The following is a 60,948-nucleotide window of genomic DNA, read 5'->3' on the forward strand; positions in this document are numbered from 1 at the left end:
TATGACACTATGGTGGAGATTCTGTGACACTATGGTGGAGATTCTGTGACACTATGGTGGAGATTCTATGACACTATGGTGGAGATGACACTATGCTGAAGATACTGTGACACTATGGTGGAGATTCTATGACACTATGGTGGAGATTCTATGACACTATGGTGGAGATTCTGTGACACTATGGTGGAGATTCTATGACACTACGGTGTAGATAGAAACATAGAAACATAGAAAATAGATGCAGGAGTAGGCCATTCGGCCCTTCGAGCCTGCACCGCCATTTATTATGATGCATGGTGGTGGAGATACTATGACACAATGGTGGAGATTCTATGACACTATGGTGGAGGTTCTATGACACTTTGGTGGAGTATCTATGACACTGTGGTGAAGATTCTATGACACTATGGTGGAGATTCTATGACACTATGGTGGAGATGACACTATGGTGGAGATTCTATGACACTGTGGTGGAGATTCTATGACAATATGGTGCAGATCACACTATTGGGGAGATTCTATGACAATATGGTGGGGATTCCATGACACTGTGGTGGAGGTTCTATGACACTATGGTGGAGATGACATTATGGTGGAGATGCCACTATGGTGGGGATTCTATGACACTGTGGTGGAGATTCTATGACACTATGGTGGAGATTCTATGACACTATGGTGGAGATGACACTATGGTGGAGATTCTATGACACTATGGTGGAGATTCTATGACTCTATGGTGGAGATTCTATGACACTATGGTGGAGATGACACTATGGTGGAGATTCTATGACACTATGGTGGAGATTCTATGACACTGTGGTGGAGATTCTATGACACTATAGTGGAGATGACACTGTGGTGGAGATTCTGTGACACTACGGTGGACATTCTCTGACACTATGGTGGAGGTTCTGTGACTCTATGGTGGAGATTCTATGATAATATGGTGGAGATGACAGTATGGTGGAGATTCTCTGACTCTATGGTGGAGATTCTATGACACTATGGTGGAGATGACAGTATGGTGGAGATTCTATGACACTATGGTGGAGATTCTATGACACTATGGTGGAGATGACACTATGGTGGAGATTCTATGACACTATGGTGGAGATGACACTATGGTGGAGATTGTATGACACTATGGTGGAGATGGCACTACGGTGGAGATTCTATGACACTATGGTGGAGATTCTGTGACACTATGGTGAAGATTCTATGACTCTATGGTGGAGATTCTATGACACTATGGTGGCGATGACAATATGCTGAACATTCTGTGACACTATGGTGGAGATTCTATGACACTGGTGGAAATTCTATGACACTATGGTAGAAATGATACTATGGTGGAGATTCTATGACACTATGGTGGAGATGACACTATGCTGAAGATTCTGTGACACTATGGTGGAGATTCAATGACACTATGGTGGAGATGACACTATGCTGAAGATACTGTGACAGTATGGTGGAGATTCTATGACACTATGGTGGAGATTCTATGACACTATGGTGGATATTCTGTGACACTATGGTGGAGATTCTATGACACTACGGTGTAGATAGAAACATAGAAACATAGAAAATAGATGCAGGAGTAGGCCATTCGGCCCTTCGAGCCTGCACCGCCATTTATTATGATGCATGGTGGTGGAGATACTATGACACAATGGTGGAGATTCTATGACACTATGGTGGAGGTTCTATGACACTATGGTGGAGTATCTATGACACTATGGTGGAGATTCTATGACACTTTGGTGGAGATTCTATGACACTATGGTGGAGATGACACTATGGTAGGGATTCTATGACACTATGGTGGAGATTCTATGACACTATGGTGGAGATGACACTATGGTGGAGATTCTATGACACTATGGTGGAGATTCTATGACACTATGGTGGAGATTCTATGACACTATGGTGGAGATGACATTATGGTGGAGATGCCACTATGGTGGGGATTCTATGACACTGTGGTGGAGATTCTATGACACTATGGTGGAGATTCTATGACACTATGGTGGAGATGACACTGTGGTGGAGATTCTATGACACTATGGTGGAGATTCTATGACACTATGGTGGAGATTCTATGACACTATGGTGGAGATGACACTATGGTGGAGATTCTATGACACTATGGTGGAGATGACACTATGGTGGAGATTCTATGACACTATGGTGGAGATTCTATGACACTATGGTGGAGATGACACTATGGTGGAGATTCTGTGACACTATGGTGGAGATTCTATGACACTATGGTGGAGATTCTGTGACTCTATGGTGGAGATTCTATGACACTATGGTGGAGATGACAGTATGGTGGAGATTCTGTGACACTATGGTGGAGATTCTATGACACTATGGTGGAGATGACACTATGGTGGAGATTCTATGACACTATGGTGGAGATTCTATGACACTATGGTGGAGATGACACTATGGTGGGGATTCTATGACACTATGGTGGAGATTCTATGACACTATGGTGGAGATGACACTATGGTTGAGATTCTATGACACTATGGTGGAGATTCTATGACACTATGGTGGAGATGACACTATGGTAGAGATGACACTATGGTGGAGATTCTATGACACTATGGTGGAGATGACACTATGGTGGAAATTCTATGACACTATGGTGGAGATTCTATGACACTATGGTGGAGATGACACTATGGTGGAGATTCTATGACACTATGGTGGAGATGACACTATGGTGGAGATTCTGTGACACTATGGTGGAGATTTTATGACACTATGGTGGAGATGACACTATGGTGGAGATTCTATGACACTATGGTGGAGATTCTATGACACTATGGTGGGTATCCTATGACGCAATGGTGGAGATGACACTATGGTGGAGATTCTATGACACTATGGTGGAGAAGACACAATGGTGCAGATGACTCTATGGTGGAGATGATACTATGGTGGAGATTCTATGACACTATGGTGGAGATTCGATGACACTATGGTGGAGATTCTATGACTCTATGGTAGAGATTCTGTGACACTATGGTGGAGATTCTATGACTCTATGGTGGAGATTCTATGACAATATGGTGGAGATGACAGTATGGTGGAGATTCTCTGACTCTATGGTGGAGATTCTATGACACTATGGTGGGGATTCTATGACACAATGGTGGAGATGACACTATGGTGGAGATTCTATGACACTATGGTGGGGATTCTATGACACTGTGCTGGAGAATATATGACACTATGGTGGAGATGACACTACGATGGAGATTCTATGACACTATGGTGGAGATTGTGTGACTCTATGGTGGAGGTGACACTACGGTGGAGATTCTATGACACTATGGTGGAGATTGTGTGAGTCTATGGTGGAGATTCTATGACACTGTGGTGGAGATTCTATCACACTATGGTGGGGTTTCTATGACACTATGGTGGAGAATCTGTGACACTATGGTGAAGATTCTATGACACTGGTGGAATTTCTATGACACTATGGTGGAGATGACACTATGGTGGAGATTCTATGACACAATGGTGGAGATTGTATGACACTATGGTGGAGATGGCACTACGGTGGAGATTCTATGACACTATGGTGGAGATTCTATGACACTGTGCTGGAGAATAGATGACACTATGGTGGAGATGACACTACGATGGAGATTCTATGACACTATGGTGGAAATTGTGTGACTCTATGGTGGAGGTGACACTACGGTGGAGATTCTATGACACTATGGTGGAGATTCTATGACACTGTGCTGGAGAATAGATGACACTATGGTGGAGATGACACTACGATGGAGATTCTATGACACTATGGTGGAGATTGAGTGACTCTATGGTGGAGATTCTATGACACTGAGGTGGAGATTCTATGACACTATGGTGGGGATTCTATGACGCTATGGTGGAGAATCTGTGACACTATGGTGAAGATTCTATGACACTGGTGGAAATTCTATGACACTATGGTAGAAATGATACTATGGTGGAGATTCTATGACACTATGGTGGAGATGACACTATGCTGAAGATACTGTGACACTATGGTGGAGATTCTATGACACTATGGTGGAGATGACACTATGGTGGAGATTGTATGACACTATGGTGGAGATGGCACTACGGTGGAGATTCTATGACACTATGGTGGAGATTCTGTGACACTATGGTGAAGATTCTATGACTCTATGGTGGAGATTCTATGACACTATGGTGGCGATGACAATATGCTGAACATTCTGTGACACTATGGTGGAGATTCTATGACACTGGTGGAAATTCTATGACACTATGGTAGAAATGATACTATGGTGGAGATTCTATGACACTATGGTGGAGATGACACTATGCTGAAGATTCTGTGACACTATGGTGGAGATTCTATGACACTATGGTGGAGATGACACTATGCTGAAGATACTGTGACACTATGGTGGAGATTCTATGACACTATGGTGGAGATTCTATGACACTATGGTGGATATTCTGTGACACTATGGTGGAGATTCTATGACACTACGGTGTAGATAGAAACATAGAAACATAGAAAATAGATGCAGGAGTAGGCCATTCGGCCCTTCGAGCCTGCACCGCCATTTATTATGATGCATGGTGGTGGAGATACTATGACACAATGGTGGAGATTCTATGACACTATGGTGGAGGTTCTATGACACTTTGGTGGAGTATCTATGACACTGTGGTGGAGATTCTATGACACTATGGTGGAGATTCTATGACACTATGGTGGAGATGACACTATGGTGGAGATTCTATGACACTATGGTGGAGATTCTATGACAATATGGTGGAGATAACACTATTGGGGAGATTCTATGACAATATGGTGGGGATTCCATGACACTGTGGTGGAGATTCTATGACACTATGGTGGAGATGACACTATGGTGGAGATTCTATGACACTATGGTGGAGATTCTATGACACTGTGGTGGAGATTCTATGACACTATGGTGGAGATTCTATGACACTATGGTGGAGATGACACTATGGTGGAGATTCTATGACACTATGGTGGAGATTCTATGACACTATGGTGGAGATTCTATGACACTATGGTGGAGATTGTATGACACTATGGTGGAGATGGCACTACGGTGGAGATTCTATGACACTATGGTGGAGATTCTGTGACACTATGGTGAAGATTCTATGACTCTATGGTGGAGATGAAACTATGGTGGAAATTCTATGACACTATGGTAGAGATTCTATGACACTATGGTGGAGATGATACTACGCTGGAGATTCTATGATACTATGGTGGAGATTCTGTGACACTACGGTGCAGATTCTATGACACTATGGTGGAGATTCTATGACACTATGGTGGAGATGATACTATGGTAGAGATTCTATGACACTATGGTGGAGATTCGATGACACTAAGGTGGTGCTGTCACTGTGGTGGAGATTCCACTACACTGTGGTGGTGATTCTATGATCGTATGCTGGAGATGTCTCTGTGGTAGAGATGACACTATGGTGGAGATTCTCTGACCCTATGGTGGAGATGACACAATCGTGGAGATTCTATGACTCTATGGTGGAGATGACACTCTGGTGGAAATTCTATGACACATTGTTGGAGATTCCATGACACTATGGTGGAGATTCTATGACACTATTGTGGAGATGACACCATGGTAGGGATTCGATGACTATGGTGGAGATTCTATGATACTATGGTGGAGATTCTATGACTCTATGGTAGAGATTCTATGACAATATGGTGGAGAGGACACGCTGGTGGAGATTCTATGACACTATGGTGGGGATTCTATGACACAATGGTGGAGATGACACTATGGTGGAGATTCTATGACACTATGGTGGGGATTCTATGACACTGTGCTGGAGAATATATGACACTATGGTGGAGATGACACTACGATGGAGATTCTATGACACTATGGTGGAGATTGTGTGACTCTATGGTGGAGGTGACACTACGGTGGAGATTCTATGACACTATGGTGGAGATTGTGTGAGTCTATGGTGGAGATTCTATGACACTGTGGTGGAGATTCTATGACACTATGGTGGGGATTCTATGACACTATGGTGGAGAATCTGTGACACTATGGTGAAGATTCTATGACACTGGTGGAAATTCTATGACACTATGGTAGAGTTGATACTATGGTGGAGATTCTATGACACTATGGTGGAGATGACACTATGGTGAAGACTCTGTGACACTATCGTGGAGATTCTATGACACTATGGTGGAGATGACACTATGCTGAAGATCCTGTGACACTATGGTGGAGATTCTATGACACTATGGTGGGGATTCTATGACACAATGGTGGAGATGACACTATGGTGGAGATTCTATGACACTATGGTGGAGATGACACTATGGTGGAGATTCTGTGACACTATGGTGGAGATTCTATGACACTATGGTGGAGATTCTATGACACTATGGTGGAGATTCTGTGACACTATGGTGGAGATTCTATGACTCTATGGTAGAGATTCTATGACAATATGGTGGAGAGGACACGCTGGTGGAGATTCTATGACACTATGGTGGGGATTCTATGACACAATGGTGGAGATGACACTATGGTGGAGATTCTATGACACAATGGTGGTGATGTCACTGTGGTGGAGATTCCACTACACTGTGGTGGTGATTCTATGACCGTATGCTGGAGATGACTCTGTGGTAGAGATGACACTATGGTGGAGATTCTATGACCCTATGGTGGAGATGACACAATGGTGGAGATTCTATGACTCTATGGTGGAGATGACACTCTGGTGGAAATTCTATGACACATTGTTGGAGATTCTATGACACTGAGGTGGAGATTCTATGACACTATGGTGGAGGTGACACTACGGTGGAGATTCTATGACACTATGGTGGAGATTGTGTGACTCTATGGTGGAGATTCTATGACACTATGGTGGAGATTCTATGACACTATGGTGGAGATGACACTATGCTGAAGATTCTGTGACACTATGGTGGAGATTCTATGACACTATGGTGGAGATGACACTATGCTGAAGATACTGTGACACTATGGTGGAGATTCTATGACACTATGGTGGAGATGACACTATGGTGGAGATTGTATGACACTATGGTGGAGATGGCACTACGGTGGAGATTCTATGACACTATGGTGGAGATTCTGTGACACTATGGTGAAGATTCTATGACTCTATGGTGGAGATGACACTATGGTGGAGATTCTATGACACTATGGTGGCGATGACAATATGCTGAACATTCTGTGACACTATGGTGGAGATTCTATGACACTATGGTGGAGAGGACACGCTGGTGGAGATTCTATGAGACCATGGTGGGGATTCTATGACACAATGGTGGAGATGTCACTATGGTGGAGATTCTATGACACTAGATTCTATGACACTATGGTGGGGATCCTATGACGCAATGTTGGAGATGACACTATGGTGGAGATTCTATGACACTATGGTGGAGATTCGATGACAATATGGTAGAGATTCTATGACAATATCGTAGAGATTCTATGACACTCTGGTGGAGATTCTGTGACACTATGGTGGAGATTCGATGACAATATGGTAGAGATTCTATGACAATATCATGGAGATTCTATGACACTATGGTGGAGATGACACTATGGTGGAGATTCTATGACACAATGGTGGTGATGTCACTGTGGTGGAGATTCCACTACACTGTGGTGGTGATTCTATGACCGTATGCTGGAGATGACTCTGTGGTAGAGATGACACTATGGTGGAGATTCTATGACCCTATGGTGGAGATGACACAATGGTGGAGATTCTATGACTCTATGGTGGAGATGACACTCTGGTGGAAATTCTATGACACATTGTTGGAGATTCTATGACACTGAGGTGGAGATTCTATGACACTATGGTGGAGATGATACTATGGTGGAGATTCTATGACACTATAGTAGAGATGACACTATGGTTGGGATTCTATGACATTATGGTTGAGATTCTTTAACACTATGGTGAGGATTCTATGACACTATGGTGGAGATGACACTATGGTGGAGATTCTATGACACTATGGTGGAGATGGCACTACGGTGGAGATTCTATGACACTATGGTGGAGATTCTATGACACTGTGCTGGAGAATAGATGACACTATGGTGGAGATGACACTACGATGGAGATTCTATGACACTATGGTGGAAATTGTGTGACTCTATGGTGGAGGTGACACTACGGTGGAGATTCTATGACACTATGGTGGAGATTGTGTGACTCTATGGTGGAGATTCTATGACACTGAGGTGGAGATTCTATGACACTATGTGGGGATTCTATGACGCTATGGTGGAGAATCTGTGACACTATGGTGAAGATTCTATGACACTGGTGGAAATTCTATGACACTATGGTAGAAATGATACTATGGTGGAGATTCTATGACACTATGGTGGAGATGACACTATGCTGAAGATTCTGTGACACTATGGTGGAGATTCAATGACACTATGGTGGAGATGACACTATGCTGAAGATACTGTGACACTATGGTGGAGATTCTATGACACTATGGTGGAGATGACACTACGGTGGAGATTCTATGACACTATGGTGGAGATTCTGTGACACTATGGTGAAGATTCTATGACTCTATGGTGGAGATGACACTATGGTGGAGATTCTATGACACTATGGTGGCGATGACAATATGCTGAACATTCTGTGACACTATGGTGGAGATTCTATGACACTATGGTGGAGAGGACACGCTGGTGGAGATTCTATGAGACCATGGTGGGGATTCTATGACACAATGGTGGAGATGTCACTATGGTGCAGATTCTATGACACTATGGTGGAGATTCTATGACACTATGGTGGGGATCCTATGACGCAATATTGGAGATGACACTATGGTGGAGATTCTATGACACTATGGTGGAGATTCGATGACAATATGGTAGAGATTCTATGACAATATCGTGGAGATTCTATGGTACTCTGGTGGAGATTCTGTGACACTATGGTGGAGATTCGATGACAATATGGTAGAGATTCTATGACAATATCATGGAGATTTTATGACACTATGGTGGATATTCTGTGACACTATGGTGGAGATTCTATGACACTACGGTGTAGATAGAAACATAGAAACATAGAAAATAGATGCAGGAGTAGGCCATTCGGCCCTTCGAGCCTGCACCGACATTTATTATGATGCATGGTGGTGGAGATACTATGACACAATGGTGGAGATTCTATGACACTATGGTGGAGATTCTATGACACTTTGGTGGAGTATCTACGACACTGTGGTGAAGATTCTATGGCACTATGGTGGAGATTCTATGACACTACGGTGGAATGACACTATGATGGGGATTCTATGACACTGTGGTGGAGATTCTATGACAATATGGTGGAGATCACACTATTGGGGAGATTCTATGACAATATGGTGGGGATTCCATGACACTGTGGTGGAGGTTCTATGACACTATGGTGGAGATGACATTATGGTGGAGATGCCACTATGTTGGGGATTCTATGACACTGTGGTGGAGATTCTATGACACTATGGTGGAGATTCTATGACACTATGGTGGAGATGACACTGTGGTCGAGATTCTATGACACTATGGTAGAGATTCTATGACTCTATGGTGGAGATTCTATGGCACTATGGTGGAGATGACACTATGATGGAGATTCTATGACACTATGGTGGAGATGACACTATGGTGGAGATTCTATGACACTGTGGTGGAGATTCTATGACACTATAGTGGAGATGACACTGTGGTGGAGATTCTGTGACACTACGGTGGACATTCTCTGACACTATGGTGGAGGTTCTGTGACTCTATGGTGGAGATTCTATGATAATATGGTGGAGATGACAGTATGGTGGAGATTCTCTGACTCTATGGTGGAGATTCTATGACACTATGGTGGAGATGACAGTATGGTGGAGATTCTGTGACATTATGGTAGAGATTCTATGACACTATGGTGGAGATGACACTATGGTGGAAATTCTATGACACTATGGTGGAGATTCTATGACACTATGGTGGAGATGACACTATGGTGCAGATTCTATGACACTATGGTGGAGATTCTATGACACTATGGTGGAGATGACACTATGGTGAAGATTCTATGACACTATGGTGGAGATTCTATGACACTGTGGTGGAGTTTCTATGACACTATGGTGGAGATGACACTATGGTGGGGATTTTATGACACTGTGGTTGAGATTCTATGACACTATGGTGGAGATGACACTATGGTGGAGATTCTATGACAGTGTGGCGGAGATTCTATGACACTATGCTGGAGATGCTATGACACTATGGCAGAGATGACACTATGGTGGAGATTCCGTGACTCTATGGTGGAGATTCTATGGCATTATGGTGGAGATGACACTATGGTGGAGATACTATGACACTCTGGTGGAGGTTCTATGACACTATGGTGCAGATTCTATTACACTGAACTGGAGATTCTATGACACTATGGTGGAGATGACACGATGGTGCAGATTCTATGACACTATGGTGGAGATTCTATGACACTATGGTGGAGATGACAGTATGGTGGAGATTCTCTGACTCTATGGTGGAGATTCTATGACACTATGGTGGAGATGACAGTATGGTGGAGATACTGTGACACTATGGTGGAAATTCTATGACACTCTGGTGGAGATTCTATTACACTATGGTGGAGATGATACTATGGTGGAGATTCTATGACTCTATGGTGGAGATTCTATGACACTATTCTGGAGATTCTATGACACTATGGTGGAGATGACACTATGGTGACGATTCTATGACACTATGGTGGAGATTCTATGACACTGTGGTGGAGTTTCTATGACACTATGGTGGAGATGACACTATGGTGGGGATTTTATGACACTGTATTTGAGATTCTATGACACTATGGTGGACATGACACTATGGTGGAGATTCTATGACAGTGTGGCGGAGATTCTATGACACTATGCTGGAGATCCTATGACACTATGGCAGAGATGACACTATGGTGGAGATTCCGTGACTCTATGGTGGAGATTCTATGGCATTATGGTGGAGATGACACTATGGTGGAGATACTATGACACTCTGGTGGAGGTTCTATGACACTATGGTGCAGATTCTATTACAGTGAACTGGAGATTCTATGACACTATGGTAGAGATGACACGATGGTGCAGATGCTATGACACTATGGTGGAGATTCTATGACACTATGGTGGAGATGACAGTATGGTGGAGATTCTGTGACACTATGGTGGAGATTTTATGACACTATGGTGGAGATGACACTATGGTGGAAATTCTATGACACTCTGGTGGAGATTCTATGACACTATGGTGGAGATGACACGATGGTGCAGATTCTATGACACTATGGTGGAGATTCTATGACACTATGGTGGAGATTTTATGACACTATGGTGGAGATGACACTATGGTGGAAATTCTATGACACTCTGGTGGAGATTCTATGACACTATGGTGGAGATGACAGGATGGTGCAGATTCTATGACACTATGGTGGAGATTCTATGACACTATGGTGGGTATCCTATGACGCAATGGTGGAGATGACACTATGGTGGAGATTCTATGACACTATGGTGGAGAAGACACAATGGTGCAGATGACACTATGGTGGAGATGACACTATGGTGGAGATTCTATGACAGTACGGTGGAGATTCTATGACACTGTGGTGGAGATTCTATGACACTACGGTGGACAGTCTCTGACACTATGGTGGAGGTTCTGTGACTCTATGGTGGAGATTCTATGACAATATGGTGGAGATGACAGTATGGTGGAGATTCTCTGACTCTATGGTGGAGATTCTATGACACTATGGTGGAGATGACAGTATGGTGGAGATTCTGTGACACAATGGTGGAGATTCTATGACACAATGGTGGAGATGACACTATGGTGGAAATTCTATGACACTCTGGTGGAGATTCTATGACACTATGGTGGAGATGACAGGATGGTGCAGATTCTATGACACTATGGTGGAGATGACAGTATGGTGGAGATTCTGTGACACTATGGTGGAGATTCTATGACACTATGGTGGAGATGACACTATGGTGGAGATGACACTATGGTGGAGATTCGATGACAATATAGTAGAGATTCTATGACAATATCGTGGAGATTCTATGACACTGTGGTGGAGATTCTGTGACACTATGGTGGAGATGACACTATGGTGGAAATTCTATGACACTCTGGTGGAGATTCTATGACACTATTGTGGAGATAACAGGATGGTGCAGATTCTATGACACTATGGTGGAGATGACAGTATGGTGGAGATTCTGTGACACTATGGTGGAGATTCTATGACACTATGGTGGAGATGACACTATGGTGGAGATGACACTATGGTGGAGATTCGATGACAATATGGTAGAGATTCTATGACAATATCGTGGAGATTCTATGACACTGTGGTGGAGATTCTGTGACACTATGGTGGAGAGGACATGCTGGTGGAGATTCTATGAGACCATGGTGGGGATTCTATAACACAATGGTGGAGATGTCACTATGGTGGAGATTCTATGACACTATGGTGGGGATCCCATGACGCAATGTTGGAGATGACACTATGGTGGAGATTCTATGACACTATGGTGGAGATTCGATGACAATATGGTAGAGATTCTATGACAATATCGTGGAGATTCTATGGTACTCTGGTGGAGATTCTGTGACACTATGGTGGAGATTCGATGACAATATGGTAGAGATTCTATGACAATATCATGGAGATTTTATGACACTATGGTGGATATTCTGTGACACTATGGTGGAGATTCTATGACACTACGGTGTAGATAGAAACATAGAAACATAGAAAATAGATGCAGGAGTAGGCCATTCGGCCCTTCGAGCCTGCACCGCCATTTATTATGATGCATGGTGGTGGAGATACTATGACACAATGGTGGAGATTCTATGACACTATGGTGGAGGTTCTATGACACTTTGGTGGAGTATCTATGACACTGTGGTGAAGATTCTATGGCACTATGGTGGAGATTCTATGACACTACGGTGGAATGACACTATGATGGGGATTCTATGACACTGTGGTGGAGATTCTATGACAATATGGTGGAGATCACACTATTGGGGAGATTCTATGACAATATGGTGGGGATTCCATGACACTGTGGTGGAGGTTCTATGACACTATGGTGGAGATGACATTATGGTGGAGATGCCACTATGGTGGGGATTCTATGACACTGTGGTGGAGATTCTATGACACTATGGTGGAGATTCTATGACACTATGGTGGAGATGACACTGTGGTCGAGATTCTATGACACTATGGTAGAGATTCTATGGCACTATGGTGGAGATGACACTATGATGGAGATTCTATGACACTATGGTGGAGATGACACTATGGTGGAGATTCTATGACACTGTGGTGGAGATTCTATGACACTATAGTGGAGATGACACTGTGGTGGAGATTCTGTGACACTACGGTGGACATTCTCTGACACTATGGTGGAGGTTCTGTGACTCTATGGTGGAGATTCTATGATAATATGGTGGAGATGACAGTATGGTGGAGATTCTCTGACTCTATGGTGGAGATTCTATGACACTATGGTGGAGATGACAGTATGGTGGAGATTCTGTGACACTATGGTGGAGATTCTATGACACTATGGTGGAGATGACACTATGGTGGAAATTCTATGACACTCTGGTGGAGATTCTATGACACTATGGTGGAGATGACACGATGGTGCAGATTCTATGACACTATGGTGGAGATTCTATGACACTATGGTGGAGATGACACTATGGTGAAGATTCTATGACACTATGGTGGAGATTCTATGACACTGTGGTGGAGTTTCTATGACACTATGGTGGAGATGACACTATGGTGGGGATTTTATGACACTGTGGTTGAGATTCTATGACACTATGGTGGTCATGACACTATGGTGGAGATTCTATGACAGTGTGGCGGAGATTCTATGACACTATGCTGGAGATCCTATGACACTATGGCAGAGATGACACTATGGTGGAGATTCCGTGACTCTATGGTGGAGATTCTATGGCATTATGGTGGAGATGACACTATGGTGGAGATACTATGACACTCTGGTGGAGGTTCTATGACACTATGGTGCAGATTCTATTACACTGAACTGGAGATTCTATGACACTATGGTGGAGATGACACGATGGTGCAGATTCTATGACACTATGGTGGAGATTCTATGACACTATGGTGGAGATGACAGTATGGTGGAGATTCTGTGACACTATGGTGGAGATTTTATGACACTATGGTGGAGATGACACTATGGTGGAAATTCTATGACACTGTGGTGGAGATTCTATGACACTATGGTGGAGATGACACGATGGTGCAGATTCTATGACACTATGGTGGAGATTCTATGACACTATGGTGGAGATGACAGTATGGTGGAGATTCTGTGACACTATGGTGGAGATTTTATGACACTATGGTGGAGATGACACTATGGTGGAAATTCTATGACACTCTGGTGGAGATTCTATGACACTATGGTGGAGATGACAGGATGGTGCAGATTCTATGACACTATGGTGGAGATTCTATGACACTATGGTGGGTATCCTATGACGCAATGGTGGAGATGACACTATGGTGGAGATTCTATGACACTATGGTGGAGAAGACACAATGGTGCAGATGACACTATGGTGGAGATGACACTATGGTGGAGATTCTATGACAGTACGGTGGAGATTCTATGACACTGTGGTGGAGATTCTATGACACTACGGTGGACAGTCTCTGACACTATGGTGGAGGTTCTGTGACTCTATGGTGGAGATTCTATGACAATATGGTGGAGATGACAGTATGGTGGAGATTCTCTGACTCTATGGTGGAGATTCTATGACACTATGGTGGAGATGACAGTATGGTGGAGATTCTGTGACACTATGGTGGAGATTCTATTACACAATGGTGGAGATGACACTATGGTGGAAATTCTATGACACTCTGGTGGAGATTCTATGACACTATGGTGGAGATGACAGGATGGTGCAGATTCTATGACACTATGGTGGAGATTCTATGACACTATGGTGGAGATGACAGTATGGTGGAGATTCTGTGACACTATGGTGGAGATTCTATGACACTATGGTGGAGATGACACTATGGTGGAGATTCGATGACAATATGGTAGAGATTCTATGACAATATCGTGGAGATTCTATGACACTGTGGTGGAGATTCTGTGACACCATGGTGGAGATTCGATGACAATATGGTAGAGATTCTATGACAATATCGTGGAGATTCTATGAGACTATGGTGGAGATTCTGTGACACTATGGTGGAGATAGAAAGATAGAAACATAGAAAATATGTGCAGGAGTAGGCCATTCGGCCCTTCGAGCCCGCACCGCCATATATTATGATACAGAGTGGTGGAGATACTATGACACAATGGTGGAGATGACACTATGGTGGAGATTCTAAGACACTACGGTGGAGATGACACTATGGTGGGGATTCTATGACACTGAGGTGGAGATTCTATGACACTATGGTGGAGATTCTATGACACTATGGTGGAGATGACACTATGGTGGGGATTCTATGACACTAAGCTGGAGATTCTATGACACTATGGTGGAGATGACACTGTGGTGGAGATTCTATGACACTATGGTGGAGATTCTATGACTCTATGGTGGAGATTCTATGGCACTGTGGTGGAGGTTCTATGACACTATGGTGGAGATGACACTATGGTGCAGCTTCTATCACACTATGGTGGAGATGACACTATGGTGGAGATTCTATGACACTGTGGTGGAGATTCTATGACACTATGGTGGAGATGACACTGTGCTGGAGAATCTGTGACACTACGGTAGACATTCTCTGACAGTATGGTGGAGGATCAGTGACTTTATGGTGGAGATTCTATGACACTATGGTGGAGATGACAGTATGGTGGAGATTCTCTGACTCTATGGTGGAGTTTCTATGACACTATGGTGGAGATTCTGTGACACTATGGTGGAGATTCTATGACACTATGGTGGAAATTCTATGACACTCTGGTGGCGATTCTATGACACTATGGTGGAGGTGATACTATGGTGGAGATTCTGTGGCACTATGGTGGAGATGACACTATGGTGGAGATTCTATGACTCTATGGTGGAGATGACACTATGGTGGAGATTCTATGACACTATGGTGGAGATTCTATGACACTGTGGTGGAGATTCTATGACACTATAGTGGAGATGACACTGTGGTGGAGATTCTGTGACACTACGGTGGACATTCTCTGACACTATGGTGGAGGTTCTGTGACTCTATGGTGGAGATTCTATGACACTATGGTGGAGATGACAGTATGGTGGAGATTCTCTGACTCTATGGTGGAGATTCTATGACACTATGGTGGAGATGACAGTATGGTGGAGATACTGTGACACTATGGTGGAAATTCTATGACACTCTGGTGGAGATACTATGACACTATGGTGGAGATGATACTATGGTGGAGATTCTATGACTCTATGGTGGAGATTCTATGACACTATTCTGGAGATTCTATGACACTATGGTGGAGATGACACTATGGTGATGATTCTATGACACTATGGTGGAGATTCTATGACACTATGGTGGAGATGACAGGATGGTGCAGATTCTATGACACTATGGTGGAGATTCTATGACACTATGGTGGGTATCCTATGACGCAATGGTGGAGATGACACTATGGTGGAGATTCTATGACACTATGGTGGAGAAGACACAATGGTGCAGATGACACTATGGTGGAGATGACACTATGGTGGAGATTCTATGACAGTACGGTGGAGATTCTATGACACTGTGGTGGAGATTCTATGACACTACGGTGGACAGTCTCTGACACTATGGTGGAGGTTCTGTGACTCTGTGGTGGAGATTCTATGACAATATGGTGGAGATGACAGTATGGTGGAGATTCTCTGACTCTATGGTGGAGATTCTATGACACTATGGTGGAGATGACAGTATGGTGGAGATTCTGTGACACTATGGTGGAGATTCTATTACACAATGGTGGAGATGACACTATGGTGGAAATTCTATGACACTCTGGTGGAGATTCTATGACACTATGGTGGAGATGACAGGATGGTGCAGATTCTATGACACTATGGTGGAGATTCTATGACACTATGGTGGAGATGACAGTATGGTGGATATTCTGTGACACTATGGTGGAGATTCTATGACACTATGGTGGAGATGGCACTATGGTGGAGATGACACTATGGTGGAGATTCGATGACAATATGGTAGAGATTCTATGACAATATCGTGGAGATTCTATGACACTGTGGTGGAGATTCTGTGACACCATGGTGGAGATTCGATGACAATATGGTAGAGATTCTATGACAATATCGTGGAGATTCTATGAGACTATGGTGGAGATTCTGTGACACTATGGTGGAGATAGAAAGATAGAAACATAGAAAATATGTGCAGGAGTAGGCCATTCGGCCCTTCGAGCCCGCACCGCCATATATTATGATACAGAGTGGTGGAGATACTATGACACTACGGTGGAGATGACACTATGGTGGGGATTCTATGACACTGTGGTGGAGATTCCATGACACTGTGGTGGAGATGACATTATGGTGGAGATGAGACTATGGTGGGGATTCTATGACACTAAGGTGGAGATTCTATGACACTATGGTGGAGATGACACTGTGGTGGAGATTCTATGACACTATGGTGGAGATTCTATGACTCTATGGTGGAGATTCTATGGCACTATGGTGGAGGTTCTATGACACTATGGTGGAGATGACACTATGGTGCAGCTTCTATCACACTATGGTGGAGATTACACTATGGTGGAGATTCTATGACACTGTGGTGGAGATTCTATGACACTATGGTGGAGATGACACTGTGCTGGAGAATCTGTGACACTACGGTAGACATTCTCTGACAGTATGGTGGAGGATCAGTGACTTTATGGTGGAGATTCTATGACACTATGGTGGAGATGACAGTATGGTGGAGATTCTCTGACTCTATGGTGGAGTTTCTATGACACTATGGTGGAGATTCTGTGACACTATGGTGGAGATTCTATGACACTATGGTGGAAATTCTATGACACTCTGGTGGCGATTCTATGACACTATGGTGGAGGTGATACTATGGTGGAGAATCTGTGGCACTATGGTGGAGATGACACTATGGTGGAGATTCTATGACTCTATGGTGGAGATGACACTATGGTTCAGATTCTATGACACTATGGTGGAGATTCTATGACACTGTGGTGGAGATTCTATGACACTATAGTGGAGATGACACTGTGGTGGAGATTCTGTGACACTACGGTGGACATTCTCTGACACTATGGTTGAGGTTCTGTGACTCTATGGTGGAGATTCTATGACACTATGGTGGAGATGACAGTATGGTGGAGATTCTCTGACTCTATGGTAGAGATTCTATGACACTATGGTGGAGATGACAGTATGGTAGAGATACTGTGACACTATGGTGGAAATTCTATGACACTCTGGTGGAGATACTATGACACTATGGTGGAGATGATACTATGGTGCAGATTCTATGACTCTATGGTGGAGATTCTATGACACTATTCTGGAGATTCTATGACACTATGGTGGAGATGACACTATGGTGATAATTCTATGACACTATGGTGGAGATTCTATGACACTGTGGTGGAGATGACAGTATGGTGGAGATTCTGTGACACTATGGTGGAGATTTTATGACACTATGGTGGAGATGACACTATGGTGGAAATTCTATGACACTCTGGTGGAGATTCTATGACACTATGGTGGAGACGACAGGATGGTGCAGATTCTATGACACTATGGTGGAGATTCTATGACACTATGGTGGGTATCCTATGACGCAATGGTGGAGATGACACTATGGTGGAGATTCTATGACACTATGGTGGAGAAGACACAATGGTGCAGATGACACTATGGTGGAGATGACACTATGGTGGAGATTCTATGACAGTATGGTGGAGAATCTATGACACTGTGGTGGAGATTCTATGACACTACGGTGGACAGTCTCTGACACTATGGTGGAGGTTCTGTGACTCTATGGTGGAGATTCTATGACAATATGGCGGAGATGACAGTATGGTGGAGATTCTCTGACTCTATGGTGGAGATTCTATGACACTCTGGTGGAGATTCTATGACACAATGGTGGAGATGACAGGATGGTGCAGATTCTATGACACTATGGTGGAGATTCTATGACACTATGGTGGAGATGACAGTATGGTGGAGATTCTGTGACACTATGGTGGAGATTCTATGACACTATGGTGGAGATGACACTATGGTGGAGATGACACTATGGTGGAGATTTGATGACAATATGGTAGAGATTCTATGACAATATCGTGGAGATTCTATGACACTGTGGTGGAGATTCTGTGACACCATGGTGGAGATTCGATGACAATATGGTAGAGATTCTATGACAATATCGTGGAGATTCTATGAGACTATGGTGGAGATTCTGTGACACTATGGTGGAGATAGAAAGATAGAAACCTAGAAAATATGTGCAGGATTAGGCCATTCGGCCCTTCGAGCCTGCACCGCCATATATTATGATACAGAGTGGTGGAGATACTATGACACAATGGTGGAGATGACACTATGGTGGAGATTCTAAGACACTACGGTGGAGATGACACTATGGTGGGGATTCTATGACACTGTGGTGGAGATTCCATGACACTGTGGTGGAGATGACATTATGGTGGAGATGAGACTATGGTGGGGATTTTATGACACTAAGGTGGAGATTCTATGACACTATGGTGGAGATGACACTGTGGTGGAGATTCTATGACACTATGGTGGAGATTCTATGACTCTATGGTGGAGATTCTATGGCACTATGGTGGAGGTTCTATGACACTATGGTGGAGATGACACTATGGTGCAGCTTCTATCACACTATGGTGGAGATGACACTATGGTGGAGATTCTATGACACTGTGGTGGAGATTCTATGACACTATGGTGGAGATGACACTGTGCTGGAGAATCTGTGACACTACGGTAGACATTCTCTGACAGTATGGTGGAGGATCAGTGACTTTATGGTGGAGATTCTATGACACTATGGTGGAGATGACAGTATGGTGGAGATTCTCTGACTCTATGGTGGAGTTTCTATGACACTATGGTGGAGATTCTGTGACACTATGGTGGAGATTCTATGACACTATGGTGGAAATTCTATGACACTCTGGTGGCGATTCTATGACACTATGGTGGAGGTGATACTATGGTGGAGATTCTATGACTCTATGGTGGAGATTCTGTGGCACTATGGTGGAGATGACACTATGGTGGAGATTCTATGACTCTATGGTGGAGATGACTCTATGGTGGAGATTCTATGACACTATGGTGGAGATTCTATGACACTGTGGTGGAGATTCTATGACACTATAGTGGAGATGACACTGTGGTGGAGATTCTGTGACACTACGGTGGACATTCTCTGACACTATGGTGGAGGTTCTGTGACTCTATGGTGGACATTCTATGACACTATGGTGGAGATGACAGTATGGTGGAGATTCTCTGACTCTATGATGGAGATTCTATGACACTATGGTGGAGATGACAGTATGGTGGAGATACTGTGACACTATGGTGGAAATTCTATGACACTCTGGTGGAGATTCTATGACACTATGGTGGAGATGATACTATGGTGGAGATTCTATGACTCTATGGTGGAGATTCTATGACACTATTCTGGAGATTCTATGACACTATGGTGGAGATGACACTATGGTGAAGATTCTATGACACTATGGTGGAGATTCTATGACACTGTGGTGGAGTTTCTATGACACTATGGTGGAGATGACACTATGGTGGAGATTCTATGACAGTGTGGCGGAGATTCTATGACACTATGCTGGAGATCCTATGACACTATGGCAGAGATGACACTATGGTGGAGATTCCGTGACTCTATGGTGGAGATTCTATGGCATTATGGTGGAGATGACACTATGGTGGAGATACTATGACACTCTGGTGGAGGTTCTATGACACTATGGTGCAGATTCATTTACACTGAACTGGAGATTCTATGACACTATGGTGGAGATTCTATGACACTATGGTGGAGATGACACTATGGTGGGGATTTTATGACACTGTAGTTGAGATTCTATGACACTATGTTGGAGATGACGCTATGGTGGAGATTCTATGACACTATGGTGGGGATCCTATGACACTGTGGTTGAGAATCTATGACACTACCGTGGAGATACAATGACACTATGCTGGGGATTCTATGACACTATGGTGGAGATGACATTATGGTGGAGATTCTGTGACACTATAGTGCGGATTCTATGACACAGTGGTGGAGATTCTATGACACTATGGTGGAGATTCAGTGACACTATGGTGGAGATTCTATGACACTGTGGTTGAGATTTTATGACACTATGGTGGAGATGATACTATGGTGGAGATTCTGTGACACTATGGTGGGGATTCTATGACACTATGGTGGAGATGACAGGATGGTGCAGATTCTATGACACTATGGTGGAGATTCTATGACACTATGGTGGAGATAACAGTATGGTGGAGATACTGTGACACTATGGTGGAAATTCTATGACACTCTGGTGGAGATTCTATGACACTATGGTGGAGATGATACTATGGTGGAGATTCTATGACTCTATGGTGGAGATTCTATGACACTATTCTGGAGATTCTATGACACTATGGTGGAGATGACACTATGGTGAAGATTCTCTGACACTATGGTGGAGATTCTATGACACCGTGGTGGAGTTTCTATGACACTATGGTGGAGATGACACTATGGTGGGGATTTTATGACACTGTGGTTGAGATTCTATGACACTATGGTGGAGATGACACTATGGTGGAGATTCTATGACAGTGTGGCGGAGATTCTATGACACTATGCTGGAGATCCTATGACACTATGGCAGAGATGACACTATGGTGGAGATTCCGTGACTCTATGGTGGAGATTCTATGGCATTATGGTGGAGATGACACTATGGTGGAGATACTATGACACTCTGGTGGAGGTTCTATGACACTATGGTGCAGATTCTATTACACTGAACTGGAGATTCTATGACACTATGGTGGAGATTCTATGACACTATGGTGGAGATGACACTATGGTGGGGATTTTATGACACTGTAGTTGAGATTCTATGACACTATGTTGGAGATGACGCTATGGTGGAGATTCTATGACACTATGGTGGGGATCCTATGACACTGTGGTTGAGAATCTATGACACTACCGTGGAGATACAATGACACTATGCTGGGGATTCTATGACACTATGGTGGAGATGACATTATGGTGGAGATTCTGTGACACTATAGTGAGGATTCTATGACACAGTGGTGGAGATTCTATGACACTATGGTGGAGATTCAGTGACACTATGGTGGAGATTCTATGACACTGTGGTTGAGATTTTATGACACTATGGTGGAGATGATACTATGGTGGAGATTCTGTGACACTATGGTGGGGATTCTATGACACTATGGTGGAGATGACACTGTGGTGGAGATTCTATTACACTGTGGTGGAGATTCTGTGACACTATGGTAGAGATGACTCTGTGGTGGGGATTCTATGACCCTATGGTCGAGATGACTCTAGGGTAGAGATGACGCTATGATGGAGATTCTATGACCCTATGGTGGAGATCACACTGTGGTGGAGATTCTATGACTCTATGGTGGAGATTCTATGGCACTATGGTGGAGATGACACTATGGTGGAAATTCTATGACACTATGGTGGAGATGACACAATGGTGGAGATGACACTATGGTGCAGATGACACTATGGTGGAGATTCTATGACACTACGGTGGGGATTCTATGACACTGTGGTGGAGATTCTATGACACTATGGTGGAGATGACACTGTGGTGGAGATTCTATGACACTATGGTGGAGATTCTATGACTCTATGGTGGAGATTCTATGGCACTATGGTGCAGCTTCTATCACACTATAGTGGAGATGACACTATGGTGAAGATTCTATGACACTATGGTGGAGATTCTATGACACTGTGGTGGAGATTCTGTGACACTACGGTAGACATTCTCTGACAGTATGGTGGAGGTTCAGTGACTTTGTGGTGGAGATTCTATGACACTATGGTGGAGATGACACTATGGTGGAAATTCTATGACACTCTGGTGGATATTCTATGACACTATGGTGGAGATGATACTATGGTGGTGATTCTATGACACTATGGTGGAGATTCTATGACACGATGGTGGTGATGACACTATGGTGGAGTTTCTATGACACTATGGTGGAGATTCTGTGACACTATAGTGGAGATTCTATGACACTATGGTGGAGATTCTATGACTCTATGGTGGAGATTCTATGACACTATCCTGGAGATTCTATGACAGTATGGTGGAGATGACACTATGGTGAAGATTCTATGACACTATCCTGGAGATTCTATGACAGTATGGTGGAGATGACACTATGGTGAAGATTCTATGACACTATGGTGGAGATTCTATGACACTGTGGTGGAGTTTCTATGACACTATGGTGGGGATTTTATGACACTGTGGTTGAGATTCTATGACACTATGGTGGAGATGACACTATGGTGGAGATTCTATGACAGTTTGCTGGCAATTCTATGACACAATGGTGGAGATTCTATGACACTATGGTGGAGATTCCATGACTCTATGGTGGAGATTCTATGGCATTATGGTGGAGATGACACTATGGTGGAGATTCTATGACTCTCTGGTGGAGGTTCTATGACACTACCGTGGAGATGACACTATGGTGGAGATTCCATGACACTGAGCTGGAGATTCTATGACACTATGGTGAAGATGACACTATGGTGGGGATTTTATGACACTGTAGTTGAGATTCTATGACACTATGTTCGAGATGATACTATGGTGGAGATTCTATGACACTATGGTGGGGATGACACCATGGTAGGTATTCTATGACAGTATGGTGGAGATTCTATGACACAATGGTGGAGATGACACTATGGTGCAGATTCTATGACACTATGGTGGAGATTCTATGACACTTTGGTGGGGATCCTATGACGCAATGGTGGAGATGACACTATGGTGGGAATTCTATGACACTGTGGTGGAGATTCCATGACACTATGGTGGAGATTCTATGACAATATGGTGGAGATGACACTGTGGTGGAGATTCTATGACACTATGGTGGAGACTAAACTATGGTAGAGATTCTATGACACTATGGTGGGGACGACACTATGGTGGAAATTCTATGACACTATGGTGGAGATTCTATGACACTATGGTGGAGATGACTCTATCGTGGAGATTCTATGACACTATGGTGGAGATGAGACTATGGTGGAGATGACACTGTGGTGGAGATTCTATGACACTATGGTGGAGATAACACTATGGTGGAGATTCTATGACACTATGGTGGGGATTCTATGACACTGTGGTGGAGGTTCTATGACACTGTGGTGGAGATGACATTATGGTGGAGATGACACTATGGTGGGGATTCTATGACACTGTGGTGGAGATTCTATGGCACTATGGTGGAGATGACACTGTGGTGGAGATTCTATGACACTATGGTGGAGATGACACTATGGTGGAGATTCTATGACTCTATGGTGGTGATTCTATGACACTATGGTGGAGATTCTATGACAGGATGGTGGAGATGACACTATGGCGGAGATTCTATGACAGTATGGTGGAGATGAGACAATGGAGTAGATGACACTATGGTGGAGATTCTATGACTCTGTGGTGCAGATTCTATGACACTATGGTGGAGATTCTATGACACTATGGCGGAGATGACACTGTGGTGGAGATTCTATGACACTATGGTGGAGATGACACCATGGTGGAGATTCTATGACTCTATTGTGGAGATTCTATGACACTATGGTGGGGATTCTATGACACTGCGGTGGAGGTTCTATGACACTATGGTGGAGATGACATTATGGTGGAGATTGTATGACACTATGGTGGAAATTTATGACACTATGGTGGAGTTTCTATGACACTGTGGTTCAGATGACACTGTGGTTCAGATGACACTGTGGTGGAGATTCTATGACTCTATGGTGGGGATTCTATGACACTATGGTGAAGATGACACTGTGGTGGTGATTCTATGACACTATGTTGGAAATTTATGACACTATGGTGGAGATTCTATGACACTGTGGTTCAGATGACACTGTGGTGGAGATTCTATTACACTGTGGTGGAGATTCTATGACACGATGGTGGAGATTCTGTGACACTATGGTGGAGATGACTCTATGGTGGAGATTCTATGACCTTATGGTGGAGATGACACTGTGGTGGGGATTCTATGACACTATGGTGGAGATGACACTCTGGTGGTGATTCTATGACACTATGGTGGAAATTTATGACACTATGGTGTAGATGACATTATGGTGGAGATTCTATGACTCTATGGTGGGGATTCTATGACACTATGGTGGAGATGACACTGTGGTGGTGATTCTATGACACTATGGTGGAGATTCTATGACACTGTGGTTGAGATGTCACTGTGGTGGAGATTCTATGACACTATGGTGGAGATTCTATGACACTATGGTGGAGATGACACTATGGTGGAGATTCTATGACTCTATGGTGGGGATTCTATGACACTATGGTGGGGATTCTATGACACTATGGTGGAGATGACACTGTGGTGGTGATTCTATGACACTATGGTGGAGATTCTATGACACTGTGGTTGAGATGTCACTGTGGTGGAGATTCTATGACACTATGGTGGAGATGACACTATGGTGGAGATTCTATGACTCTATGGTGGGGATTCTATGACCCTATGGTGGAGATGACACTGTGGTGGGGATTCTATGACACTATGGTGGAGATGACACTCTGGTGGTGATTCTATGAGACTATGGTGGAAATTTATGATACTATGGTGGAGATTCTATGACACTGTGGTTGAGATGACACTGTGGTGGAGATTCTATTACACTGTGGTGGAGATTCTATGACATGATGGTGGAGATTCTGTGACACTATGGTGGAGATGACTCTATGGTGGAGATTCTATGACCCTATGGTGGAGATGACACTGTGGTGGGGATTCTGTGACACTACGGTCGAGATTCTATGACACTGTGGTGGAGGTTCTGTGACTCTATGGTGGAGATCCGTGACACTATGGTGGAGATGAAACTATGGTGGAGATGACACTATGGTGCAGATTCTATGACACTATGGTGCAGATTCTATGACACTGTGGTGGAGATTCTATGACACTATGGTGGAGATGACACTATGGTGGGGATTTTATGACACTGTGGTTGAGATTCTATGACACTATGGTGGAGATGACACTATGGTGGAGATTCTATGACACTGTGGTTGAGATTCTATAACACTATGGTGGAGATTCTATGACACTATGGTGGAGATTCTATGACACTGTGGTGGAGATTCTATGACACTGTGGTGGAGTTTCTATGACACTATGGTGGAGATGACCCTATGGTGGAGATTCTATGACCCTATGGTGGAGATGACTCTATGGTAGAGATGACACTATGGTGGAGATTCTATGACACTATGGTGGAGATGACACTATAGTGTAGCTGACACTATGGTGGGTATTCTGTGACTCTATGGTGGAGATTCTATGACTGTGGTGGAGATGAGATTTTTATCAATGCACCATGGAAACATACTATCTGGCTGCCTCATAGCTTGGTTTGGCAACTTGACTGAACCTACAGAGAGTTGTGGACACAGCTCAGCACATCACGGAAACCAGCCTCCCCTCTATGGACTGTCTATACTTCTCGCTGCCTCAGCAAAGTACCCAGCATCATTCAAGACCCTACCCACCCTGGACATTCTCTCTGGTCCTCCCTCCTGTTGGGCAGAAGATACAAAAGCCTGAAAGCACATCCCACGAGGCTCAAGGACAGCTTCTACTCTTCTTTTATAAGATTATTAAATGGATCCCTGATATGATAATTTAGACTCTTGACCTCACAATCATTATGATTTTGTGTCTTATTGTTAACCTGCGCTGCACTTTCTCTGTAGCTTTTACACTTTAACCTTACTGTTTAACCTTGTTCTACCTCAATGCACTGTGTGTAATAATTTGATCTGTGTGAACAGTATACCATACAAGCTTTTCACTGTATCTCGGTGCAGATGGCAATAATAAAGCAATTCCAATTCTCAGGTTTAAATGTGTCTGGATGGGCACTTTAATTGCTAATACATTAAGAGGTATTGCTAATTTAATTTAATTGCTAATGCATGAAGAGGTATTGGTATTGGTTTGCTTTAGTGTCATGTGCACTGAGGTACAGTGAAAAGCTTTTGTTTTGCATGTCATTAGATAGATCATGGCACAACTATGAAGTACATTTTAGTAGTAAAAAGATAACAAAAAGAATTACACAGGAGATTCTGCAGATGCTGGAAATCCAGAGTAACACACACAAAGTGCTAGAGAAATGCAGAAGGTCAGGCAACTTCTATAGAGAGGAATAAACTGTTGACGTATCAGGTCAAGACCAGCGCCAACTGTTTATTCCTCTCCATAGATGCTACCTGGTGTGCTGAGCTCTTCCAGCACTTTGTGTGTATTATTACAGAATGAAGAATATAATATTGCAGTTACATTGTAAAGGCACTACAAATAAAGTGCAAATAAACATTTCCTTGACCTTTCCTATAGCCTTGGAGAGGGATAGGAGCAGACAGTATGGAAAAGTATTTCATTGTGGGAGGAGAATTACAAGCTATTAGGCAGGAAATGGGGAGCATTGATTGGGAATAGATGTTCTCAAGGAAATGCACAACAGAAATGTGGAGGTTGTTTACAAGGAGCACTTGCTGGGGGTTCTGGATAGGTTTGTCCCATTGAAGCAGAGAAATGATGGTAGCAAGAGAGAACCATGGTTGACAAGAGATGTAGAACATCTAGTCAAGAGGCAAAAAGAAGCTTACTCATGGTTTAGGAAGCAAGGATCAGACAGGGCTCTAAAGAATTGCAAGGAAGGCAGGAAGGAGCTGAAGAATGGACTTTGAAGAGCTAGAAGGAAGCAAGTAGGATTAAGGAAAGCCTCAAAGCATTCCACATAGTCATAGTCATAGTCATACTTTATTGATCCCGGGGGAAATTGGTTTTCGTTACAGTTGCACCATAAATAATTAAGTAGTAATAAAACCATAAATAGATAAATAGTAATATGTAAATTATGCCAGTAAATTATGAAATAAGTCCAGGACCAGCCTATTGACACAGGGTGTCTGACCCTCCAAAGGAGGAGTTGTAAAGTTTGATGGCCACAGGCAGGAATGACTTCCTATGACGCTCTGTGTTGCATCTCGGTGGAATGAGTCTCTGGCTGAATGTACTCCTGTGCCCAACCAGTACATTATGTAGTGGATGGGAGACATTGTCCAAGATGGCATGAAACTTGGACAGCATCAACTTGCACATGAAGAACAGGAGGAAGCCAGTGTAAGGGGAGGACCAATAAAAGATAGCGGAGGAAACATGTGCCTGGAGTCGGAAGAAGTAGGGGAGGAACTTGAAGGATACTTTGCTTTAGTATTCACTACTGAGAGAGACCTTGACGTTTGAGAGGACAGCATAAAACAGGTTGATATGCTACAACATGTTGATGCTAAAAATGAGTATGTACTGGAACCTTTGAAAAATATTAGGATAGATAAGTCCCCAGGGCCAGAGGATATACCCCAGGTTACTCCAGGAAGTGAGGGAAGAGTTTGCTGCAACTTTGGTCATGATTTTTATGTCCTCCTTAGCCATAGGAGTAGTATCAGATGATTGGAGGGTGGAAAATCTTACTCCTTTGTCTGAGAAGAGGAGTAAGGATAACCTTTGGAATTAGAGACCACTGAGCCTTACTTCAGTGGTGGGCAAATTATTGTAAAGGACCCTTAGAGACAGGATTTACAAGCACTTGGAGAAGCAGAGTCTGATTAGGGATGATCAGCATGGCTTTTTAATGGACAGATCATGCCTCATGATCCTGATTGAATTCTTTGAGGATGTGACAAAGCACATTGTTGAAAGTAGAGCAGTGTACGTGGTTTATATGGATTTTAGTAAGGCATTTGATAAACGTCCCCATGGTAAGCTCTTTCAGAAAGTCGGGATGGAGGGGATCCAGGAAGACCAGGTTGTGTGGACACAGAATTGGCTTGCCCATAGAAGGCAAAGGGCAGTAGTTGATGCAGAGAATTCTCTCTGGAGGTCTGTCACCAGTGGTGTTCCACAGGAATCTGTTCTGATGCCCTACTCTGCGTGATTTTTATAAGTGGCTTAGGTGAGGAAATGGAAGGGTGGGTTGGTAAGTTTGCAGATGACACGAAAGTTGGTGGAGTTATGGACAGTGTGGAGGGTTGTTGTAGGCTGCAACGAGACATTGACAGGATGCAGAGCTGGGCTGAGAATGGCAGATGGGGTTCAACACAGAAACCTGGAAGTGATTCATTTTAGGTTGAACTTGAAGACAAAGCACAAGGATAAAGGCAGGATTCCTGGCAGTTTGGAGGAACAGAGGGATCTCGTGTTCCATGTTCCTCAGAGTTGACATGTAGGTTGATAGGTTGATTAAGAAGGTGCATGGTGTGTTGGCCTTCATTAATCAGAGGATTGGATTCAAGGTAATGTTGCAGCTCCATTAATCTCCGGTTAGACCACACTTAGAATATTGTGTTCGGTTTTGGTCACCTCATTATAAGAAGGTTTTGAAAGTTTTAGGGAGAGTGCAGAGGAGATTCACCAGAATGCTGCCTGGACTAGAGATTATGCCTTATGAGGATAGAGTGGATAGCCAGATCGGAGGTCTGGAGGGGAATGGCTAACATAAGGGAGCATAATTTTAAGGTAATTGGAAGAAAGTACAGGAGGGCTGTGAGGGGTAAGTTCTTTTTACACAGAGTGGTGGGTGTGTGGAATACAGGGGTATTAGTAGGAGCAGCTACATTAGGGGCATTTAAAAAACTCTTAGATCAGATCGGAGGGGAGGGGAATGGCTAACATAAGGGAGCATAATTTTAAGGTAATTGGAAGAAAGTACAGGAGGGCTGTGAGGGGTAAGTTCTTTTTACACAGAGTGGTGGGTGTGTGGAATACAGGGGTATTAGTAGGAGCAGCTACATTAGGGGCATTTAAGAAACTCTTAGGTAGGCACATGGATGATAGAAGAATAGAGGGCTACGTAGGAGGGAAGGATTAGAATAGGTTAAAATATCAGTACAACATTGAGGGCTGAAGGGCCTGTAATGTGCTGTGGTACTCCATGTTCTAAAGATTATGCACCAAATGCAAGTAAATGACACTGGTATGATAACTACGAAGGTTGGCATGGATGTGAAGGGCTGAAGGGCCTGTCTCTGTGTTTGGAGAAGTCATAAGCACTGCCTTTAATAGCCCATGCAACAACCAGACTTGCAGAGTCGTAAGGAGAAGTGTCGGGACCAAAATACATTCAACACCAAGATTCCATATATAGATACTTTATTATTTTTATAAATATTATAGACAGAAAATAAACCTTTTTAACACAAAGATTGTATAGAAAATTGCTTCAACAAAGGTTAAAGTTTATATGTAAAGTCCAGAGAAAAGTCACTTTGGTAGGATATTGACCATTAACAGATCACACAAGCAACCCAACAAGTGGGTCAAAATATTTGAGCGGTGCATTTACAAACAAAATTGAAGTTAAGTCATGCTCGTATAATACTGGGTTAGACATCTGAAAGCAATAGTGAAACTGCAATATAAAAACACATTGAAACTCAGATATACTAAACAGAGAAAGAATGATCACGTTATATAAAGTGTTATTTCAATGTAACTGTGAAACAAAATCTTTGAGAGTGCAATACAGCTAAGTTACTGCAAGAGGACAGTGGTCTTGTATTAATTTGCAGATGCGCCCTTTTTGTTCCATCGGTTTCTGAAGAAAGCAACTGCAGGCACTGATTTGCTTTGCACCAAATGACGTGTATTCCACTCGTCCCAAGTTGTTCCATTAAGAACAGGCTGCTTTTATTTTTTAAAAATTAGGATTGACATTGTCACTGTTGTGAGTGATCCCCCTCTTCTGCACCCCAGGCCTCTCCCAGCCTATGCAATAACTCCCTGGACTTTAACAAACTGAAATAGGCAAGGTTATAAACGTGCATGGCTCGAATTTCGTTCTGTGGAAGATGGTTACAGATCTCTGCTCCTTGACCTGCAATTCGCTTTTTTTAAAACCATCGCAGATAATTATTTCATATTAGTTTTGCTAGTTCAAGTCTGCCTGCTTATATTTGTTTATTCCTGAGATACTATGCATTTCAAGATCTTGTTGTTGTTGTTGTGTGTGTGTGTGTGTGTGTGTGTGTGTACGCGCCTCTTCTTTCCCAGATTTCCAGGCATCTGTCCAACAGCCTGCCCATAAAAGCGTCCCGCCGTTGAAAGGCACAGATGGTATCATGTGAAGGCTTGTCCCAAATCGGACCACATTGCTTTACCTCGACCTCTAATAGATCCTGCACCAAGAGTGATTTGTATTGGTCCACTCAAAGACATGTGAATTAGCTTTCCAGTGAGCTGTAATCAGATCAAATCACACTACACAAAGCATTTCAAATAAAAATGTCATTATCAATTATTACTACAATATTGTGAAAACCTGAAGTGACTTGTCATTTTGTCCACTGGTTTTGCAGTTGCTGGAATACACTGCAAACACAGAGAAAAGCAGCACAGAAAGGTGCTAGCCATCAACCACCCATTCACAGTAACCCCATTTCATTCTTCCCATACTCCAATCAACTTCTATATGTTAAAGGATAGTTTACAGCAGCCAATAAACCTACAGACCATACACGTCGTTGGAAAATGTGGGAGGAAGCTAGAGCAGTTCAGAAGGCCTTTGACAAGATGTTCATGAGGCTCCTCAACAAGGTAAGAGCCCAGGGTAGTAGAGGAAAGATTCTGGTATGGATAGAAGATTGGCTGCCTATCAGGAGGCAAGGAGAGGGAACAAAAGAACCCTTTTCTGGTTGGCTGCCAGTGACTAGTGGTGTTCTACAGGGGGGTCAGTCTTCTTTTCATGTTATATGCCACTGATTTGGATGACAGAGTTGATGGTTTTGTGGCCACGTTCACGGATGCCATGAAGACAGGTGGAGGGGCAGGTAGTGTTGAGGAAGCAGGGAGTTTGCAGAGGGACTGAGACAGATAAGGAGATTGGGCAGATGGAATAGAGTGTAGGGAAGTGTATGATCATGTACTTTGGTGGAAGGAATAAAGGCGTAGACTATTTTCTAAACTGGGAGAAAATTCAGAGGTGAGGGGTGAAAAGAGACTTGGATTCCTCTTGCAAGATTCCTTAAAAGTTAACTTACAGGTTGAGCCAGTGATAAGGAAAGCAAATTAAATGTTAGCATTCATTTTAGAAGACTACAATATACGTAAAAAAGGAGGTAATGCTGAGGCATTGTAGGGCATTGGTCAGACCGCATCTGAAGTACTGTGAGTAGTTTAGGGCTTCTTATCTAAGAAAAGATATGCTGGCACTCGAGAGGGCCTAGGAGATTCACGAGAATGATTCCAAGGATGAAATTGTTTATGTATGAGAGGCATTTGATGGCTCTGGGCCTAACTTGCTGGAGTTTAGAAGAACGGGGCGGGGGGGGGGGATCTCACTGAAACCTACTGAATATTGAAAGGCCTACATAGAGTGGATGTTTCCTATAGTGAAGGAGTCTAGGACCAAAGGGCACAGCGTCAGAATACGGAGACTTCTATTTAAAACAGGGATGAGGAGGAATTCTGTGCAATTCATTGCCACAGACGGTTGTGGAGGCCAAGTCGTCGGGTATATTTAAAGAGGAGCTTGATAGCTCCTAGATTAGTCATGGGGTCAAAGGGTATTGGGGGAAGGCAGGAGAATGGGGATAATAATTGAGTCATGCTGGAATGGCAGAGCAGTCTAAATGGCCAAATTCTGCTCCTACGTCTTATGGTCAGACGAGGGAACCCATGCAGTCACAGGGACAGTGTGCAACTCCACTGAGGGCCATGCTTGTACCCGGGTCACTGCAGCTGAGAGCCAACAGCAGTACTAACTGTGCCACTCTGTCTCCCCAATTCAGTCCCGTTAATGCTGTAAAAATCATGGGTCCTTTAAACTGTGCTGCTAGGTGCTGGCATATACCGGAACTGGGTGCCTTGCAAGATTCTCACCGACTAAGCACCACGTCATGATCAGCCAGCAAAGGTGACAGGGCGGTTAAGGAGGCAAATGGTGTGTTGCCTTCATTAGTTGGGGATTGAGCTCAAGAGCTGCAAGGTAATGATGCAGTTCTATTAAACCCCAGTTCGACCACACCTGAAATATTGTGTTCATTACTGGTTCCCTCATTACATGAAGGAAGTCGAAGCTTCAGAGAGGGTGAAGAGGAGGTTTACCAGGATGCTGCCTGGATTAAAGAGCATGTTCTATGAGAATGGGTTGAACAAGCTTGGGCTTTTCTCTTTGGAGAGGAGGTTGAGAGTTGATTTGATAGGGATGTACAAAACTAAAACAATTTTGAAGTTTGAGGCAAAGGTCATTCTCTGCAGGGACTAGTGGAGTTTAGTCTCTTTCTTGTTGTCTGAGGAGGGGTCTCACACCCTTTAACTGCACAGTGCCACAGGCTATTCATGTTTAAAATAATAAGAGGGATACTGGAACCACTCAGTGGTCAGACAGCATCTGTGGAGAGAGAGACAGAGGCAGTGTTAGCACTTCAGTTCAAAGATCCTTCATCAGAACTGGGGAAGAGAGAAAAAAAAGGGTGTTTTAACCCAGAGGTTTAACATCCGGTGAGGGGCGGAGAGGACAGGGTCACTGTCTGGGGTGGGATACGCAAGGGAAATAAATGTTTGTAGGTTAGAACTGATCTGTCTCGAGGAGGGTGAGGAGAGGGATGTCAATGGGTACAGAGGAGAGGAGGAAGACCACACTGGGGCAGCTAGCTGTCATCAGTAGTACTCCTTACTTCCCTTTGAAAGCTTCAGGACACCGGGACTACCCAGAGACCGGGTCTCCAACCCTCCCTGTCCCTGCAATGTGCACCTTTTCCTAAAGAAGGGCCTGGGCCCGAAACGTCGAATACTTGTTCGTTTCCATGGATACAGCCTCTCCCACTCAATTCCTCAGCAGTTTGTGTGTGTTGCAGTGAAACACCCTTGCTTTCTCACTTGTCCAGTTCCAATGAGGAGACAAAACTTTCACTCCATCTCTTTCTCCACAGATGCTACCTGAATTCTGAGCATTTCCACCATTTTCTGTTTTTATTTCAGATGTCCAGCATCTGCAGTTTTTGTTTCTCGAGTGCATTTAAAACCTACATCAGTTAACAACTTACAGTCTAGTTTCTTCATTGTCTTTAAAAATCCTCATGGGGTATTACTGAGAGCAAAGTGGAGCCACAGCAGTTTGCTTGTTAGCTATGGCGTGGAAGCACAATACTGAAACAGACAATCCACTCTATACCAGCAACAGGGTTATTAGACACCTGTAAGAATAGGACTGTTATTTCCCTAAAGCACACTTCCTTGCGTAAATAGCACATTCTCAAAATTGCACACTTTTGTAAGCAAAGTCTAGCCTTAAACATGTTAATACTGGAGTAATTTCTTCCTGTGCACTGGGTTCTGGCATCAGCCTACACTCTGTGGCTGACCATCCCAGCTGGGTTATTCACACCTTCTGTTGCTGTTGGCTGGTGGTCTTCAAGGGGTGGAAGTGGAGGCCGGCAAAAAACACCTGGTATCTGTCCTTCCACATCACGTAGCAGCCCAGCAGGCAGACGAGGGCGAGGGTTAGGTTCAGAACCATCTGCAGCAGTAGGTAGAGTTTGATGGTGCTGGTGACCGAGTCGCAGTCGGGAACATCATTGTACTGGAAAGTCCGGGCTATCTGATCCTCGGGATCCTGCTTGCAGACGCAGTGCTCCGAGTTCATCTGGCAGGTGAACTTGGTGATCTGATTATAATGGTGACCAGCAAAAGCCACAGCTGAGATGCAAAGTATCAGGCCAAGGGTGCACAGCAAGAAGTAGATCAGCTGTGGATGGAAAGCACATTCATTTAATTATCATTGTTTAATTTTCCCTTTGGGAGGGAGCTAGGGGACTGGCGGGTGGCGATCTAACAGAATCATGGACAGCCTCTGCAAAGGCTATTTTGGTGCCTGCATGTTGTCAGATTTCTGCTGTGTAGGACATAGAAAATTACAGCACAGTACAGGCCCTGCAGCCCATGACTTTATGCCAACCTTTAAACCCGCTCTAAAATCAATCTAGCCATCCCTTCTACATAGGCACATTGATAACAGAAAATCTGAGAGCTCTCTAAGAATTTCCTAAATGGCCCTAATGTATCTGCCTCTACCACCACCCCCGGCAGGGCCCTACACGCACCCACCACTCTCTGTGTAAAAAAAAACTCACCTCAGCCACCACCCCCCCACCCCCATTTCCTTGAGCCAACTACCTTACAATTATGTTCCCTGGTATTAGACATTTCCTCCCTGGGAAAAAGGTTCTGCTATCCACTCGATCTTATCATCTTGTACACCTCGAGCAAGTCACCTCTCATCCTTCTCCTCTCCAAAGAGGAAAGCCCTCACCCACTCAACATATCCTCATAAGACATATAATCTAATCCAGGCAGCGTTCTGGTAAATCTCCTCTGTATGCTCTCTAACGATTCTACATCCTTCCTATAATGAAGCGACCAGAACAGAACACAATATTCCAAGTATGCTTAGTTTGGCATTTACTTCCCTTCCCTTCCGCTAATGCTGATGTGTTCTCTGCTTGAAGATATTTGCACAGTGCTGTTAGGAGGTGTGTGCGGAACTTTGATCCAGGGACAAGTGAACAAGGGTTTATGAATATCCAAGCTGCGACTTGGGAGGTGTTGATGTCAGGTTGTTCATTGGGGAAAGTGGGAAAAGTCCTATGGACTTTGGCCCTCCTAATGGTCACACCTTTGGTCTGCAGACTCACAGACTAAGCCCATCGCCCCATTAATTTTCCCTAGTGACCTATTCTCCTCATATTATCGATTCCCCAGACTCCAGCACTCACCTACACACTAGGGGCAATTAACCTACCCGCCTGCACTTCTTTGGGACGTGGAAGAAAACTGGAGAGCACTGAGGAAAGACACACAACAGCTTCAGGTGAATTTAAGGAAATGTGGGGAAAATAAAATGGGATTAGTTTTATTTAAAATGGTTGCAGACAAAGTGAGCAGAGGTGATGGCTTCCGTGCCCTATAACCCTGTGACTCATGAGCAACTATTTTCCCTGTCCCACCATCTGGGTCCTACCCTTTTCTCGCCGCTACCATCAGGCAGGAAATCCAGAAGCCTGAAGTCCCACACCACCAGATTCAGGAATAGCTGCCTTCCTACAACCTTCAGGGTCTTCAACCAACCCGCACAACCCTAATTCTACCCCAGAATGGAACATTAGAGACACCTCTACCATCGGGTGGCAGGATAGGATAACGGTTAGCATGTTGCTTTACAGCGCCAACTGTGAGATCAGGGTTCGATCCCCGCTGCTGGTTATAAGGAGTTTGTACGTTCCCCCCGTGACCCTGTGGGTTTCCTCTGGGTGCTCCAGTTTCCTCCCACATTCCAAAGACATATGCTAGGGTTACTAAATGCAGACATGCTACTTTGATGCTGAAGGCATGGTGATACCTATTGGCTGCTCAGTGTAATCCTTGCTGATTTGATTTGGTGCAAACAAATCAAAAGGAAAGGTTATACAAGTTACCATAGGAAGGAAAAGCTGGTAGTTTAGGATGTAGCATAATGTAGTAGATAGAAGATAAGATACGTTAGCTGTAGGAATAAATGGGTGTTTTTCTGGTGGGCAAAATGTGATGAGTAGTTTGCCACAGGGATTGGTGTTGGGGCTCAAAGTATGTACAGGTTATATAACTGTCTTGGTTGAAAGGACTGAAGGCGTGAGTTGTTAAATTTGCTGACACAAAGATAGGAAAGAAACTAAGTTATGAAGATTTCCTCCAAGTGCTCTGGTTTCATCCCACGTTCCAAAGACATATGAGTAGTAGGTTAATTGATCACATGAGGTGTAGTTGGTTGGCGGGGGCTCATTGGACTGGATGGGCCGGTTACCGTACTGTATCACTATATTAAATAAACAGGAGTGTTACAAGGGGACATAGCTAGTTAAATGGGTGGGCAATTGAAGTTTAATGAGGAAAAATGAGATGGGACAAATAAAACAGAAGAATTTTATCTAACCAGTGGCAGATTGCTAAGCTCAGAGATGCAGTGGCACTGGGCGCTCCAGTGCAAGATTAGTAAAGAACTGTACATGGGTACTGCAATGGATTGAGAAAGCCAAGAGACTATTATTGCTTATTGCAAGTGCAGTGAATACAAATGCAGAGAGGTTCTGCTTCAGTTCTAGGGAAATGGTGAGGCCATATCTGGTGTATTGTATTCAGTACTGATCTCCACCTTTCAGAATAGATACAGATAGTTCCAGACTGATAACAAAAGTAGGCCGATTGTCTTACGAGGAAAGGTCAGACAGGATGAGTTTGCAGCCACTGGGATTTACCAGAGTGGCTGGTGACTTGACTGAAAAGTACAAGGTTTGAGGGTTCATGACAGGGTGGATGTGCAGAGGGTGTTTCCTACTGTAGGAGCAAATAGAATTAGCAGGTTATTGGGAAAAAATAAAGGGCGAGCTATTTGAAAGAGCAAAGAGGCAATATCTTCCCTTCTCTCTCTCCTAAATGGACAAACCTTCAGGAGATTTCATTATCCCCCTCAACCCCATTCCCTTGCCTTCTACATAACCTCTGACACCCTTACTAATCAAGAACCTATCAACCTTTGCTTTAAATATAACCAATGACTTGAACTCCACAGCCATCTGTGTCAATGATTCCAACAGATTCACCACCTTCTGGCGAAAGTAATTCCCCCTCACCTCTATCTTACATGGGTGTACCTGGGCAGCAGGGTCCAACTGAGGCAAAAGGGTCTGTGACTATGCAGCAACTCTAGATGAATGAAAGAATGAATAATATATAATATGCTTCCAAACCAGTAAATTGCTTGTTAATGTGCTGTCATCTGTTTCTTAGAAAAATACAGTGGTCAACTGGTGCAGAAAGTTGGTACAAGAGTCAGATCATTAGTTGATGAAGGCTGGAGAAATGAAGGATGGCATAGTATCATTCAGAACCTCAGGACAGCTAATGAGAAACAAATGATAAAAATTAGGCCGCCCATTTGCAAGATTTCAGAGTTATAAATGATACAAATAACCTGGTAATCTATTACATGATGTGACACTGGACTGTGCTGAGAATAGTGGTGTATAACATAGAAACACAGAAAACCTACAGCACAATACAGGCCCTTCGGCCCACAAAGTTGTGTCGAACATGTCCTTACCTTAGAAACTACTATGCTTACCCATAGCCCTCTATTTTTCTAAGCTCCATGTACCTATCCAAAAGTCTCTTAAGAGACCCTATCGTATCCGCCTCCATCACCATTGCCGGCAGCCCATACCATGCACTCACCACTCTCTGTGTAAAAAACTTACCCCTGACATCTCCTCTGTACCCACTCCCCAGCGCCTTAAACCTGTGTCCTCTTGTGGCAACCATTTCAGCCCTGGGAAAAAGCCTCTGACTATCCACACTATCAATACCTCTCATAATCTTATACACCTCTATCATGTCACCTCTCATCCTCCGTCGCTCCAAGGAGAAAAGGCCGAGTTCACTCAACCTATTCTCATAAGGCATGCTCTCTAATCCAGGCAACATCCTTGTAAATCTCCTCTGCACCCTTTTTATGGTTTCCACATCCTTCCTGTAGTGAGGTGACCAGAACTGGGCACAGTACTCCAAGTGGGGTCTGACCAGGGTCCAATATAGCTGCAAAATTACCTCTTGGCTCTTAAACTCAATCCTACGATTGATGAAGGCTAATGTACCATATGCCTTCTTAACCACAGAGTCAGTGAGAACATGGCAGAGGCAGAAAGGATTAGATTAGCTAGCCTGTTAATTACTACTTTAGTTAATTTGGAATAACATGATAGGTCATCACAGGCCTATCCTGTTATATTGTATGCTCTGTGTTCCACGCTCATTCTGAATAGGAATAATACTTGTCAGAAAATTTCTTGGACAGATGGTGGTAGATTTTTACACCTAGTTATTTTGGATCGATTAAAGATGTCAAGGTTCAACTCCATAGAGTTATACTGCACAGAAACAGGCTGCACGTTCCTGACCTCATGAGCTTTCCGTGTAACAGTTTCTGCTGTTTCATTAAGCCACTCCGCTTTAAATGAACTCGCAGTTCTTTTGCACTTCATGTCCTTTGCTTCTTTGGAATTTGACATAGTGAATCAATAATTTCTTCAATCGAAACAGTATAATTAAGCCTGTTGTAAAGTCTGCAGACAAATCATCGCAAACTCCACGTGGTCAGCACTGTCTGTGCCAGAAACCGGAAAAGGATATCTGTGTACGATCGTGAAGTATATTTAACATGCCAAAGAGGTAGTGGGTGCCAATCTTCTGTGCACAGTTTAAACTCCTTTGTGCGCTGTTAGCAAAAGATGTGTGCATGAGCACACGCGGACACCTTGCAGGGATCATTGAAGGGAATGGCAGACTTTTGGCATTAGAACAGTTGCCAGTGAACTCTGGCATATGAGTCAGACAATCTAATTAAGCCCATTCGCAGGGGGCGGGGCTTTCAGTGAGGGTGATCTCATGAACTCAAACTGCACTGGAGTTTCTTTGCTGCAGCTGACGCATTTTCTAATTTCCCCACCCGCTGTGATGTGGCCCTCACTACATAGGCCCCTACATCACAGTCAAACTGAAGGCTGCAGTACACCCTAAGATGTATGGACCTTAAAACATCTTAAACTGGTCTGGTGGTTAATGCAACACCACACTATGGTAGAGGCAGATACACTAGGGGCATTTAAAACGTTCTTAGATAGGCACATGGATGACAGAAAAACGGAGAGCTAAGGAGGAGGAAAGGAGTAGATTGATCTTAGAGCAGGTTAAGAGGTCTGAACAATGTGAGCTAAAGGTTTTGTACTGTGCTGTAATGTTCTACAGTCTATATAAACACCAAGCTACTTTCATCTTATAGATGAATGTTCTCAACCCAAAACATCTACTGTCCATTTCCCTCCACAGATGCTGCTTGAGCCACGGAGTTTCCCCAGCAGCCTATTTTTCACTTCAGATTTCAGTAATATGGTCAAGGGAGACAGAGGACAGCTTTGAGTCAGTGGACTGGACGACGTTCAGGGATTCATCTTCGAGTCTGAATGAATATGCCATGGTTGTCACTGACTTCATCAAAACCTGCATGGTTGAGTGTGTGCCTTTGAGAACATACCGGACAAACCCAAGCCAAAATCCGTGGATGAACCAGGAGATTCGTAGTCTGCTGAGGGCTAGATCTCAGGGATTGATTGTGGACTTCAGGAAGGGAAAACTGAGGGAACACATCGAGGCATCAGCAGTGGAAAAGGTGAGTAGTTTCAAGTTCCTGCGTGTCAGCGTCTCTGAAGATTCATCACGGGCCCGACATATTGATGCAATTATAAATAAAGCATGACGGTGGCTATATTTCATTTGGACTTTGTGGATACTTGGTGTGTCGCCAAGGACTCTCGCAAATTTCTACAGATGTACTGTGGAGAGCATTCTAACCGGTTGCATCACCATCTGCAAGAGGCCACTGCACAGAATCAGAAAAAGATGCAGAAAGCTGTAAACTCAGCCAGGTCCTCATGGGTACTAGCCTTCCCAGCATCGAGGACAGCTTCAAAAGGCGATGCCTGAAAAAGGTGGCATTCATTATTAAGGACCCCCATTACCCTCTTTTCATTGCTACCATCAAGGAGGAGGTACAGGGGCCTGAAGACACACTCTCAACATTTTAGGAACAGCTTCTTTCCCTCCACCTTCAGATTTCTGAATGAACAATGAACTCATATACACTACATCACTATTTTCTTTTCTTCTTTTTTTCTTATTTTAATTTGTATTTTTTATTATTATGCATTGCAATGTACTGTTACTGCAAGGCAACAAGTTCTATGACATATGCCAGTGATATTAGACCTGATTTATATCAGAGGGTATTCTTTTTCAACAGCCATGTCCATATCCCTCCATTCTCTGCATACTCTGGTGTCACATCAAGTAACAGATTATCAGGTTATTTGTACAATTTATGGTTGTGAAATCTTGTAAATGAGCTACCTATTTTACCCCCTTCAAAACCGTGCTTACACTTCAAAAAACAATTTATGGGCTGTATCTTGTGTTTGATGTCCTAAGGTGCTGAAGCTTTCACCTCTGTACCAACCATAGGTCGTCCAACGACCTGGCATTTCCTGATGACGTGTGGAAATAAATATAAGATGACAATATCAAATTACAAACCTCACCAACAAATAAAGTATTTCTTTAGAGGTCAGTACAAGCAACTAGACGTTCAGCTCCGCCATTCACCAAGATCGTGGCCTTGTTATCCTCTTTTTGCCTCCAAAATAATCAGTGTGTTTTTAATTTGTTTCAGGAAAAGAGATCTAAAGATTCATGATACTGAGAAAAATAATTTCCTTTCATCTCTTTGTTAAATGTATGACCCCTTTGGCCTAGATTTCCCAGCAGGAAATGTGCTCTCCACACCCGCCCAGTCTGCATCTTCTGTGTTTCAACCAACTCACCACTCATTCTTCTAAACTCCAAATCTGGCCTATCTAGCTATTCCTCACAAGATAATCCACACTTTCTGAATAACTTCTTGGAATTACTTCCAATGTACTTACCTCCTTCCTTAAAGATAGAGATTGATATTGTACACAGTACTCCTGAAGTGGCCTTCAATAACCTCCCCAGTTTTATACTCAAATCCACTCACAATAAGTGATGACATTCTGATGACCTTTGTTATTATTTGCTGCACCTGCATTCTAGCCTTTTATGATTCACATAGCGCAGTGGTCCCCAACCACTGGGCCGCGGACCGGTATCGGGCCGCGAGCATGTGCGGTGCGGAAACGATATGATTTTGCGATATGAAACGATATGAGTCAGCTGCACCTTTCCTCATTCCCTGTCACGCACTGTTGAACTTGAACACCCCACCCCCAACATCCGCAAGAATATCGTCAATATTAAACCGGTCCGCGGTGCACAAAAGGTTGGGGACTCCTGATATAGAGGATACTAGATCCCTCTACACCTTAGAGCTTTGCAATCCCTCACCATTTAAATAATTTACAGCTTATTATTTTTTCCTTGCCAAAATGGACAATTCACATTTTCCCCATTATACTAGAAAATGGAACACTACAGCACAGTACACTCTTTGGCCCACCATGTTGAGCTGACCTTTAATCTACTCCAAGATCAATTCAACCCTTCCCTCCATTTTTCTTTCATCAATGTGCCTACATCAGAGTCTCTTAAATGTCCCTAATATATCTGCCTCTACCACCACCTCTGGCAGAGTGTTTCATGCAGATACCACTTTGTAAAAAAAAACTTACCTCTGATATTCCCCCCCCAATACTTTCTTCCAATCACCTTAAAATTATGCACCCTGTTATGAGCCATCTCTACCCTGGGAAAAAGTCTCTGAATGTCCACTCTACGTCTCTTATCATCTTGTACATCTCTAACAAGTTACTTCTCATCCTCCTTTGCTCCAAAGAGAAAAGCCCTAGCTCGCTCAACTTATCTTCACAAGACCCGCTGTCTAATCCAGGCAACATCCAAGTAAAATCTCCTCTGCACCCTCTCTAAAGCTTCAACATCATTCCTATAATGAGGCAAGATCTCCAACCACTTACTTAACCTGGCTATAATCACCTATGTTCCCTTAACAACTTACTTTCCTATCTTTCTTCGTCAATCAAGCTTTTGGAAGGTCATTCAGTCAAGTTCCTGTTTTCCTTCTGATTCTAATTTCTCTGAGTCCCATGTTACATTGTTCCTGCTTAGTTGGTGACGGGAGAGGACAATGTCCATCAAGTCTATCAACTGCAGCCAAACTCAACTTATAGAGTAGTAATGAACATAGGAACTGGCCCTTTGGCCTGCAATGTTGAGCCAAACTAATTAAGACCATAAGACATGTGAGCAGAATTAGGCCATTTGGCTCATCGAGTCAGCTCCACCATTCAATCATGGCTGATCTTTTGTTCCCCTCCTCAGCCCCATGCCCCAGCCTTCTCCCCATAACCTTTGATGTCATGTTCAAGAACCTATCAAGCTTTGCCTTAAATACACCCAAAGACCTGGCCTCCACAGCTGCGTGTGGTAATAAATTCCACAAATTCACCACCCTCTGGCTAAAGAAATTTCTCCGCATCTCTGTTTTAAATGGACACCCCTCTCTCCTGAGGCAGTGCCCTCTTGTCCTAGACTCCCCCACCATGGGAAACATCCTTTCCACATCTACTCTGTCTAGGCCTTTCAACATTTGAAAAGCTTCAATGAGATCTCCCCTCAACCTTATACATTTCAGTGAGTACAGACCCTGACCTATCAAACGTTCCTCGTATGATAACTCTTTCATTCCCAGAATCATCCTTGCGAACCTCCTCTGAATCCTCTCCAATGTCAGCACATCTTTTCTTAGATGAGGAGCCCAAAACTGTTCTCAATATTCAAGGTGACCTAACTAGTCCCTTCTTATCCCTCCATTCTCTGCACATCCATGTGCCTAAGAGTGTTGCATTTGCTTATTGTTTTGAAGCGCTGGAAACAAATTAATAGAAAATAGAAGTGAAATAATACACCCACACATACTTAATGTTGTAGGGAGGCAGACTCCAGACACTTTCCACAGCAAGTCCCACCACAGGAATAGCAAAGGCCAATTCAGAGATTGAATTTAAATTTACCTCATCACATGAACCACAATGTCCAATTTAACCCATCCTTACCATATTCTAATACAATTATTTACATTTAATTAATGACACTAATGTCATGGTGGAACTTTATACAAGAAATTTGGCCACCTTGTTTAATACATTTATGCTCAATGGTTTCAGGGAAATACATGTTGTGATAATCCGTCAGTGTGATATTAACCAATTCTTTACAATGTTCACAGAAATTAAATAGATATATTGTTATGTGATAAAACAAATAATTCAATTGCCGGGATTCATTTAGTTACTCTTTATTTTCTCAGCAGTGATGTTCAATCAGCTAGCAGTGTGACTGATATCATGGAATGCTTCACTGACAAATTAATATTTTTAAAACCGTTCAGCAGAGTTTCACAGCTGTAGAATCTATGTATGTGATTCATGATGGTAACCTGGCAAGCATATGTTATAAAGTTAGTACCTTACTGGGAAAACTCCAATGAGAATGTGATATGGCAACTATTACACTTCTTAATCATAGAGTTTTTATCTTATTAACCAAACACCAGCTGAGTGAAGGGGTAAGACTGAGAAATTGGTTAGTGTCGGAGGTGAGCAGCTATCACGCCCAGGTAACTTTTGTCAATGAGCCATGACCACATATTGATCAGTTGATTTGATTCCATTAACACGTCATCCATCAATTACCTTTACTATAAACTGCCGAGCCGTCTGCTCATCGACTTCGTATATGATGCAGTACATATAAAGTCCAAGCAATGCAGTCAAGCAGATCTGGAAAATAAAGATTAGTATGTGAAATTTTTAGACAGTCTACTTTTTTAAGTGCAATGTTCCTTAATAAATGGCATTAAATAGTCCTTCCTGAATTAATGTTCTGTGTGTCAAATATGTACCCAGTTTCCACTCTATAGACTGGAAAAAATTTATTTATAAAGTACTGATCTACAGCAAACTCACTTTCTACAATGTAATGAGAGTGTTATTAAATGAAACTTGATTTATGATCTTTCTGTAGAAAGTTTTGTGTTGGTTTAAGTGCATCCTTATAGCAAGATGGGTTTGTGGTAGCTTTTGAATCTGTTTGACATTCACATAGATTGGTTGTTATGACTAACAGGCCGTATCCAAAGCAATCCATCCAAATGAAAAGCAGATGGAAGTTCCAGTGACGTACAACACGGAGGCCAGAATCATTCAAATTCAAATCTATAATCACTCTTGTAAAATGAAGATTGGTTATTGTTTTCCTTTGGATCTCTAGAATCCATTGGGATTCTAGATTTGAATTCATTGGGTTCTCTTGTGTACGTACACTGGAATTCCCTTTGTGAGGCCCCGACAAAGAATGTTAAAAGTGAATGCAAGTGATGCCTTCCTGGCTGAAGTTATAAAATGCCAAACCCATAAACCTCCTCTTTCAAGCTTCCAAACTATTGGCAAAGAGAACTGCTTTTCAAAACTAAGAGAGCTGAGAAGGAAACATCCGCAACCATATGGAAGGAAATAGTGCAAGATGATTGTAAACAGTTTAATATTCATTCTCAGGACGTGGGCGTCACTAGTGGGAATGGTATTTATTACCCATGCTGGATGTCCTTGAAATGTTGGTAGGGACTTCGCACTCCATGCTAGCATAGGGTTTAATACAAATGGGTGCTGGCACAGACTCACCACACAGTTGTTTCGCAGCTGTTTTGTGAATCTATTTTTTCCTGTTAAACTTCAGTTTAAAGTGCATTCGTGCTCTCAAAGACTTATTGCCTTACAATCACTGACACTCGCCAACTCGGTAAGTTTGATTTTGCTGCTCAACCATTGTGATTAAAAAAAATTTAGGAAGGAAGTTGAAGGAAGTCAGACTGCAGTGGAAGAAATTCATTATTGTTCCTGTTATAAGAAAGAAACAAAGATGAGCTTTCCTGTCACATGTACAACAGAACATACAGTGAAATGTGTCACTTGGGTCAAATCAAATCAGCGTGGATTGTGCTGGGCAGCCCGCAAGTGTTTGCATCAAATCGAATCAGCGTGGATTGTGCTGGGCAGCCCGCAAGTGTTTGCATCAAAGCAAATCAGCGTGGATTGTGCTGGGCAGCCCGCAAGTGTTTGCATCAAATCAAATCAGCGTGGATTGTGCTGGGCAGCCCGCAAGTGCTTGCATCAAATCAAATCAGCGTGGATTGTGCTAGGCAGCCCGCAAGTGTTGCCATGCTTCCAGCACCAAAATAGTATGCCCACAACTCACTAAACCTAACCTGTACATCTTTGGAATGTGGGAGAAAACTGGAATGCCTTGAGGAATCCCACATGGTCATGGGCAGAATGTACAAACTCCTTTCAGACAATGTCGGGAACTGAACTCCGATCATACAGCAGGCACTGTACTAGCATTACTGTAACCGTTAGGCTACCGCAAACTATTGAATGGTCCACTAGTACACATTGGATTCTTGGCCTCTCAATCTACCTCATTATGATCTTGCACCTTACTGTTTACCTGCACTGTATCTTATCTGCAGGCTTGGCACTTCATTCCGTATTCTGTTATTGTTTTACCTTGTTCTACCTCATTGCAACGATCTGATCTGTCTGAACAGTATGCAAGCCAAGGTTTTTACTGGACCTTGGTACATGCAAGAATAATAAATTCTAATTTTCCCTTGAAGGACACTGGCCCTGAGAAGTGACCTGTTTAATCCAGATAAGTGCGAGGTATTGTACTTTAAGAGGTCAAATTCTGGTAGGGCATAGTGAGGACCTTAAGAACACTGATGTACAGAGAGACCTTGGGGTGCAGGTCAAAGTCCCTGAAAGTAGCAACACAGGTGGAGTGTACAGTGAGAAAGTTATTTGGTATGCTATGCCTTTGTAGACCAAGGTAATGAGTACAAGAGTTGGACTGTCCTGGTGCAGAAGCACAAAACGTTGGGTGGACTGCAGCTGGAGTACTGAGTACAGCTCTGGTTGCCACACCGCAGGAAGGATGTGGTGACAATAGAGGGGTGCAGAAGGGGTTCATCGGGATGTTGCCTAGAGTGGAGAACTGTGTGTAGTTAGGAGACAGTGGAGAGGCTGTATCAATTCCTACTGGAGTGTGGGAGGTTGAGGGGTGACCCCGTAGAACTTTACAAATTTTTGAGGGGCATAGATAGAATCGATGGGCAGAGTCCTTTACCCCAGGGCTGGAACCTAGAACTAGATGGCACTGGTTTACAATGAAGGGTGAGATATTTAAATGAGATTAAAGGGTACATCTAGGGTTGCCAACTTTCTCACTCCCAAATAAGGGACAAAAGTAGCAGTCAAATACGGGACACTTGTGTTTACCCCGAGAAAGACTACCATGACCACGAAGCCTTGCGCGGGCACCTGTGTGCTCATGCGTGGTGTGCGCATACGTGTACATGCCGACTTTTTTCTACAAATCGGTTTTGGCTTAATCTTCCCGATTCTGATACACTGTACATACATTATTTCTACTTTATATAGGCTGTGCATTTATCATATCATTCCTGCTTTTACTATATGTTAGTGTTATTTTAGGTTTTATGTATTATTGTCATGATTTGGTAGGCTATTTTTTGGATCTGGGAACGCTCAAAAATTTTTCCCATATAAATTAATGGTAATTGCTTCTGCGCTTTACACCATTTCAGCACAAAAGGTTTCATAGGAACGCTCTACCTTAGCGGGGGAAATACAGGACAAGGGCGGTCCCATATGGGACAAACCAATTTAACCCAATATACGGGATGTCCCGGCTAATACGGGACAGCTGGCAACCCTAGGTATATCTCTCACACAGAGGGTGGTAGCTGCCTAAAGAAACAGTGGAAACAGATACTTCCACTAACTTTTTGGCAGGACAGCACGGTAGTGTAGCGATTACCATGTTGCTTTACAGCACCAGTGACCACCGATTACAGCTGCTGAAAGGAGTTTCTATGTTCTCAAACATGGGTATTCACCGGGTGCTCTGCTTTCTTCCCACATTCCAAAGACATACAGATTAGTGAGTTGTGAGCATGCTATATTGGCACGAGAAGGAAGGCAATAATTGTGAGCAGCCCAGCACAACCCTTACTGATTTGATTTGTCATCAAATAGTGCATTTCCATAAGACCATACGATATAAGAGCAGAATTAGGCCATTCGGCCCATCAAGTCTGCTCTGCCATTTCATCACAGCTGATCCAACTTTCCTCTCAGTCCCAATCTCCTGCCTTCTCCCCACAGCCCTTCATGCCCTGACCAGTCAAGAATCTGTCAACTTCTGCCTTAAATACACCTAAGGACTTGGCCTCCACAGCTGCCTGTGGCAAAGAATTCTACAGATTCACCACTCTCTGGCCAAAGAAATTCCTCCTCATCTCCATTCTAAAAGGACACCCCTCTTTTCTGAGGCTGTGTCCTCTGATCTTAGACTCTCCCATCATAGGAAACACCCTCTCCACATTCACTCTATCAAGGCCTTTCACCATTTGATAGGTTTCATTGAGGTCACCCCTCACTCTTCTCAATTCCAGTGAATACAGGCCCAGAGCCATCAAACACTCTTCATATGACAAGCCATTCAATCCTGGAATCATTTTCGTGAATCTCTTTTGAACCCTCTCCAGTTTCAGCACATCCTTTCTGAGATAAGGGGCCCAAAACTGCTCACAATACTCCAAGTGAGGCCTCACCAGTGCTTTATAAAGTCTCAACATTTCATCCTTGCTTTTTTATTCTAGTCTTCTTAAAATGCTAACATTGCATTTGCCTTCCTCGCCACAGACTCAACCTGCAAATAAACCTTTAGGGAATCCTGCACAAGGACTCCCAAGTTCCTTTACACTACTGTTTTTCTGTATTTTCTCTCCATTTAGAAAATAGTCAACCCTCTATTTCTTCTACCAAAGTGCATGACCATACACTTCCCAACACTGTATTCCATCTGCCATTTCTTTGCTCATTCTCCTAATCTCTCTGTCCTTCTGTAGCCTCTCCATTTCCTCAAAACAAACTGCCCCTCCATCTAGCTTCATATTGTCTGCAAATTTTGCAACAAAGCCATCAATTCCATCATCCACATCACTGCCATATAACATAAGAAGAATTGGTCCTTACACAGATCCCTGTGGAATACCACTGGTCACCGGCAGCCAGTGAGAAAAGGCTTCCTCTATTCCCATTGTTTGCCACCTGCCAATCCACCACTGTCTTATCCATGCCAGAATCTTTCCTGTAATACCATGAGCTCGTAGCTTGTTAAGCAGCTATCACTGTATCACTGTACCTGTGACAAATAAAGCTAATCTTTTTGCATTTTACCATCAGCATTAAAATTCCTCATTGTTGTAATTTTGCAAGACAGTCCCTGTCACAACACGTAAGAGCAATTACGAAGAAAACACGACAACCTTTCTACTTCCTTAGGAGTTTGCGAAGATTTGGCATGACAACTAAAACTTCACCAAATTTCTATAGATGTGTAATGGAAAGAATATTAACTGGCTGCATCAAATCCTGGTATAGAAACACCAATGCCCTTGAACGGAAAATCCTATAAGAAGTAGTAGAAACAGCCCAGTCCATCATGGGTAAAGGTCTCCTCATGATTGAGCACACCTACATGAAGCATTGCCGCAGGAAAGCAGCATCCATCATCAGAAACCCCCCACCACCCAGATCATGATCTCTTCTCACTGCTGCCATCAGGAAGAAGGTACAGCAGCCTGAGGACTCACACCACCAGGTTCAGAAACATTTATTACCCGTCAACCATCAGACTCTTGAACCAAAGGGGATAACTTCACTCAACTTCACTTGCCCCATCATTGAAATGTTCCCACAACCTATGGACTCACTTTCAAAACTCTTTATCTCATGTTCTTGATAATTATTATGATTGTTTCTTCTTTTTTGTATTTGCACAGTTGTATTTTACACACTGGCTGTTATTCTTACGGTCTTTCGTTGCTTCTATGATGGATTTATTGAGTATGCCCACAAGAAAATTAATCTGAGGGTTGTATATGGTACTTTGATTAAAAAATTACTCTAAACTTTTTGAACAATGTTTAAAATGCATTTGGATAGGTACTTGTACAGAAAAAGTATAAAGTGATATGTGCCAAGGCAGGGATTAGCACAGGTGGGCAGCGTGGTTGGTATGAACAAGGTGGGCTGTAGAGCCTGTTTCAGTGCTGTGTGTTTCTAAAGACATAGCCAAGCCTTTCGTGAGTTAAGAAAACAGAATATTTTGAACAATGGAAGGGAATGTCTGCATTATCATTACATACAGTATAAAATAAATGCTCTCTTCTGTTACAGAACCAATATGCTTACAGTGAGATATTATGTCTATATTGTAACATTAACAGGCCAATTTTGTATTCCTTATTACTAAATTTAACTATTAGAGGATGATCACTAATCTTTATTATATGGATATCAAGTATAAACTATTTGTGGTTGATTCAGTAAATCACACGTGCCAAATTCTACACCACAGATTAGACCTGTGACAAAGGCCACTCTTCTATGTTGCTTCAGTCATATTTTCCTTCTCAGAGACTTTGCTCCACTCCCTCATACTGATAGGATTTGGTCTGTCTGTTCCAGCGTAATATTAATCCAAGGATTTCTCAACATTGACTAATGAGAAGGCCAATAATATCCTTAACTCAGTGCAGAAGGGCGTATAGGGACAGGAGGCACTCTTGTTCGGGATTACTTTCTACCTTTTCTGCTGATCCATAATGCACTAAGATGGACTTTTCCCATTGATTTCATTATTGTGACACTAAATGGCATCATTTTACATCAAACCGACAGCACAGATATCCATCTAAAAGATCCAGGCTCCACTCAAATCTTTCCCAAGATCTCCATTGGTTTACCTGCCATTCCAGCATCTCCAGTCTATCCAGTCTTCAGAAAACTAACAGTATCAACAAAATCTACCACAACTACTCTTTTTTACAGCCAATTCCTCATCCTCACCTCCCTGGGTCAGGATGTTTCTGTGGAATTCCCAGTGGATGTGATGGTCACCATCTTATATTAAGTGGGAAGGTCACCCACGTTGACCCACCAAACACTGTCATGATCAGAAAGACCTCTGTCAGTTCAGCTTTTTGCGAAAGATTCAACAGTTGGACATTTTTCCCTGTAAGTATAATTCTTTGTTTTTTGTTAAATATTTCATTCTGAAATCAGCTTTTTGCCATATTTGCAGTTTTTAGGTGTTTCTCAATTATATCCTTGAGTTATCCTTCCCATCACTACCGCTAAGCTAACAGGTGCAGAGTTCCCTACATCTATTCAAAATTCAAGATTGTTTAACATCATTTCCAGCGCACAAGCATAAAGGAGAATGAAAAAACTGTTACTCCAAACCTAATGCAGCACAAAGAAAAATGTAATAAGGTAAATATAATATATTTTTAAAAAAACACAATAAATACAGTACGTTTGTAAGTATTCCATCTACAATCCCAAAGGAGTCACTGTGTCATTGAGCTAGCCAGTACAGACATATTTAATTAAATATTAATCCACCCATGTGCTAATTTTGGTTTAGCTGAATCAATGCAAATATTGGAATTCACATTGCCCATAAAAAGATCACTAGTGTGAATTTCTACAATTCATAAACAAATGTACACAATCTGTATTCACTACTGTCCCTGTACCACAACAGACAAATTTTGCTTAGGTTTTAGAACATAGAACATAGAATAGTACAGCACATTACAGGCCCTTCGGCCCACAATGTTGTGCCGACCCTCAAACCCTGCCTCCCATATAACCCCCCACCTTAAATTCCTCCATATACCTGTCTAGTAGTCTCTTAAACTTCACTAGTGTATCTGCTTCCACCACTGACTCAGGCAGTGCATTCCACGCACGAACCACTCTCTGAGTGAAAAAACTTCCTCTAATATCCCCCTTGAACTTCCCACCCCTTACCTTAAAGCCATGTCCTCTTGTATTGAGCAGTGGTGCCCTGGGGAAGAGGCGCTGGCTATCCACTCTATCTATTCCTCTTATTATCTTGTACACCTCTATCATGTCTCCTCTCATCCTCCTTCTCTCCAAAGAATAAAGCCCTAGCTCCCTTAACCTCTGATCATAATCCATACTCTCTAAACCAGGCAGTGTCCTAGCAAATCTCCTCTGTACCCTTTCCAATGCTTCCACATCCTTCCTATAGTGAGGTGACCAGAACTGGACACAGTACTCCAAGTGTGGCCTAACCAGAGTTTTATAGAGCTGCATCATTACATTGTGACTCTTTAACTCTATCCCTCGACTTATGAAAGCTAACACCCCATAAGCTTTCTTAACTACCCTATCTACCTGTGAGGCAACTGTCAGGGATCTGTGGCTTTTCTGTACTGGCAATTATAATCATAATTATTCCACTACAATGTCTCCTCACCCTTGCTTCTTTTTACTGTTCCTCTCCTTAAATTTATCAAGTCATAGTAAAGGTCTATAAAAGTTACAGAGAGAGCTTCACCGTGGGCAAGTGATATGGAACTGACAGCCACTCAGTACTCAGTACTCTGTGTGGAAAACTTAACCCTCAGGTCTCCTTTAAATTTCTCCCTCTCACCGTAATCGTGTGTCTAGTTCTAGACTCTCCCGCCCTGGGAAAAAAGCTCCATCTGTCCTACCTATGCCCCTCATAATTTTGTAAATCTACATTTTCTGTTGTTGTGATGGGAGATTTTAACTTTCCTAATATTGATTGGCATCTCCTTAGCGCAAGGGGCTTAGATGGGGTGGAGTTTGTTAGGTGTGTTCAGGAAGGTTTTCTGACACAATATGGAGATAAGCCTACAGGAGGAGAGGCTGTACTTGATCTGATATTGGGAAACGAACCTGGTCAGGTGTCAGATCTCTTCGTGGGAGAGCATTTTGGAAGTAGTGACCACAAATCTATCTCCTTCACCATAGCACTGGAGAGGGATAGGAGGAGACAATTTTGGAAAACATTTAATTGGGGTAGGGGGGAATATGATGCTACTAGGCATGAACTTGGGAGCACAGATTGGGAACAGAATTTCTCAGGGAAATGCATGGCAGAAACGTGGCAAATGTTCAGGGAATGTTTACATGGAGTTCTGCATAGGTATGTTCCATTCAGGCAGGGAAAGAATGGTAGGGTAAAAGAACCATGGTATACAAAGGATGTAGAAAATCTAGTTAAGAAGAAAAGAAAAGCTTACGAAAGGTTCAAGAAACTAGGTACTGTTATAGCTCTAGAAAATTACAAGGTTCCTAGGAAAGAGCTTTAAGAACAGAATCAGCAGAGCCAGATGGGGCCAAGAGAAGGCCTTGGTGAGCAGGATTAAGGAAAACCCAAGGCATTCTACAAGTATGTGAAGAGCAAGAGGATGAGCCGTGTGAAAATAGGACCAATCAGGTGCGATAGTGGAAACGTGTGCATGGAGCCGGAGGAGGTAGCAGAGGTACTTAATAAATATTTTGCTTCAGTATTCACCAGTGAAAAGGATCTTAGCAATTGTGGTGATGACATAAAGCAGACTAAGTGTACAGACATTAAGAAAGAGGATGTGCTGGAGCCTTTGAAAAGCATCAAGTTAGATAAGTCACCAGGACCAGTTAAGATATACTCCAGGCTACTGTGGGAAGCGAGGGAGGAGATTGCTGAGCCTCTGGCGATGTTCTTTGTGTCATCAATAGGGATGGGAGAAGTACCAGAGGATTGGAGGGTTGCAATGTTGTTAACTTGTTCAAGAAAGGGAGTGGAGAGAACCCAGGAAATTATAGACTAGTGAGTCTGAATTCAGTGGTGAGCAAATTGTTGGAGAAGATCCTGAGAGGCAGGAATTATGAGCATTTGGAGAGACATAATTTGATTAGGCATGGTCAGCATGGCTTTGTCAAGGGCAGGTCGTGCCTTATGAGCCTGACTGAATTCTGTGAGGAAGTAACAAAACACATTGATAAAGGTAGAGAAGGTGAGCAGGAGACACAAGGGCTGGTCAGTCAGCACAGCTGAAGTTTGGGCCTGGAGTTCAGGGTCCCATCATTGATTTGTCCAGGGATTGATACCGAAGATCAAAGCCCAAAGGTCAATCAGAAGTCCGGAAGTCAAAGCCCAGTGACCAAAGCCTGGAGACTAGATACTGGAGGCCTGACATGCAGTTGGAAGGGGCTTATTTTGCTGTTGTTGTTTTGTAGCTTGTTGTGTTCTGTGTTGCTCTGCCGAACATTGTGGGCAAACTATGTTAGTGCTGGAATGTGTGGGACACTTGCAGGCGTCCCCCAGCACACCGCTAGGTTGTGTTGGTCGTTAACGCATATGTCACACTTCACCGTATGTTTTGTCACGCGTATGATAAATAGCTCTAAATGTGAACATTGTGGGTTGTGGGCAGAACTAGAGACCCCAGGTTAGTGCAGCTGTGAGGTAACAAAGTTCAAAAAGTTCAAAGCAAATCTATTATCAAACTACATATATAACTGTGAGATTCGTTTTCTTGCAGACATGCTCAATAAATCCAAAATAGAATAATAATCACAACATCATCAATGAAAGACTGCACCAACTATGGTGTTCAACCAATTTACAAAAGACAATAAACTGTGCAAATACAAAATGAGAGAAATAATAATAATAAGCAAGCTCATAGGTTGTGAGACCATTTCAATGATGAGGCAAATGAAGTTATCTCTTTTGATTCAACAGCCTGATGGTTGAGGGTTAATAACTGTTCCTGAACCTTGTTGTGAGAGTCCTGAGGCCTGAGGCTTCTGTATCTTCTCCCAGCGAGTAGAGAGCATGTCCCAGCTAGTGGGGATCCCTGATGATGGATGCTGATTTCTTGTGATAGCGTTTCATGCAGAGGTGCTCAATGGCAGGGTGAGCTTTACCCATGATGGACTGGGCCATATGCACTACTTTTTTGTAAGATCTTCTGTTAGAGGGCATTGGTGTTTCGATACCAGGCTGTAACGCAGCCAGTCAATATACTCTCCACTATAGAACATCTATAGAAGTTTGTCAAAGTTTTAGATGTCATGCTAAATCATCTCAAACTCCTAAGGAAGTAGAGGTACTGCTGTGTTTTCTTCGTAATTGCAATTACATGCTGGGCCCAGGTCCTTCAAAATAACACAGAGAAAATTAAAGCTGCTGACCCTATCCACCTCTGATCCCCCAGTGAGGACTGGCTCATGGACCTCTGGTCTCCTCCTCCTCCTGAAGTCAATAACCAACTCCCTCGGTCTTGCTGACATTGAGGAAGAGGTTGTTGTTGTGGCACCACTCAGACAGATTTTCAATATCCCTCCCAAATGCTGATTTAACACCACCAGTGATTCAGCCTATGACAGCAAGCTTGAATATGGCATTGGAGCTGCGCCCACAGTCATAAGTGTAAATCGAGTAGAGCAGAGGGGACTAAGTACACAGCCTTGTGGTACTCCTGTGCTGATGGAGATCGTGGAGGAGACGGTATTGCCAACCTTAACCGACCGGTGTCTGCAAATGAGGAAATCTAGGATCCAATTGTACAAGAAGGTATTGAGGCCTTGGTCTTGGAGCTTATTGGTTAGTTTTGAAGGAATGATGGTTTTGAATTCTGAACTATAGTTGGTAAAGAGCATCCTGATGTATGCATTTTTGCTGTTGAGATGTTCCAGGTTTGAGTGAAGAGCCAAGGGGTGGCACCTGCTGTGGACCTGCTGCTCTGGTGGACAAATTGGATTGGATCCAAGTCACTTCTCAGGCAAGAGTTAATATGTTTCATCACCAGCCTCTCAAAACACTTCATCACTTGGATAAAAGTGCTACTGGTCAATAGTCATTGAGGCAGATCACCATGTTCTTCTTAGGCACTGGTATAACTGAAGCCTGCTTGCAACAAGTGGGTACCCCAGACTGCTGAAGCAAGAGTGAACACTCCAGCCAGTTGATCAGCAACAGGATTAACCGGATCACAGACTACTCGCTACTCTACTGTGTAATAGTCTAATTAGACAGAGAGAGCTCAACTATAGGCATAAATGACAATAACAAATCTGTGATTAATTGCTTTGCAAAATCAGAACAACAAACTAAATCTGTCTCCATTTGCTTTCGGTGACCAATTGTTACATCTTAACTTATGAGGAGCTCAGAGCTTTGATATTTAAAGTATTCAATTTCCCATTGACTTTGGGGTGCCACGGTGGCGTAGAGGCTTGCGTGACAGTCTTACAGCATTCCGGACTTTGGAGTTCAATTCCATTGACCTTCTATGAGGAGTCTCTCTACATCCTCCCGATGGGATGCACAGGTTTTCCCTGAGTGCTCTGGTTTCCTAGAAGTACAGGACAGGTTAATTGGTCATTGCAAATTGTCCTGTGATTAGATTAAGGTTAATAGGGTTTGTCAGGGGTTGCTGGGTGTTGTGGCTCAAAGGGCTAGTAGGGCCTACTTAATGTTAAAATCACTAAAATAAAACAATGGATATTATTACCGGGAGAGGTGTATAATGGTTATTAATATTATCACTGGCGATAAACGTTCCTGGCTAGCCAGGAGCAAGTGAATAAGACCATAAAAGGTAGGAGCAGAATTAGACCAATCAGCCTATCAAGTTTGCTTTTCCCTCATCAGCCACAGTTGCATCATTCTGTCTTTAGAATACTTCTTCTTTGGGATGTATCTACCCTGCACCTTCCAAGTTGTCCCTAGAAGCTCCAGCCATTGCTGTTCTGCCGTCATCCCTGCTAGTGTCCCCTTGCAATCAACTTTGGCCAGCTCCTCTCTCATGCCTCTATAAATCTGTTCTCTCAACTGTAATACTGATACATCTGACTTTAGCTTCTCCCTCTAAAACTGCAGGATAAATTCTATTGTATTATGATCACTGCTTCCAAAGGGTTCCTTTACTTTAAGCTAGTCAAATCTGGTTCATTACCAAACACCCAATCCAGAATAACATTTCCCCTCATGGGCTCAATCACAAGCTGCTCTGAATCTTCACAGAAAGTAAACTTAGAAATTGCACTAACCCATGCAAATATAGCTCCCTTCTCATTGTGAAGTCATATTTTAAATTCAAAACTCACATTCATGATGAAAACTGCACATTCAAACTTGCCACACTAATGTTGGAATGCATGGACATGTCTAATTGCAAAGGCAATCTATATTACCCCTACGCATGCAATACAGTATATTTGGTTATAAATAACTGCTGAATCAGAGTGACTTTAGCTTAATGCATGTAAAATAATTGCAGAAGCTGTACTGACATTTTGCTGGGAAAAATCACGGTTCTATGCATTCTAAGGGCAATTTGCATGTCCTTCTTCCTTCACACAGCAACAGTCAATGCAAGACATCCCTGCAGACTCCTGCTTCTCTATTTTTCAATATCGTTTGCTTTCAAAATTTTGGGGGGAAAGGAAGCCATAATTTATTTGAAGCATGATGAGATATGGCTGCCTTTGTTTCTTTTAACTACAGAAAGCAGGTGAAAGTGCCTAAGAAAGGATGTTTGAAAAGTGGTTGAAAGTAAGGTACAGGTGTACACACTCTGAGAAACTCTCTCCTCTGGCGTGAACCATGACGCATTTCTCTTGTTCAAAGTGATGCTCACACTACCTTCGGCATATTGATATTTTCCACCGTTCTATATTCCACTCACAGTGCAGCCGTGTGTCTTATCAAGAGATTGTCAAAAGCCACTGTGTAACAACAAACCTCACATTAGGTTTCCGAGAATTGACAAAGGACAATGAGCAGGCAGGAGGTACAGAAGCCTTAAGTCCCACATCACCAGATTTAGGAATAACTACTTTCCTGCAACTACCAAGTTTTTGCACCCAACCTGTACAACCCTAATCACTACCTCAGTAACAGAGCAATCGATGGCTAAGGACCACCTCTTCAACCACAATGGACTTGTATCTGTCTTTTCTTTTTTCGCGCCAAGATCTTACTCTTTTTCTTCACTATCTTGTTTCATTTATGCACAATCATAATATAATAATATGTATTATGTATGTTGCCTGTACCTACCCGTGTCTGATGCCACTACAAGCAAGTTTTGTACCGCGCCTGTACCTCGCCGTACTTTTGCATGATGACGATAAACTCGACTTGGAAGTTACTGTAAATTTGGACAAACGCCCCTCGCTCAGAGTTAAGCGTCCAAGCCTGCCCGGTTCAGCAATCTCGCCTAGTTAGCGACTGTCAGTCCCTGCGGCAAGATTGCAAAAGAAGAAAGGACTGTACTCACAATGATGCCGGCCCAGTAAGGAGTGTCTCTGAGCAGCAGGGAGGAGCTGATGCTCCTCATGATGAAGGCGACCACGGTGATTGCAATGGCCAAGAGCAGTTGTAGGGCGGCGATGAGGAGAGGGAAGCGGCAACCGCAGCACTTGTGCGGGTCGTCCCGCCGGTCAGCTCCCTCCTTCCCCTTCTTCCCTTTCCCCTTCCCCTCCTTCTTCCCACCGCTCTCCACCTGGGCGGCGGTCGCCGCGCCGCCTCCTTCCCCGTCCTTCCCCATGGTTCGCGGCCGCGCCAAACGGTGGGTGACACGCTTCTGAGGAGAGAGAGGAGGGGTGACTGAGTCCGACGGAGGAGAGTCCGTACAAATATGGAGAACATTAAGGGGCAATCCCCACCCTGCAGTGCCACGGATAGATGATGAGAGAGGGGGGCGGCGAGGGGGGACTCGAACGTCCCACCGAAACGGTTCTCGCAAGGACGGTGCGCGCTCCTCGGGAGGGAGCCGGGGCTCACATCGCAGTTCGTAAAGAATACTGCAGATGGTGGAGCCGGGAGCAGCAAACTACCTCCCATCTCCACCCTCAGCCCTACCGCCCACCCTTCTCACTCCTGATGCCCTCCTAATGACTTCTCTACATACTCCTGATACCCGCCAATACCCTCCTCCCTCATCTCACACTCCCGATGCCCTCGTCTTGTCCCTCTCTCTCCAGATGCCCTCCTCTCATCCCTGATGCCCTCCTCTCTCTCATGATGCCTTCTACTCTCCACCCTCTGTCCTAATATCAGCACAATCTGCCCATTCCTCCTCAGTCCACCCATCACCTCTGGTTTATGCCTTATCCCTTGCCTCCTCTTTACAATGGCCATCTCCCTTCCACTCTAGTAACCATGCAAGGTTTAGACCCAAAACGTCAACCTCCCTAGAGATGCAGCTCTACTCACTGTGTTCCTCCAAAAGAATGTTTTGGAGTTCTAAATACTCACCCCCTGCCCCTCCTCGTTGTGCGGGCACTGCCGTTGTCTGAAGGTAGCTATGCTATCCCACGGTACAGGAGATTGTACCGGGCCGAGTAGCCTATTCTCCCCGCTCGCCTGGATGCTTGAGCATTTGCAGCACATAAGGGGAAAAAAATCTACTCCGTATCAAACCACCTCCAAATCTTATATGTTTCGGTAATTAATGATCCAAGGGAGGGAGGTGGGTTTTGCGGGCTGAGCCGGTGTCTAGTTGCCATGGAGAAACGAGAGTCTGCAGATGCTGGAATCTGGAGCAACAAACTCTGCTGGAAGAACTCGGCAGATCGAGCAGCATCTTTAGAGGGAACGGAATTGTCAGCATTTCAGGTAGAAGCCCTGCGAAAGTCTGGCTGTATTGCTGATCCCTGGTTGCCCTTGAAAAAGTAGTGGTGAGCTGCCTTCTTGAACCACTGCAGTCCGTGAAGTATGGGGTACACCTACAACATGGCTAAGAGGGGATCCTGACCCAGTGACTGTGAAGGAAGGCAATATATTTCCAGGTCAGGAGAGTAATTTCCATATGCTGTCCTGGTCCTTTATAGCTGGTAGAGGTCATGAGGTTGGAAGGTGCTGCCTTAGGCGTCTTGGTGAATTGTGGCTGCACGCCGTGTCGATGGTTATACGCAGTGCCGTTACTGTGGCGGAGATGGACTGAATGGACCTGTCAATCAGGTCACCATGTCGTGCATGGTTAAAGTCAAATTTTTTATAGTGCACAGGTACGTGTATGCACAGGCGTAATGAAAAACTTACCTGCAGCAGCACCACAGGCACATCACACCAGGTACACATTCGTGTGAAAAAAACACAAATTATACATAATTTTTACAATAAAGAACACAATTAGAACAGAAAGTCCATTTCAGTTCGAAGTGATCAAAGGGCCATGGCGTTGTGAAACTAGGGTTGTGCTGGTTGGTTCAAGAATTGAATTGTTGAGGGGAAGTATGCCGCTCTTGAACCTGATGATCTGGGACTTCGGGCGTCCGTATCTCCCACTCAGTGACAGCTGCAAGAAGGTGTTGAGCTTGTGGTGTGTTGTTGAAGCTGCACTCATCCACGTGGGTGGAGGGAGTTACATCACACTGCTAACTTGAGCTTTGCATAGTGGACAGGCTTTGGGGAGTTAGGATAGTTGCTCACTGCATGATGCATAGCCTAAGGCCCAATCTTGGAGCCACATCATGTATATGAAAATTACTTTTCATTCTTATAAAATCCTATAAGCGTGGGTTCAACCTGCTTAACTGTTCCATAATGGACTTTTCATGAAGTCTGTCTCCTTCACCTTTCATGTATTACATTGAGGACAAATTGCACCCAACCAACATTGCAAAAGAAAGGATTTTGTGGGAGTTTGCTACCACTTTTCACGTAATGGCTAACCTTCAAAAAGTACTTC

The 60,948-nt window shown here is 43.4% G+C and overlaps 1 protein-coding gene across 1 annotated transcript; it reads right to left on the reverse strand.

The window, feature by feature from the left end:
* Positions 1–30,557: 30,557 nt before the first annotated feature.
* On the reverse strand, positions 30,558–58,908 carry sspn (sarcospan (Kras oncogene-associated gene)). The gene is made up of 3 exons (XM_063072309.1): positions 58,534–58,908; positions 44,966–45,052; positions 30,558–35,385 (listed from the first exon to the last, which is right to left on the reverse strand). The coding sequence occupies exons 1-3, from the start codon at positions 58,801–58,803 to the stop codon at positions 35,020–35,022; spliced, it is 723 nt and encodes a 240-aa protein (XP_062928379.1). The 5' UTR covers positions 58,804–58,908; the 3' UTR covers positions 30,558–35,019.
* Between the last annotated feature and the right edge of the window lie 2,040 nt (positions 58,909–60,948).

Source organism: Mobula hypostoma, chromosome 20 (genome assembly GCF_963921235.1).
Source record: "Mobula hypostoma chromosome 20, sMobHyp1.1, whole genome shotgun sequence".
Lineage (NCBI taxonomy): Eukaryota > Metazoa > Chordata > Chondrichthyes > Myliobatiformes > Myliobatidae > Mobula > Mobula hypostoma.

Coding starts and splice junctions, on each gene's coding strand:
- sspn (XM_063072309.1), bottom strand. CDS start 58,803: ATGGGGAAGGACGGGGAAGGAGGCGGCGCGGCGACCGCCGCCCAGGTG. Junction 45,053..58,533: donor CTTACTGGGCCGGCATCATT/GTGAGTACAGTC, acceptor TTTATTTTCCAG/ATCTGCTTGACTGCATTGCT. Junction 35,386..44,965: donor CTCGGCAGTTTATAGTAAAG/GTAATTGATGGA, acceptor TTCCATCCACAG/CTGATCTACTTCTTGCTGTG.